The 60,948-nt window shown below is 46.4% G+C and overlaps 3 protein-coding genes across 3 annotated transcripts; 2 read left to right on the top strand and 1 right to left on the bottom strand.

The window, feature by feature from the left end:
• The first annotated feature begins 3,666 nt into the window (after positions 1 to 3,666).
• LOC131271893 (serine/threonine-protein phosphatase rdgC) lies at positions 3,667 to 32,521 on the top strand. Its single transcript, XM_058273461.1, has 11 exons — positions 3,667 to 3,871; positions 15,348 to 15,475; positions 16,348 to 16,441; positions 17,283 to 17,599; positions 18,138 to 18,491; positions 18,669 to 18,749; positions 21,625 to 21,810; positions 21,892 to 22,144; positions 24,624 to 24,802; positions 25,948 to 26,557; positions 31,047 to 32,521. The coding sequence occupies exons 1-11, from the start codon at positions 3,667 to 3,669 to the stop codon at positions 31,112 to 31,114; spliced, it is 2,475 nt and encodes an 824-aa protein (XP_058129444.1). The 3' UTR covers positions 31,115 to 32,521.
• Positions 32,522 to 32,705: 184 nt separating this feature from the next.
• LOC131259638 (probable endochitinase) lies at positions 32,706 to 33,548 on the bottom strand. Its single transcript, XM_058261178.1, has 2 exons — positions 33,498 to 33,548; positions 32,706 to 33,425 (listed from the first exon to the last, which is right to left on the bottom strand). The coding sequence occupies exons 1-2, from the start codon at positions 33,546 to 33,548 to the stop codon at positions 32,706 to 32,708; spliced, it is 771 nt and encodes a 256-aa protein (XP_058117161.1).
• Positions 33,549 to 51,222: 17,674 nt separating this feature from the next.
• On the top strand, positions 51,223 to 52,009 carry LOC131269771 (probable endochitinase). The gene is made up of 2 exons (XM_058272288.1): positions 51,223 to 51,282; positions 51,359 to 52,009. Exons 1-2 carry the CDS (start codon positions 51,223 to 51,225, stop codon positions 52,007 to 52,009), a joined length of 711 nt encoding a protein of 236 aa, XP_058128271.1.
• Positions 52,010 to 60,948: the final 8,939 nt, after the last annotated feature.

Below are 60,948 nucleotides of genomic sequence, written 5' to 3'. Positions count from 1 at the left end.
AAGCAAGCACCTTGGCCGTTTCGCAGTGCAATTGCCGTGCCGTGCTCGCCATCCTCCCACTCCCTCCCTCACTCACCACACCCAGCCCGGGGAGTGTACCGAGAAGGAAAATATTCCGCCACCGTACGTTGTTTTCAACCACGCCAAGACGTCGGGCCGCTCGGGCGCTTCAAGTTCAATTTGTCCGAAATGATGGCTCCTATTTATAGGTGCAGTAAATATAGAAATAAAGTAAAAGTCCTCAGCTGTTTAAGGTTGTACGGGGCCCGAGTTAGCGCCCGAGTGGATAAACGCATCAATCTTCGGTTGAATGATTTTCTAATAGACGATGTTATTTATTTGAAAAATATCGTTTTACCCATTTTGTAATTGAGACAACAATTTATAGTTTTCGTGTAACAGGATGGAAGGTTAAATTAAAAATATGAACACAAGTGGTAATTATTTACAACGTTTGTGAAAATGTGTGACAATCTAATGGAGACGCCTGGTGCCTCACTAAATGTTTCTGAACGTTCCTTTTAATACGCATTAGTGTGTTTCAGCATCTTTGGATACGCGTTTCGCAAAAAAAAGCGGTTGGCCGCCGGCCAAAGGTGCAAAATGTGCAGTCAATCGCGACATCGCCCGTCCAGACTTGTCAGACAGACGGAGCGAGCGTCACACGCTCTTCGCTTCTGAGGGGTGCGATTTTATAACGGACAGCGTGACCGTGTCGTTGAACCATACCGCATGGCCAGCCCTTCAGGGCGGCAGCATCTTCCCAACGGGTAGGAAAATGAGCGCGCATATGAGTGTGTGTTAGTTGCGAATTTCCCCAGAGGCGATGGCAACCCGTGGTGCACGTGGGAATAGCAATGGCGCGCCAGCACACGGTCACGGTATGTTGACTGTGACCACCAGTTTCTGGTGGTCTCCAACCCAGGTCGGCTTTGTCGGTCGTTGTAGTCGTGGCCGGTGCACTCGAAGGGTGTTTTCCATCGTCTTCTTCTCATTTTCATACCGACTTTTTCCCCCACTCACGGACCGTGCCGCGTGAATCCGGCAAGGTGTGACAAACTGAGCTCTTCATTTAAAATAGGAACATAAAATTCACGCCACGGGAGACGCCCCGTGCGATGCGTGGTTGCCGGCGCACCACCGGCTTTCCCAACCGTTTAATGGCGCTCGGGAAATGAAATGCAAACGGCGAAGCCGCCACCGTTTGTGTGCAGCATTATTTATGCGTCTCTTATGATCTCAATTAATCCAATTTAATTAATGGCTGGGAGTGCACTTGCTTGTCGTTTGTCTGCGTCCCAGTGGAGTTTACTCGGTCATTTGCCTCCTGCTTCCCATTGCGTTCCAATTTGCAAACCGATGCAGTGCGTTTTGCGTACTCGTTCGCGCTTGAACTTTTGCTTCGGAACCGCAAACCATGGCAACTTGATGAATCAATGCACCATACCTCGATGAAAACTTTCGCTGCACTCAGATGCACTCCATTTATTCTGCCCAGCTCGCTGACGACGAAGGGAGATTTTTTTGATGAGCGAAAAAAAAGAGGGAAGTAATGCTTCCGGGAAATACTTCAGCTTTCATTCGGATTTCAAACGAAACGAAATTTGCAAGTCAAATGTGAAGGAAGATTTATTCCCAGCATCCGGTGGAGGTTCGTGATCTAGGTGGGACGAAGGACAAAGTGGAAACCATGACGGGGGTGAAAGACGCGGTGGAATACTTAATGGATCAGCATATTACGTCTGCGACGACCGGAAGAGAATGGGTTTCTTCTTCCGAACGGTTCGATAAAGTCGCGCAAATCTTCTTATCATGTTGATGGGAATTGGTTCGCATCCCTTATTCTTTGTTTCGTAAAAGTAAGAATATTATATTCATCTTTAAAAGCGTCCGTAAAAGGCGGTTCTAAAAAGAAAAACGTTAGCAAACAGAAGGGAAAACATTTAGTAGCCACCAGTACGGAACACTTCGTCCGCAAACGATCCACGCACGCACGGGGAAACCGCCATAAATCATTTCGTAGGATTTGTCGTCTTGTCCTTACGGGGAAAAACCTTGTGGTGTGCTTATGCTGTGCTAGAGAGACCGGTCTAATTTCTTTTTTCTCTCCATCGCTTTCTCTGCATTCCGTTCCGTTTTGTCGCAGTGACGGCACGGAAAAGAACACGATACGATGCGGGCACAATTTTTGCACGCCTGCCCTCTGTTCGTCGCTTTTCCACGCAACCGACTACGTCACGTATGTAAATCTTTCCCGAGCCCAAGGCCCAGGACCGATTCATGAATGGGTTCTCTGCTAAGCGAAGGAGCGAACGACTGCGTCCTTTGCCTTTCCACTACGGGGGAGGTCTACTTTTATGAGATTGTTTTCTTGCACTTTTCACGGGTTTTCCCTGTTCCATTGTGCTTCACTCAGCACGTTTGGCGTTTTTTGGCGTGTGAGACGAAATACAAACAAATGGCGTAGAATGAATGTTAAACGGATTTATAAACCCGCGCGCTCTTTTCGATGGGTCGGAGTCGGTAACCGCCTTTTCTAAATGCTGTTTATGGTCAGTTCCGGGGGTCGGAAAATGACCTCAGCAATATTATTTTATGCGCCCCATTTTCTGGAATGTCAGTGAAGTATTGTCCCCTGGCGACTTTCAAAGTTTCCCCAGAAATGTGCCACACATATATGGGATTCACATACGCGTCGCTGGCATAAACAACTCGGCCTGGTTCGGAGAGAAATTCTTCCGGAAAGGCTTAACCTTTCGAACCATGCACAACCGTGGGCTGACGGTATTCCGGTGACATTGGAAGGCATGCATTCGCGTGGGCTTTCGGGTATGTGGGCTGTTCGTAGTTAGTACGTAAAATCTGATTCCCAGGGATTCGTTCCGCAGATTAAACAGGATTCTTCTGGTTCTATACGCTCGATGGTGGTATTATCTAATTTTAGATTTTTTTCTTTCACTTTCTTCCTTCGCAGGATTAATGAGGAAACCTAGAAAACCCGATGCGGAAAACTGGATATCGATTCCGCGCGTATCGGACGGAAAAGGTCGTAATCGATGAGTCATCGTAGAGGGGTGCAAATTTAATTAAAACCTTACCGAAGACAAACAACAGGTGTGGTGACCGGGTGGGAAACGAATACAACAACTAAAAATTTACTAAATCGAACGGTGCTAAACTGAACCAACGCCGAGCATTATGTTGGCTGTAACATAAATGAAAGTGAGTGATGGAGTCACCGAAAATGGAATTATTTCTTCAACAAAATGGTTTAATTTCAGTAAAGTGCAGTGTAATGCGCAAAGCATGCGTTGGTGTCGAGTGGAAGTGCTGATGAAAAGTGCACAATTCGGAAGAGGCGACAAGTGATGATAATTGAAATTTCATCCACCATTGAAACCCGACGCTTGGGGTTGAGTAGTGCAAGTGGTTAATAAAATCGCCTGGTAACGCAATCATCACCACGGAGGTTGGTGATGTTTTAGTGAGCTCCTCATACCTTCTTAAACCTTCACCGCGTTTTTAGCAGAGAATGGATTGAGCGGAGAAGAGAGTGGAATCAAGCGAAATCAGGAAAGAATAAAAACGCGTCTGTGCAAAAAGTGCAACGGAATCAGCGGCGCGGAAGGGGGTAGGAAAAATTCAATTCAGAAAGAGTTTCCCACCATGCTTCGCAACTGTGGGTGTTTCCAGCGTGCGAGACGCAGCTCCAGCTTCGAGGATTCGTCCTCCTGCCGATCGTCGGAGATCGAGCGGGGTGGCGAGATGACGCCGCACAGCGGAAGCCTGCTGAAGCTGTTCACCTCGAAGGGCTGGTGCAGGCAGTGGAGGAAGAGTGGCCGCGGCATGAGCATGACCAAAATAGAGCGAAGTAAGTAGAGCCAGACACATCCTCCATTTTTGCAGTTAATCGTCCAACACTAAAATACATTGCTTTGGAAACTTGCCCGAATGCTTTTTAGGAGGTCATTTTGACCCCTATTTTGAAATCGCTACAACTTTACTATTTTTTAAGACTTTTCAAACCCGTAATCTATTACGTTTTAGTAAAGTTATTGACTATCTTTTGGTGTTTTTATTTTTTTGATGTACCACTTCATCATTCCGCTAGCTCGGTTTATAGCAAAAAAAATCGATATGAGTCGAATTTTAATCCTTTTCAACTATTATTCTTTCAAAAGGTATCATTTAAATTCATAAAAAAGTGTGCGCTATAATGTTTATATATAAGGCCACATTTGAAAAATAATTTCATATTTTAAAATTAACAAATAACGCCTCAAGTTGATCTTGAAGATGTGGATTTTAACATTTTCCATAGGTAGTTTCCGTACGCGAGCGTTACGAAGCGTTATGGGCGATGCGTTACTTTGGGAATTGGCGTTATTTTCGATCTTTGAGTTCAATTTAATATGATTTTATTTTTGAAAGGTTGCTCAACATACTAACTTTCTAGCGCACACTTTTGTTTTCTTGATTTACATTATAGATTATGAATGCGGAATGATGAAGAAATGCATCGAAAAACCAAAAACGTCAAAAGATAGTCAACAAATATACTAAACAGTAACAGTTGATGCATTTGAAAATTTTTCAAAAATAGTGAAGTTCTATAGTTTTACAAGTAGGGGTCAAAATGACCCCTAAAAAGCATTGTAGGGATAGTTAAGTTGGTTCACGGAACTGATCGAACAGAAAAATTTGAAATTTTTTTGGTAAAAATATTCAGCCGTTCAGCGCAGGTCAAAATAACCCCAATTTAGATTCTAGTGTTAACGCGGGTTGGTGGGATCTCCAGCGGTTCCATGGTTTCCATGGCTCAGCTCCATCATTACTTTACCCAAGGTAATCACCTCACGAAGGGCGTTGGAATTCATCTGGAAGACTCTTTTTTATGATTTCCTTCCGTCGTATAATCCCGTTTTGGTATCTGTTTATTATCTCCCAGTTCCACCGTTACGTTCATTTCGGTTTCGGAACTGAGATTCCACGATACAACCAACCAACCAACCAACTATTGCAACATTGTTATCGTTGCCTTTGTTCTTCGCCGCGTGCCATGCGGAAAGGGAAAATTGTTTCATTATCGTTAACTTCAGTTGAGTTCCGCCGTCTCTGCGGCCCGAAGCGAAGCCCAGACCTCCACGGTAAGCCACCAAACGTACCCACCACATCGCCCGGTAACTGTGGGACGATTCTCATATGGCGCGACGTTTGTTTTACGCCTCGAAGCTAACCTTCAATTACATGTTTGTCGTTCCGAGTTCCACGGCTTGGGTCTTCCGAGGACGGCCGGGAATACCGATGGTAGGCGGCTGGGCGATGCAACGAAATTGAATTGTTGGTTTTATAGCTCCATCGATGCGTGGTGGGAGTTGCGTTCGCTCAGCTAGGTTGAGAAATGGATCCCCAATGAGCTGGTACTGATTCCAATGCTGAAGTGCATTATGGTTAAGGAAGCTAGCTCGGTCCCCATACCGATGTCGTAAAAATGTCGTGTCCGGAAGTATCCAGAATGGGAGTGGCGTTCTGTCGGACAGTGACCAGAACACATCGATGTGATTTGCTGGCGAGAAGTGTTTGGCCGTGTTGTAAAATCACTCGAAGGTAATGTGATAATGCATCGAATTCGCAAAGGAATGCGACTAGGTATTACTTTATTCCTCTTCAGTAGATACAATGTTGTTGTAATCAAGAAAAGGTCCAACCTAAGGACACGCGCGAGCACTTTACGCCAATTGAGTTTTTCGTAGGAAACATCAGGCGTTGGAAAATACTGCAATCACGAATGCCACCTTGACTGTCACGCGCTAGAATTTGTGACGCTGTGGGAAAAGTTAACTAAATTCATTTGAAAAAGCTCCCAACCACGTCGGAGAAACAATATAAACGCAATCAGCCACCCGACCGAAATCCTCCCTTTTTCGCTCACCGAGGTCAAATGAAGCGGAGCGGAATATGTTCTCCACGAGACTTCTGTATTCTCGAGGCACCGTGCTATCCAAAAAGAGGAACACGTTTTCTGAGGAAAAACCAGACGTAACCAAATTTTCCCCATGTCTATCAAAGCTCGTGCCAAACATTCGCCCAACCGAGGGGACGACAAAGTTTTGCGCTTCAAAAGGTTGCAGGAGATGATGGAAGAAAAAAACGGAGAGTCTAGAATGTCGTAAAAGGAAGCGAGACAGAAGTGACCTTCACGATGCAGTTTCTTTTTTATTTAGCTTGCTCATAAAAACAGGAGAAAACCGAAAAACGAACCACACACAGCAAGCCATTAGCTCGCCCTGTGTTACTTTGTTTGTTCAGCTTGGTTGCGACGACTGGTTCGGGGGGTTTGCGAAACATTTTCGCGCGGTCCGTCGTGGAAATGGTGATGAGCAAAAGTGCAGGCTGACGTCGTCAGATTATTATAATTTGTTGTGTGTTTTTGTGTGGTTTTACTTCGTTTTCCCTTTTTTCATTCCGACCGTCATTGTTTGGCGGTGAAAAATTCAGTGCAGAAACTCATTCGTCTTCGGACAAGTGACCGCCCGGGTGTTGTGGAAAATAATGGTCAAAACATGAAAATAACATATCCATCACCGTCGCTTCGTGCTGACGGAAGGAAAGTTAGGCTGCGAACCTTTGGGATCGCGGAGCTTTCGCTTACTTCGACTCCGCTTGGGGCGGTGTGTGACTGATGGAAAACTCCCTGACCAACCGTTCCGTCTTCCTCTCGGGCTGCGAAAAGGACTTTCGTGGCATTAAAAGAGGAAACTCATTTTCACGTAAAACTCGCCCGATGTTGGCTGTTTGCGGAAAGTAAACAGGCCGGTGCCAAGTGAACCGAGGTCCGAGGGAAAAGCGGACTGTTTTCGCCGTTTACGAGTTTTGTGCAGGAAGAGGAAATAACAACGGACCACACTCACACCCATACGCGTAGTATGCGTAAGGATAAATATAGAACAGCAGTCCATCAGAAATAGGTCGCAGTGAGGCAGAACGGGGAAAAGGACAAGTCAGAGGCTTGGCGTTCATTCATAAAAATTTGCGCTCATTTACTGCTAATGGAAAGTGATGGAATAGCCGCATTCGTTGCGTTAGCCACAAAAGAGGACCCACACAAGCAGGAAGCGTCTTTTGTGTTTGAATAAAAATAGAACCGAAAACGGGCTTGTGTTTTTCGGTGGAAAAACACCCTGCGTAAGCGGATGGTTCTTAGGAAAAACGGGAGAAACCCCGGTCCCTATCGATAGGTCCGAAAGTTTCACATCATTTTGACGGTGGTTGAATGTGATAGGAGAAAAAGAAAAAATTGTATCATTCTTCATCGATCGGAGCAACTATTTAGGTTGGATCTCTTCATCATCCTTTGTAGCTCAACGGAGATTAAAATGAAAAGAATATAAGATTTTGCCATACTTGAGACTGTTAAAAAGTGGGCAGATTTTATCAAACGGATTTCCTCCACCTGACGGACTGGTTTCCGTGGAAATCGGCTTCCCGGGGCGGCATTTGATTATTCATTTTTCATATCATGACAACATCCCCAAAGCAACGGACAAAGCCATGCCTATGGTGAGGCTAAAAATTCCGTGAAAAAGGTACTATGAAGTCATGAAATTTTCATCGAATTAAGCCGAGTCCACGGGTCGACGGAAAACCTCTGACCAGCGCGTAGCAAAAGTGAAGCGAAAATTAATTCCAATTTTGTCTCGGTCGATTCGAGAGGAACACGACCAGTACGGCGTTTGGCAGCGCGAGCCGTCGACGGGAAAATTAAAACCGTCAGAAAAATGTTTCCCTAATGGGCTGTTGTTTATGTTTGTCATTACACGGAGTGGCATTTTGGAATAATAATTTGGACTGTGCAAATAGAAGCGGGGCTGCGGAAAGAAATCTGTTTTGATATTACACATTGTTCCGAAAATGTCAAAGGTAATCATAAAAATACTGGCTATAAAACCGAAATGAAAATTAATAAGAATTTCACCATAAACGGGAAAACGCTGTTTACTTTTTGTAGAATTGAAAAAAACAACAAATCTGGCAGTATTTTAAAGAAATAAATCTTGTCGGAAGCTACTTTCCGAAACTGATTATTTCATTAGGCGGATGGCCTTCCCTTCGCCGCGAGGTGACCTTTTTCCTACATCCTTCTGCAAAATTCCACGATAACTTGATTATATTTTACTCTCGATTTTCTCAGGACTTACCCTTTTTTCCAACCCAGCCCCATTTGACGGTTGGAATCAAGCGGGGCGCAAAATAAATCTAGGGAAAACTCAATTTCCTCCAACTGTCGCGGTGAGTTTGTTTAATTCTTTCCGACAAGCCCCCCCGGGAGGGTTGGGGCGAGATGTTTAGAGCTTTTTACGGTTGGCCTACGTGGCCTGCCAGAGTGTTTGCCCTGTGTGAAAATTCGCTTCAACCAAAGCGCCACTGCGAAAGCGGCCGATTTTCCGATGGAGCGGACGATCTTCCCTTTTTGCAAAAGCGAAAGCGTCGAATAATAATGTCATCATGTTGCGTTCTTTTTTTTCTCTCTCTTGCTCCTCCCATCTCTGCTTCGGTGTGGCAACATTTTTGAGTATCCTTGTTTTGGCGCCAGCCTGCCAAGGCCTTGTGGCCCGCCGCAGCAAGACGTTCGGATCCGCAGCTTGGACGGATATTCCGTTTCGATACCACACGGTGCCATTCCCACGTTTGGCGCGGAATAAAACTGTCGTTTCACAAATTTATGGTTACATAAACTACCGGAAGGCGGCCGAACATCGAAACGCTTTGCGGGTCGGGCACGTCGGTAGATAACGCAAACGTAGGCAGAAGGCGGGCGACGGTACCGAAAACATGCAAACACTTTGTGGACGAGTGGAAATTATCGTCCCTCCTGCCAAGCTCCGACGCCATTTAAAGCAATCATTACACGGATGCTGTCGGCTGGCAGATGGGATCGTTCCTTTTTTGCTTAACCATCATTTGGTGTAATGTGTGTGTGTGTGGGAAGCCATATTTCTTTCGACATCAAGTCGGTTTCGGGGCGATTACCAAGAACCAGAACAGAAAGCTTAGAACGTGATAGTTTGAGTTAATAAATGTTTGGCACTTTGGTGGAAACACGATCTTGAAGAAAACATAAACCTAACGTCTTCAATAGAACGAAAGAACCTTTTCACATTTATTTAATGAATTTACAACTTTAAACAGAAGGTGCATGAATCAAACAAAGAAGAGATCAAGGAATGCTCACGGAATGTTTAAGGGCTTAGGTCGCTCTCGGATCTAATGAAATGAACCATAAACCTTCCTTCCTTCTATCCGCGTCTTCTCAAACGACGTCACTTTTTCTTACGTTTCCGCCGGTTCGAACCGACAAAACGTGGTACCACCACGTGGTTTGCATTAAATTATACTCGTTTTACGAGCAAATTAAGGGGAGTGCTGTGTTTTGTTGGTTTTGCACATTTGATGGTACGACGGGAGCTTAATGGATTTGCTGATGCTTCGGTTGGAATGTGAAAAACGCGTCGGTGGGGTCGCTTTTATGTTCGTTTGTTTTTCCTTCGCGGGAAAGGAAATTGTAATCGCTGTAAACCGGCTGGCAGGGAAGAGTTGAAAACGATGAACTTCGATGAAATGATAGTCCTGCGTGTAGTACATCTTGTCACTTCGTTTAGTACAACTTGTTCCAGTTGGATGTTAATCGACGTAATTAATCAAAACGTTGCTTCCGAGCGCGAATAAAACACAAACCAAATGAGTTTGATAGCATCAAAACGCTGAACGGCATCAATTGCCGAGCATTGTCTATTAACTGCCATCGTCAATCTTTCGGTCCTTTCGGTATTGCCGCAGCAAAAAGCTAAACAAACTCGACGAGAACTTACGCTACGACTTAAGTGAATGGTGGAAAATGGAAGCCATCCGGAATTGCCCCCCGGCACGCAAACGAGAAACGAAGAAAACTAGGTAAAGGATCAAGTGAATCACGGCACGCTGGCGTTGGCCCGAATTTGTTTTTCCGCATCGCTTGGCGTCCGTTCGTCATTGAAACAGATTCGCGCGCGCGCTCGATTGGATTCGCACCGAGCAGGTTTCATTTTATCGTCCCCATTTCCACGAAGCGTCCGTTACAATATTTGCTTGGCTTTTGTTCAAGGAAGTTGGCGGCAGCAAAGGTTGGTTAATACCGCACGCCGAACGGTGCGTACCAATTAAGGACGATTTCCTAAATCTTCCTGCCTCGGCGAAGGCGAATTGATTTTATCGTTCCGTTGCGTTGCGAGCGCTTGTGAAGCGTAGTATTTTTCACAAAGTTGGTACGAGATTAAATTTTGCCCCATTGGTTGGAGTTGATAGAGAATCGGTCGGTCGGTTGATTCACCTAGTGATGTGCGCACTGAGTAAGAATGAATGATTGAGTTGAAACTTACTAGTAAATGATTGATTTAAATCCTAATAAATAGTTTTTGTTACCTTCTTTTTGATTTGTATCCTTAACAGGGATTCGAATCCCAAAAGAGTGAATGAGATAGTAAAAGAGTTGCTAGTCGCCAGAGAGATTCTAATCTCAAACTGGGACTTAATATACGAACTATTTATGAATATACATACAATTTGTAATTCAAATCCCAAATTGAGATTCGACTCTTTATAGCGACTTGTAACTCACTCTTGGGATTCGAATCCTAATTTGGGATTCGAATCCTAATTTGTGATTTGAATCTCTACTTGCGATTTGAATCTCTATGACAACTAGCAACTCTTTTACTCACTCAGAGAGATTCTAATCTCAAACTGGGACTTAATATACGAACTATTTATGAGTATACATACAATTTGTGATTCAAATCCCAAATTGAGATTCGACTCTTTATAGCGACTTGTAACTCACTCTTGGGATTCGAATCCTAATTTGGGATTTGAATCCTAATTTGTGATTTGAATCTCTACTTGGGATTTGAATCTCTATGACAACTAGCAACTCTTTTACTCACTCATTCACTCTTTTGGGATTCGAATCACTGGTAAGGTTTCAAATCTCCTCGACGACTAAAAAAATCATTTTACACGTTTTTAATCACAAAAGAGTGACTTAAAGATTCCAACCATCGTGATGATTGTTCACTGTGATTCAAATCTTTTAAAAGAGCGGTTATTCTCATCACTAGATTCACCGAACAAAACTCCGATGGAGGCGCCTGGTGTTTCACGAAATGGGCGCGCTCGAAGGGATGAGATTTATTGGTCTTTATGCTTCGGATGTTTTATAGGACCGGTGAATCCGAGAACCAATTTGTTACTTTTTAAAGAAGTACTTGTTTAAGCTGATTAAGTTTTACAGCTGAAATATAAAATAGATTACTTGTACTTGTACAGAAATAAAATACCTACCCTTTTTTATCGAAACACGACGAATCCCACATTCTTCCTGCGCTTTACATGTTTATACTAGCGATTCTTACATACCCTTTGCAAGCTTACATTTGCATAATCCAGAGCATCGTGTAAAAAGGCTTCCATCGAGTAAATGATGATTAGAGAAAGCAGTTTATCGGTTGGCGTTCTTCCGCACTCTTTTTATGCGTAATGAATGTTTCTTTTTACCCGAAGCAGATCCTTTCCTTTCTTGTTGGATCACGTACCAGATATTCGTAGGTTCCTGGATTTAACTACACGCATTAAGCAACCGTTGGACCCTCCCTTGATTACGTCCCAGGAGCCGAGAGAATTAACGTTTCGATGCGGCACGCCAACGTTCCGAAGCAAACCCTATTATTCGTGCTCGTCGTCCCGCTTGGTGCCGGCTTCCTACGCCGCTTGTCGGTCAGGCGTGTGCATCGTAATGGCCCGTTATTAGCATAATTTGGAATTCATCGGATGGTACGGTGGGGGGGAGAGTGGAACGTATTCCCCAGCGGGGCGGGAGATAATCTGGCACCACACCGCTGTGTTTATGCTAAAATTTGCATCGAGCGGGAAACCACCACCACATACCACCGGTACATTTTTGCGTGCAGATTCGCGCTGAGTGTGTGTGCGTCGATGGTAATGGGTCGGGAAAGTAAATGAAAAGTGCCCACGAGCATGACGCACCCCGTTTCTGCAGTTCGGTTTGTGGTTGGAGCGTTCAGGAAAAACAAAAACTTACAGGACCAGTCTCTCACTCATTGAAACGAGAAAAACCCCAAACAGGCCGAAAAGAACGCAAGTGATGGAGGGTGAGGTATTGGGCTGCATTAGTGGTGAAGGCGTTTGATATTTTCCACCCATCCCATACGTTCCACCATGGTCAGCTTGACGAGGCCATCGAGGGTTGCGGTTTCCCGCCACGCTTCGACATACTTTCTGTGGCTTCCAGCGGGAGCTTATAGCGGTACAGGCATAAATTAGATTTAATTCGCTGCTGTCAAGCCGCTAAGCTTTTCGACGAGGGAAACCACCGCTGAGAACCATTCCATCCCCAAAACGTTGCCATTGCCCATCGGTTCTAGGCGTGGAAATCCTTCCCTTCCTGAACGATGAACTTTGCTAAATGATTCCTGTGGTTGAGTCATTGGATTGAAAAAGTTTCATCTTTCAAATCACCTTGTGATCAAATACGTCCCGTTAAACACTCTTCGTTAGGCAAAGAGAAGTTTTCCCCTGAAAAGGCAATATGTCTTGATGAAATGACAAAAAGAAAGGATAATAACAGTAGAAAATCCGTCCCACGACTTCGGACTTCGTTTCAAAGCGAGCGGAGAACATTTTTGCTGTGATTAATCTAGCTAGAAAACAACTTTCATAAAAGCTACTTACTGTTTTTCCTCGCGATAGGAAAAAAAAACAAAAAGTAAGTCAACATCAAAGAGCTGAAGGAAGACGAAAAGGTGTAAAGTTTTTCCACGCGCAAAAGAAAGCTGAAAAAAAACCGTTTCAATCACTGTCCGGAGCTAATGAACGTCGCCTAATTAAACCTTGTTGACCTTTTGCCGTTCCCCTTTCGGGCTCGGGAAATGATGCGCCACACCGAGGATGACCCCGTGTTGGTGATAGATCGATATCACCCCGAGAGCAATTGATTTAATTAAAATCGAATGCTCCGGTTGACTGGGTTTTCTTGGTATATTTTTTTCGTGCATTCTCTTATCGTTGCACATTTTCCAATCCTCCCCCTTTTTCCCCCATTGGAGGACAGTTGGTTGGGAGGAAATTTATTAGCATCAAGGTGGGTTCGATGGGTTTGGTGCAAAGATAAATAAAGTCGGATGAAGTGTTCTCACGGTACGACGGGTGCCTCCATTTAAGGTGCATTTTAATCTTCTTTGCCTTATCTCTCCACCAAGGGAGTATTTAATATCGCATCGAGGTCGCCGAAGATGGCGACTACCGACTACCTGATCGGCTTATGTTCCAATCAATGCTGAATTTATTCCCAGCACCAGGGCAGTGAAGTGGGTAGACATTTTCTGAGAAGGATTTATGGTGTCCTCTATGAGTTGGATCGTACGGGAACTCGGACTGCTTCCTTCCTAGGGGTTGTTCAGGTTCAAATTCCTTCCTTTTGATCCGCCATAACGGAGGCAAGTTCATTTATCATAGCAGGATGGTGTGGACGTAATCCATCAGCATGAAATTGACTCCTCTTCGTTCGATTCCACCGAGTGGCAAGTGTCTTGGGAAGCAGTTTTGACATCCCACAAAGGAGTAATTGGCTTTAGTGAAGATGTCTTCCACACTCGAACTCACTGGATCAGATAATAGTAAGACATAAAATGGTGAATAATAGCACAGGAATGTAATAAAATATCTAATGTACAAGGGCAAGGGTGTACAGTTTCTTAGGAGATGTCTCAACCAACTTCAACCTTTTCAATAATGATGCAACTTGATGAAGAGGTTATGTCTAAAAAAGGTAGAAAACTTATTCCTCCACCTGCATGACCGAGCTCATTAGCCAATAAGACGTGGACGGTGTGCCCCACTTGTCTTTGTCGTGTCTTTTGCAGTGGAAAAGAAAAGAAAACGTTGCGCCCTGGACATGGAAAAATGGCCTCCCACCAACGCAGCGTCAGGTGTAATTATTTCCACACGCAGTAGCTCAACAACAAATGGCAACCGGTTGCGTCTGCTGCGGCATCTCCTGCGGCCAACCGTCTTCGGCACGAATGGCACGAAAATCGTGGAGACAGATGACTTTCCCCGCCCGCCGCCTGGTTTCTTTGCGTAGGTTCAATTAATGCGCCTACGAACGAGCGAAACGGACGGACGAACGTCGGCCAAGTGCCGGCGCACGATGGCAATGAACTTAATGATAACGATAATGGGCGATACCCGTCCCTCCCGCGTGTAACGCTGCTGACGAGCGTATGCTGTAAGTAAGAGCGATGGGTCCGTTCCTTATCGCCGGGCGCTACAATTAAAGATCCGCGCACGCTTCCCTTCATGTTTGGTGTAAAAACCGCCCAAAACCCACGTCGGACCGACGTTCGGCGAAGGTCGGAGGTTTTTTGGGTCGCCCTGGTGTTTAATGAGTTTTTAATTGGAATAAATTTGACTGGCTACAAAGACAATAAATCGTGGCCGGTTCAACGCCACCGAAGCCATTTGTCGATTTTCCGGGTCGCAGTGCAAATCCCGGGAAGCGCAATTGGCGCTGGCGTGCTTTTCACAACAACATAAATTAGGAAATATTCATGCTATCATTTACGGGACACCGAGTGGAGGGAAGGATGGGCCAGATGGAGCTCTGTTGTTTGGTGTTGGTGTGGAGTATTTTTACCATCACTGAAGCTTCTAATTTGGTCCAATATTCGATGGGATGAGGATTTTAAATGGAGGACCCTTCGAGGATGGGGCAAGAAACGCTTGTAATCAGCGGAAATATATGCACAATGGATCAATAATTATGATTCATTTATGTTCGTCTTATCTTTGTTCATTAATCACCCACGACACGGTAAGAGTTTCGGGCGTGTCGTTCCTAGAATAGCCGGGAAACAAACTTTCCTGGAAAGAAATTACCGCACATTGGGTTTTTCCCTTTTTTGTTTTTTGCGACGACACAAAAGTTTAATGAATTCAATAAATTATGTCGACGTGCCTCGAAAAAGTTACCTAAAGTATTCTCCCTTTTTTTTTGCTTTTGTTTTTCGCCGAGAAACCACCGTCGCATTCCGTTTCAGATCTTCAGCAGAACTTGGGACACGTTATGTGGGAAGCAAGTGAAAAAAAAGGACAAACACTGAAGGAATTCCTCGGAAACCCGTGTAGGGTTTACGGCTCTACGGGAAGCTGCCGGTCACCCTTATCGCAAACGTCCCATCCATCTGATACAAGTTTTTTGTTCTGCTCTTTATTCCTTGCTTTTGCCCGCATTGCAGCCATGAAGGCGGCCATCCTCATACAGCGCTGGTATCGCCGGTTTGTGGCGCGGATCGAAATCCGTCGGCGCTATACATGGACCATCTTCCAGAGCATAGAGTATGCCGGCGAGCAGGACCAGGTTCGGGTAAGTAGTGCTCGTTTCCGAGAAAGGGAGAATACATTTATTTCACATTCCTGTTTAGAGGCTTTCGTTTAGTTTGTTTAAGGCGCACACGGTAGAGCTCGTCTATTTATGAAAATTTTCATGAACCATGTTTTTGATACTCGGTTGCTGCCTCGTTTGGCGGCTAACTCGTTGGCAATAACTCGATTGGTTGTCTGAGCACGGTTTTAAGCTGATCGGATCAAATATTTACAATCGTTTCAGCAACCGAAGGCCTTCGGAATCGTTTGCAATGTTGGATATCGGAGTGTTGATATTGATTTTGAATTTGAGGAGCGGTTTGAAGAGTAAATATTACCATTCAATGGCAGCGTGCAGCACGTTTGCGTTGCGTTGGTATGCATCATGCTGCACACTACAATATTTTCTGGTTGAGTAAAGCGACGAAAACGATAATGTTATTACACCACAGCGTGTGATGAAGGCAAACAATTGATTAATTGCAATTTTCCCATTCCTCCGGTCTAAAGACTAATCAACTAGAGTTGTGTAAATTTGATTCCGATTCATGAATCTGAATGAATCTCTGCCTTATAAGGGATTCATGAATTTTTTGTCGAGAGATTCATGAATGGAAGACACACCAACTGATGAAAAGTCATCAGCCAAAAATGGGTTGAGGGACCCCTTTTTTCGCATTATCCACACCGGGGAGATTCGTGACAGATCCATGAAAGATTCATGAAGATTCATTAAAGTTTCGAAAGATTCATTAAGCTTTGAAGATTCGAATCCGCAAAGATTCGCGAATCCATCTGAATGAATCTTTGGTGAAAGATTCATTAAGCACAACACTATAATCAACCACCTTCCCGTTGTTGTGCTACTTTCAGCTGTACAACTTCTTCAACGCACTGTTAACGCACATTCCAGAGACCGCCGGACGTCTGGCCGATTCGCAAAACACATCCCGCTCTTCGTCCGCAGGTAAGGCCCCGTCGCCAGAAGGTTCTTTTCCGCCCGCGCGTGAGTGTGAGATTTCCCGTTTTGTTTGCGATGCTTCCGAAAAGAATGAAAACAACAAAAAAAAAAACAAGCAGAAAGCAATCCACTATAATTCAAATGCTACACTTCGGCCAGCATCACGCCTTCGCCAGCATTAACGCAAGTGCGTGCAGCAGCAAAACCTGAAATGAACGAAAATTGCAGCGAACGCAAAGCAAGAGCAAGCCAAGCAAACCAAAAAAGAAACAGGTCAATAAAATCTCACCCGATCAAGCCAAATCTAGTCATTTTTCGATTATCATTAACCTGACATTTTGTTCGGTCTGGTGTTATTTTTATTCTTTTTCTCTTTCTCTCTCTCTCTTTCTCTTTTTCTTACTACTTCACTCTTTCTACTTACTCTCGTTTTGACTTAATCTGGTTCTTTTTGAAAACTCTCACATTGCACTTAACGATTTTGCATCTTCTTTTACTCACATTTTTGTCAACTTGTTTTTTTCTTTGCTACTACAATTTTTACCGTTCAAAACTTCCGCCGGGGGTTTTCCCTTTTCTGGTGTAATTGTTTCGTTTCAATTTTTATACCCCGTTTACACCTGGCTTCATTTCTTATCGCCACCAACGCCCTCTCTCTCTCCTTCTATCGGTTAACCCCCGAAATGGCCATAAAATCATTTCACGCTCATAAACTCTGCCCCGTAAACAAACACGAAATAAATTACCACGGCTTTGCCACGCGGCTACCAAACCAAACCGCCCTGTACACCTTTCCACACCATCACCACCACTCTGCTCATCATCACCACCACCATCAACACTACAGAGGCACTGAATATGAAATTTTCCGACGAATCGGACGATCTAGCCGACGAGGGTATCGCCGGGCCGGAGCGCGGCTATCAGGGGCCGGAGATCAAATTTCCGCTCGACAAGAAGGAGCTGGAAGTCATCATCGATCTGTTCCGGAAGAAGAAGAACCGGCTGCACGCCAAGTACGTGGCCGGCATACTGCGCGAGGCGACCTCCAAGCTGAAGCGGCTGCCGAATCTCAACCAGGCGTCGACCGCCATCTCCAAGCAGGTCACGATTTGCGGCGATCTGCACGGCAAGCTGGACGATCTGCTGGTCGTGTTCCACAAGGTAGGTCAGAACGCTGCCCGCTCCGTTTCGTCCCGTCCCTGGCAGGACATCATTCTCACATCAGTCAATCGGCTGTCGAACATGAAAGTAGGAAACATCCTCGACGTTTGCACGTAGCCTCAATTTTCGTTGTTGCATGCGGTTGCCATTCGATCCCGAAATCCGAACTTAATACATGTCCGCAATCTCGTTCGGGATGTTTACATTTACTCAGCCTTAATTTAGACTTCCTGTTATGATTGTTTTGGTTCTCTGGTTGTGGCATTATGTTTGCAAGTCTCGCAAATACGACGAAACGTGTGTATAAGTCTGAAGAACGATTCGGAACGGAGCAAGGTTATACTGGCTATACCCACAGGGAAATCCAATACTGTGCTATTTATTCGGAAGTGCAATGAAATCCATGTAGGGAAGCAAGATTTCGAAAGAGTGAGACCGATGACGCACTGAGGAATATATAATGGAGGTTGCATTCGAAATCAGAATTTGCTTACCACAACTATTTGCTATTCCCCATCCTTCCTTTGACAACTTCCAGAATGGGCTGCCGTCGCCGGAGAACCCGTACGTGTTCAACGGTGATTTCGTGGACCGCGGCAAGAAGGGGCTGGAGGTGCTGCTGCTGCTTCTCTGTACATTTCTGGTGTTTCCCGGCGGCGTGTTCCTCAACCGGGGCAACCACGAGGACACGGTCATGAACGCCCGGTACGGCTTCATCCGGGAGGTGCACCAGAAGTACAAACACAACGCCGAAAGACTGCTGAAGCTCATCGACGAGGTGTACCGGTGGCTTCCGTTAGGGACGATAGTTAACAACCGCGTGCTGGTGGTGCACGGTGGCATTTCCGATTCCACCGATCTGGATCTCATCCGCAGCCTGGACCGGGGCAAGGTAAGTTTCGGCGCTTTCCGGATCCCACCAGAAGGTTCTCCAATCTGCGCGGGGGAGGAATACCTCGAGAAATTGAAGAACAACTCCCGCCATTACAAGTGTTTCTTTTGTTCTGTTTCCGGACCGTCAACGACATGGTTTTTGGAATTAACCTCGATCCGAAAAACCGACCGTTAGTACATATCGCTGTTGCGTCCACCGATCACCGAAAGTACCGCTCCCGGAGCCGAGATAATCGACAAGGTGGAATGGAAGCAGGTAATTGATTATCCCATTAGTAGCGTTCGTCATTACTTTCCCGGCGATGATATACCTGTCTAATGTCACCTTGGAGCTGGTCGCTGACGGACATAATCCATCTTCCGAGAATTGGATGTCAAGTTGTTAGCCGACACGAAGCAATTGTATCATTCGTTATCCAGTAAGAAGGCATCTAGAGGTAACGGCCTACGCCTATAGGAACGGGCCAGAAGAATGTGACTCACAAGACCTATTCTCAACCCTTGTGCCGTCGGAATCGATTCTCGGAAATCCTTCGAAAACACGAGAGCAGCGACGCTCTTGCCATAGGCAAGGAGCAGATGTTAAACCCATTTCCTCACGCTATCCGTGTGCCAGCTATATCCTTGATCTATTTTCTTGGAACACTTCCAAACGGGCTTCACGGCATTGTCCGGAAGTGGTGCTTTCTCGAACGTTTGGTCAAGATGACAATGGGAAATGTTGCTGCATGTAAGAAGATTATAGAGACGGCGGCGAGTAGTTTACTTTCCATGACACTTTAGGGGTGGAGAAAGGTGGTAAGATCATCCGGAGTATTACGATATTAGTCTAGCCGACAGCCGGATGGCTTTGAGTGACTATTAGGGGAAATGGATCGGCGTTTGAATGGATTATTACAATATAATCCATGAAGGATAAAATACGAACTTGTGTTCGGTAAACTGAATTTTTATGAGTTATGCAGTTTGGATGATAGTATGATACAAACTCTAGTTTTGTCCTCAAGTCATGAAAAGTTAAAATACCGAGTAGTCTGTAATTTAGTTTGGATGAAAGCTGAAAAATCATAGTCCAAAAAGTTGAACTTCCAGTGCGTGCATCAAATATCCCCCCGAGCGTTCCGAGATTGCGTTGACCATCTTCCGTCAGTTGCGAACGTTCCCAAAAACCAGGCGGACATTGTTTCTGTCACGAAAACATCTCGCTAGATGTCGTCCCCTTTTTCGACGCCAAACACGAGGTCGAGTTGCTGCTCCACGTAGTAAACCGAATAGGGTTTCGCCCGGCAGCGAGTGTATGGAAAAGTTTTAATTGTGTTCACCATCCTCTAGCGCTGTTTGCTGCGAGATTAGAGAGGTTAGCAGCCTTTGAATTGAGTTCTCGCTCCCAAACAGTGGCCCTTCGCCAGGCACCAGAGCCGCTCGTCACTAGATGGTAGTTAAGGCAAATAAAGGGCAAAAGTTCATGCCAGTGCAGTGATAGGTGTCCCGAATATGTGTGACAAACGTTACCGAACCCTTTCGGGCTTTGGTCCGAGTTATCTAGCGTTTTAATTGAATCATCCTTCCGGTCGCTCGCAGAGGCGACCGAAGAGTTGCATAAAATACTATTAGGTGGTTTCGTGTTGATTGCCTAGGCTTCGCTTGCACTCGAACAGTGTGTGGGATGTTGGATTATGTGGTAAACTGTTTACATGCCCTCCCATTGAAAAGGTTAAAATCTAGCACGGACGGGTTATTTGTCTTGACGGCCACTGATTTGATGCGAGTGTAGAACCGTACTTAAGACCATAAACGATAACCATAAATGTAAAGCTAACCTTGGGCGAGGGAACAATCAATATTTGTGTCATAATCTGTGTTACGATCAACAAATCCTTTACCACCAATCTCGAAGGGTAAACCCTACCAAGCCGACATATCCCTACCAAAGCTTGAAATTGTACATATTCGCATACAAGCTCAACGTTAACCTCAATTTTTCTTTTTTAATCCATTGAGTTTGACGTTTTACGATCATTTTAATGGTTTTGGTTTAAATTTAATGTCTTTCCTTTGTCCTTTCACATTGTACCCGTTTTCGATGTGTTTCATTTCATAAAAATGAAACAAAATAAACCTTCACAATGACACAAGGAATGCTAGGGTTTCCACACTGGGTGTATGCATATAAAATGTAATTAATATTGAGTTGCTCCTTTGTCACGATACCCACCGTGTGTGTGATTTCGTTGAAACCTCGCATTAAAAATGAACCAACCGAGTGGAATGGAGCGGTATTGTTTTCAAAAGATTTTTTCGTCCTATCGTTCCCCACCGGAAAACACACACCGGGATGTAGTGAAACACCGGAAGCGTGACATTGATAAGCACAGTTTATGGGAGGTGTCGGTGAAGTACTGAAACTGATACGGCACTAGAAAGGCCCTGGTGTCCGGATGCATAAGCGTAACAAAATGGCACACGATGCAAAAACAACCATTTGCAATACTTGCCTCAAGGTAGAAGGTTTAGCATGTTACCGGCATTTTCGTACGTTATCCTCGGTGAATATATGGGACATTCGCTGGTTTGTGGAGCCTTTTGAAGTATTGCAACATGCACACGTTCTACTGGCACGATCTTGCAAAGAAAAGAAGGAGAGGGAATGGGCCAGCAACTTGGCATGTTTAGACCTCATGGTTCCATTAGCAGCGAACACCGACCGGTACGCTATTAAGCCCGCATCACCTTCTCGCCAGCGAATTGTGCTTATTTGCATATTTATTGCACCGCATCGCGTCAGTTGGCCACTCAGGCGTGATGTGTCCGATTAGCGAAGGCATATACACCAAGCGGACGACGTCATGCCTCGGTGGGCAAGCACTTTTTTGATCCGTACCAACAAACCTGGTTGATGGTTGGTCAGCTTCCGACTCGCTTAACTTTCGGATAGCCGGTAAGAGAGGTAATGGGAGAGGAGGGTTTCGTGATTATGAGTGTTCAATCGAGCACGGGCCGGTTGCTGATTCATCGTTCGATTACCGCTCGGTAGAAGGATTACGGAAATGACGGTGTAAACCCGAGGCGAGGCCACTTCCCTTTTCTAATCTTACACTTCCTTTTTGCATATCACGTTCGCGGGTCCGAAGGTGTTCGACATCTTGTGGAGTGATCCGCAGCACACCGAGGGCTGCCGGCCGAACTCACTGCGAGGTGCCGGGACGTACTTCGGACCGGATGTGACCAACAAGTTCCTACAGCGCTACAAGCTCCAGTATCTTGTTCGATCGCACGAATGCAAACCGGACGGGTACGAGATCATGCACGGCGGCAAGGTGAGGAGGGGCCTCAAGCCTCGGCGAGGAGATTTGATTGACTTTCGTTTCGAACACCTTTCTCCCTAACCTCCCCCGTAGGTCATCACCATCTTCTCCGCCTCGAACTACTACGAGATTGGCTCGAACAAGGGCGCCTATCTGAAGCTCGACCCGCAGCTGGATACGCACTTCGTCATGTACACGGCGGCGGCCTCGAAGACCCGCAAATTGACATTCCGACAGCGCGTGGGATTGGTGGAGAGCTCGGCCATCCGGGAGCTGGCGGCGAAGCTGCGCGAACGGCGGATAGAGCTCGAGCGGGAGTTCAAGTCACGGGACGTCGAAAATACGGGTGAGTGTTTGATATAACAAAGTAATCCGGCGTGTAAGAGAGCCCCTCATCCCAAAATGTGCCAGAACGGATAAGGAGCTCCATACTCTCTTTAACATGACACGCATTGTCGCATTAACGTGTAATACCATAAGTTTATGGCAGTCTCTGGGCTGTATGTTGTCTTGTTTTTTTCCTTCCTTTTGCCAATCCCGTCACGTCCAGGGACAAGTATCCCATTTCCGGTGGCCCTTTTCGGGCAGTAAAAAACCGTCAATTTACGAGTGGCTTCAGCACAATGGAACCAGGTCAGTGAGGCATCGCATCTATGGAATCTGGCGGATGCGGATCGCCGGGCTGCTCCAGGAATGCCATTTTGTTAGCAATTCTCTAATCTCGATGTGAGTGGCCATGTGAGTGAGTGGCATTGACAGGCAGGCAGGCGGGAGCAAAACTCCACGGATGACCGAACGGACCTTGAGGAGGAGTTGAGGAAAAGATTACCTAAACGGCATGCCGTGACATGCTGAAGACAGCCTGGGGAAGATTTATCGCACCGAGGTTTTTTCTCCGGGATGTAGTGGAGGGCTTTGCGGCTGTATCTCGCGTTCGGATCGACGCCGACCGGCGACCGGGTCAATGAAGTGACGGGACGGGAGATTCGCTGATTCTGGGGAGGGGGTTCGAAAATTGATGATGGCTTCCAGACGTTCGGAAGCGCGGGCGGTATCAAAAGGTTTTTGGATTCGCCGCCCCACGCCGAGTCGATACCCTCTTCCCGTCGATACCCTCAATAGAAAGGAAAGGCGGGAGAGGGAAAGTGTGTACGAAAGCGATTTCGATACGAAGATTGGTTTAGGAGTTTATATAGCACGGGGCTAACACGGCAATTTATGATGGTCGATAAAAAATGGTTTCCAGCGGAGTGGCAACTCTTGAGTGCCGGCGACGGAGGGCTCTCCCGGTTTGGAAAAGCCTAAACGCAAGGCCGACTGCGAGGAGTGGAATGGAAATCAGATTGACGTGAAACGTTACACAAAAATTCGCTATTCGTCATCTGTTTGGCTCGGACGCTCTAAATCCGGGCAAGCCTTCTTGGATCTCCCCACCTCAAGTTGGAATGAAATATGGATCACGGAATAAAGCATAATCCCTCCCGAGAGGGCCACGGGTCATTGGACACTTCATTCGATTCAGCAATCTACACCTGCTCGTTTGTCTTTGCCCTTTCTTCTGCCGAAGGCAACCTGAGGCGGTGACGTTAGGCAATACTTGGAAGAATGAAACCGAAAGAACATCCTTTTTCCAACGTCCCCCCGGGAGAGCGCTCGCCTCCGGGTGTTGGACTTAATTCGGTAGAAATTTTTATGACTTTCACCGGAAATTGCCAGTGCCACATTGAAGCTCTTCAAATTTCTGTATCCTGTTGTCGGTATCGGGGCGAGCTAAGATTCGCCCAGAAGGGACGATTCTACCGAGTCATTATTAACGTTTTACGCTGTTCCTTTTTCGGTTTCCCTTTCCGCTCCAGTTCGGTGTGGAGTTTATTTTTGAACGTGGGTGGAAAAGTTAGTTAAGAAACGGGAGAAGGAAAAAAAAGCGCAAACTGAGCAAAAATGACACAGTCGACGGGAGGGTCGATCCTGTCGATTTCCAGGCGGAGGCGGACAAAGTCGCCCCGAAGAGCTCAACCGTGTACCAGCAGGGTCATAAAATTTCCATCATCACGTAACTTTTCAACCGAAAACGAAACAAGATTCACTCGGGCGCGGGAGTTGGGAAAGGATTCGGACATGTTTTCCTTTTTTTCAGTTCCAAAAAAAAATGCTCCAAAAGCATTGCTCGTAAAATCTTTAAAAGAGAAACAGCTTCCCTTGACGATACGACGTTTGTGGACGCTTGAAATTTGCGCTTGTTTGTAGTGGTTTGAGGCACTGTTTATTGCCCTTCCCACGGGTCCTATCAGTCCGTCCGAGACAGGATGGAAATGATGGAAAGGATAAGCATCGTGTTTCACTGTCTGAGAGGAAAGTATTTCCTCCGGAAAGTTGCACTTGTCCTATTGTACAAAGAAACATTCATTCTGTCCCTCATTATATTGGCCATTTTGGTGCGATAAAGTGCTAAAGAATTGCTTGCGGCGAGATGACAGCAACTCATGCTTCCAGCAAGTCATCTATAAGACTAGGTTCTGGAAGGTATTGAATCCTTTTTTCTGATAACGCTGGTGGGAGACAAAACGACGAAGATTTATTTTTATATCTCAATAACGAGCGCATTTTGATTCGTCAACCAAACAGTGTTGCGCACCAACTGTGACGTTTATCTCTAACTGGCCTTACCCGTTCCATTAATGATATCATTAGACAGGTCTAGAGGTAGACAGCGGGTTAGCTTCTTCTTCTTCTTCGGCGTCTCCCCGGGAAACCATTCATCTTTAACGATTGACGTCTGACCTTCTGCCTTTGTTGCATTTTCTTTCTCGGAACTCGGCACACAGGTGTACTGACGCTCGCCAAGTGGTGCGAGGCGCTGGAGAGCGCCACCAACCTCGGTCTGCCCTGGCGGATGCTGAAGGAGAAGCTAGCGCCGACCGACAATCCCACTGCCAGCAGCGTCGCGACGATAACGGAAGTCAACTACCGCAAGACGCTGCACCTGCTCGACACGGACTCCTTCGTAAGTATCGCGGTGAGGTGAAGGGGCCGGTTCTCGGCATACCTGTAGGACTATCAGTACAAGTAGAAGAAAGAAGTCTCCAGAAGACGGAAATTCATGGTGTGGGCTAGCGAACTACTTGGATGGCAACAGGAGATTAAAAGTGATGTTGCTTTGATTCAGACGTTCAACTTCTCATCGTCATGTTCCCAGAATGTTTTAAAGATCATAATTTAAAGGATGACGTCAAGCGAACAAAATAATTTGATGGAGGGAGTTTGATGGAGTAATTGGATCTATTTGGAGATACCCCTCACAACCAAACGTGGTGTTTCAGAATGCGTTTTGGAAAAATGTGTACGTTCTAAGTTTGTCTTTATGTTAGTCTAATTACTAAGATCCACTTACGGAGACACAAATTAATTTTAACTTCAATTAGTTTTCGTTTCGATCCAGTCGTTCGCTTCGCTCCGATCGCTAGTGTTTTGTTCTCTCGGTGTAAACTCCTGAAAATTGAATTTCGATTAGTTACACAACCTTCTAAGAGCTTTCCCGAAGCGATCTCTTCATCCGGCGTCCTGATTTGCATTTATTTTCCACCGCATCGGAAATTGATTACTATTGACAAAGGCGTCTCCCTGTGTGGGTGGGTGCGGGATTATTTTTTTCGTACAACAAACGAACGATAGATTATGCCATTATTTGCCCACTCTTGTGTGGGGCTTGCTTGGGGATCGAATTTCAAATTATTTTCCCGACAGAAAAGAGAAACAAGCTGACGGGACACCAGAGTGACGGTGGTTGTAAATGCCATCCTGTGTGAAAGGTACATGCTCGAGCAAAGTTGTGTAGCCATCGAAACCTGCTGTCGAAGGCATTTCATTAAAGTACCGCCGGTGAGTCGGGGAGAGAGTTTACTTTGTTATCGCCGGAGCTCATCGCGCTCGGGGAAAAGTGCTCCGTGACAAGATAATCTGCACGAAGTAAACAAGCCGTGTTCGGCGTGCTGGTAAATGTCACCCAAGAGAAGTAGGTTGGTTTGTGGGGGGAATAATTGTACTTTGGTAAATAGGGTAGGCAAACACAGTGACGGGGATAGTTCCGTTACATCGTCGTGGAGGGGGGAATAATAATCTCCATTTCGTTTCATTGCCTCCCCGGTACAGAAATCGGCACAAAATGGTACGCCGACGGTGGCGGAGTCGCTGTACAAGAACAAGAGCAGCCTGGAGGCCATCTTCCGCATCCTGGACAAGGACAACTCGGGCCAGATCTCGCTGGAGGAGTTCGGCGAGGCGTGCGAGCTGCTGCGGCGCCACTTCCCGCACAACACGCACGAGCAGCTGCTCGACATGTGCCGCATGATGGACATCAACAAGGACGGCCAGGTCGATCTGAACGAGTTCCTCGAGACGTTCCGGCTGTGCGAGAACGCCAAGGAGCAGCTGCTGACCAGCCTGGAGCAGCAGGCGATCACGGCCGAGACCAACGGTAACGCCGGAACTGGGGAGAAGGCCCTCCCAGCCGGAGAACTTCCGGATCGCAATGGAAACTGTACCACGACGAAGCCCTCGCAGGAGAAGGGCGGCGAGAACATGCGGCGGCGAAGCAAGAAGCGGTCCAGCAGCAAGCGTAGCCTCGGTGGGAAGCCAAACGGAGACGCCGAGGCGGACGACGACTCGGACGACTACGACGACTACGAGACGAACGAGGAAACGGCGGACGAAAGCGGCAAAGACAAGAAGACATCGTCGTCGATGACAAGCGCGGTGAACGGTACGGTTTTGAGTTCCTCCAACACTGCCGCAGTCGCTAACAGCACCACCACTACCACCACCACCACCACCACCACCAACACCAACATCGTCACAAACACCGCCACCATCAACGGTGGCACGCACAAGGACACCTGCAAGTCCTAAAGTGCTTCCAAGTGCGTCTGTTTTGTGATTCCGATCTCGTGTTTCTCGAACAGTACCTCCCTTTTTTCCTATCGCTCTCTCTCTCTCTCTCTCTTGCTCTCTCTATCTGTCTCTCTATCAAATCTCCATCCTTTCCACCATATCTTAAGAGCCGGCAAGTGGCTTGTAAAGCATCGATCATCCGTGAACCCGGGCGCACCGGAAGGAGAAGTCGTACACGTTTGTAAAATGTGAATTTTTCTCTTCCCCTCCTATCCCTGTGCACACCTTCTACACCTTCCCATTTCCCCCCTGTCGGTCTGTTGAGGCAGCAACACTTGCAAAATGGTCGTGCTTTACACCTTTTCCGCCTACTGAATAATAGTCCCACGTTTAGCTGACGGCATGGATTTACATTCCTGCACATTCTTCACGCTCAAGAGCGCTCTGCTCACGTTTTCTTCTCTTCAAAATGGGTTTAAATTGGAATGTTCCTTTGGTATTCGATGTGGGAGTGCGCTATAGGATCCTCTTTTCTAGACAAAAACGTTACCAAACACCGTTGCGTGCATTTTAATGGAACTGGCATGTCCGAAATGGGCCACACGCAACAGGGGTTTTTCCGGGGTGAATTTGGTGTCGCTATGGAATGAGGCTTGAAGCTGAGTGTGACATTTCCGGTTGGAAACTTTCTACCCGCGTCGGAACGGTGAATCCTCGTGGGTGGGGCCGGAGTTTTCCTGGGTGCTGCATAATGATCTCACATGAATATTCGCCTTCGGAAAATGGAATGAAGAATGGCGTTGTCCAAGTTAGGGAGATGTCTCGCACGAATACAATTCGATTTCCTTCCACTCCGAAAAAGGGTGAAACCCGGTGGATCTGTTCCACTGAGCACACACTGAGGTGCTAAAGTGCTGTCAATCACTGTCTATCCCTGCGTTGGTTTTTTGGAATTTCCACGTGCACCATTGGTAGGCCTGTTTTTGAATATTTTCAATCCAATTGAAACCGTTTTGGAATTTACTGCATTGCAATGTTTCTTAAGGAAGCAGCCTTGACATTGATGTTTCAATTTTTTCCACCACCAACGGCGTCCAAATCTCCAACAAAGCAGAAAAGAACTTCACTCCATCTTGAGCGACAAACAATTAAACATATCCTGACGTGCTTCCATTACGTGCGGCGTAATTAACCCGCGCCAAAGTGTGGAGCCGAATGGAGCCATCCGTCAGTGCGAGACACGAATAATTGCGATTATCCAACGAGCTCGAGCTGCCGCTCGCAAAGTACAATTACTTCCGACCCGGGCGTTTGGAAGTTTTTCCTTCATTTCCCATCCGGTAATCAACTGGATAAATGGCACCCTTTACGAAGCGGAAGCGAGGCGCAGGAAAGGTTCGGGCTTTCGCTTTCGGGCGTAGGTGAGCGTAATACATCACCGTCGAGTGTGTGAAGGTGGTTTTTTTTAAATTCCTTTGCTTCAGTGAGCAGCTTTTGTTGTTCGGTTATGTTTTCCACCGACCACTGAATAGAATGAAACTCTCCGGCGAAAAACGTGGCCCTGCTTGAGCTAGATGGGAGCTGATTAGCGAATGATAGACAGGTAAACATGAAAGCATAACAAAGGACTTAACTGGCACGTTCTTGTATGCTCACACGCATGCACTTCTGCCGATCGGTTGTTGAGTGTGGGAACCCATTTTGTGTGTAGCTCCTGTTTTATACTCCTTTTCCGAGTCGTGTTGTAAATTGCTCCAATTATCGCCCGTTCCTAGTTGGCGCACCATGTACTTGTACGCTTGGGGTAAGCAGTTTTCCATCGAATATTTAATTCGACAACCGACACGATGGTCTTTTCCACGATAAGAAGCGCGTTAATGTTGTAATGATAGGTCTCCGTTTTCTTAATGCGCACGACACCCCGGCTTCGAGACGCCATTTTACCATTCCCAAGCTTCGAGGCAGAATCCTATTTTACAGCACAACTTCGCCTTTCTTCCCTAATGTGCACTTTAGCTCATTCGAGCACCTTGCTTCATCATGCCCACCTCTGCTTCCACCAGTTTTCTTAATGCTATTAACTCCAGTAACGCGCTCCGTCGCTTTTCCGGTGGATCGCTCCAGAGGAGTGGGAGAGTTTTAGCTGACAGCATCATTACGGAAAACTCAATAGCTGTCATCGACGATGTCGCCGACATGTTCCGCAGTCGAGATTGTTCTCGCAGCAATCTCAGAGCCGATTGTACTGTTCGCCAATTTAGCCCATCTTTTCAAATTTCCCCATTTTCTCGCCCTCCGGTCTTATAAGCGGCCCATTCATCAAATTTCTGACACCCTGGTCTCGTGCAAAGTGCTTTTCTTTCATCTTGGACGCGAAATGATCGTTCCTCCGGAGGGTGCTTCAGCGGGCACCGGCTCAACGCAACATTACGCTTCATTAGACAGTGCGAGAGTTCTTCGCACACACGTGCCATTCATTTGTGTTTCGAGCCCTTCAAAGCTCAAGTGATGGATGTTACTCGTAAATGTAATTATTCGTTTTGTTAGATTTCATTTGATTATGCTCATAACAGGTGCTTTTCGGTTGTATTCGAAGTTAGAAAAAATTAACGTTACTTAATGTTCGAAGGGCGGATAAATGAAATAAGATTCTTAACCGGCACCAGGCGTCTCCATTAAACGATGGCTTTTTCCCTTATTTGGTTGCATTTAAAGTTCCATTTTTATATGATTATAAGAACATGATGTCACAGTTCGAAATTATGCTTGAGCGCGAAACGCTTATTACATTAGTCATCAACACACCTCGTGCCAATCCAATAGACAGGAAAGATCAATGTTCCGTGGCTTCAAAGTGTACCTGAAAAGGTGGGAACTTGATGGAGCAACTTTTCAATCGTATCGCTCCCGAGTGGTTGTGTTCTTGACAATTCCGTGGAATCGTCCCGAACTGAAGCGCGCGAGTCTAGAAACTCTCAACAAGTGAATTTACTCGTGGAACAATTTGATTTAGTCCACGGAACACCGCGGAGGATGAAAATCATGTGGTGAATTTAAAAGTATGATCGGAACAAATTTACCAAGAGAAAATTGTGCGCGGAGGACGGTTTTCAGGTTTCTTTACCTTTGAAAAAACGTTATGAGGGTGGGAAGGTGGGGAGGGTTTCAAGCTCGAATCTCTTTTATTTGCATAAAATATGCGACGCGATCCGGCTTTTGCGGATCATTCGTTTCTCACCTCGAGATTACGTTAAAATCGTTGTGAAAAGAACGGAAAATCCGTAGAGTTGATCTTTTTAATATTCTTTTTCACTTCCATCTGCATTTCTTCTTAATGTCTCTCAGTGCTTGAGCTTTTTCTACCAATCAAAATTCACATGCTACTCTCAATTTATTTGGCTCTTCATTTTATTTTGATTGCTAGATTTTTACTTACGATTAGATTCTTCGTCAAGACAATCGGGACACTGGAGAGAATTTACATAATTCCCATGGCTTTAAAGATTTGAAGAAGAATTCAGCATCTTTTTCATTTGTTTGGCGTTTCTGCTAGAAATGGAAAGAATTACATCTTGGAAGAAAAAGGCGAGGGATTTGGAATGTAACATGGATTATGTTTTCAATTGGAACAAACTGTTTCGAATAATCTTGCTTGTGTTTATTTTTGGTCAATATTGTGTTCATTTGTTTATTTATAGAGGTACTATTTTCGTTATCTCATTTCATTTTTACTTTTTTAATACATTTTCTTCACATCTTTGTCGGTGGAATCTTTATGTTTGATGTTCACGCTTCATTAAAACTTATTTCACATTGTATCAGCTTTGTGCGCGGAAGAAAAGCGAATAAAACCGGGTAAATACAACATGATGTCCTTGCCTCGGGGATGTCAAACACCGTTCCAATCCGCTTATGCAACCGCTCGTCTCCAATGCTTGCCTTGCACCGGTTGCCCGTTCTTCCAAGACACGTGTTTCTCTGACTTGACGCTTATTTTGTACGCATCTTTTAGCATTATGCAAACTATCGACGTGGCTGTCGAAGTAACGGGACCCAAAGCTGGCGTGAACATTGATACAAACACACGTCACATTGCTTCTTTCGGTAAGCTACTTGCAAACGAACTGATTTTTATTCAACTTACCTGAGTTTTCCTCCCTTCCCACGAGTGTGCCAACCACCCGAACCATCACCCGTTTGCTTGACGAGAGGGTTGAACTTTTCTTCGCCGAGAAAAGCAATGAAAAACGTTGCTTTGATGCGAGAAGTTCTCGGGGTTTGGGCCGGGTGGTATACTGATTTCCGTTTGTTTGATTCCTTTTCCTCCTCGTCATCGTCTGGACCGATCCGATGTTTTGCAGTGAATTCTCCCAAAGGTCAACGCTGGGCGGATGAGGTAAGACCACGACCAAGGATTGCATTTGCGTAGTTGTGCAAGGTGTGCAAGGTGTGCACGGGCAGGAAAGAGAAGCTTCAACCTCTCAAACCAGATTAAAAAAGAAGAAGCATAACTGATGTGAAAGGAACTACTTTCAATAGAATTAAGTACAGAAATGACAGAAAACGAATCCGTGGGAACAATGTTACACCGACTTTTGCAACTTTTCAATCCTATACACTGAATGTTACCTTCAATCCATCTCGTGGCAGTTGCCAAACATGTCTAAATACGGCCAGCAGCATTAATGTAAGCATAACCGAAAGATTTCAAACTCAAAACATAGTCAAACGATTTAACACGAAGGAAAAGTAGTGCGAAAATAGCGTAGAAAGATAGCAGGAACTTGGGGAAAAGTGGTGGATGAAAAATCAAACATTTGTTACCGCAGAAATAAGCAACAATGTCATGACAGAAATGATAAAATAGATGTTAACGAAACGGTTTTATGCAACAGCAAACAGTTAAAGCAACCCAATCATCCCGGAACACGACGGTTTCCTGTGGTAGGCAAGGCGAAAATGCTTGCAACAACATTTGAATGGTTTTGAAGATGCCAAGAATAACATTTTACGATACATAATGAAAGATAAAAACCATTGCACTGAACAATGCAGCTACCAGTAAAATAAAACATAACTAAAACTATTGACGGTACGCACTCTCAACCTCTGCACGACACCTTTTTCCAGGGTTTTTTCATATTCATGGTAGATTGTTTAGCTTTTCGCCGACGGGTCACACTGGAGCGTAAATTCCGCGTACTATACATTTACCTAGTTGTTATATACATAAGTATTTAAAAAAAAAAACAATTTAGCTAAAACCGCCATTGCTGTATTTGCGATTGATAAAAGAAAAAAAGACGAATATAACTGTTTTATATCGAATTGAAAAAATATATCGAAACATTAAAATTACTACCGTAGCTAAATGGAAGCAAATCTTAAACAAGAAAAGTTAAGCAGTAAAGAAAGATGATAACGAACATGAATGAATGAATTAATGGAAAAATATCCTCAAAAATGCCAAAGATGTTACCAACTTTTCTAGCACGAATGATAAAATCATCATCTCTAAGCTTTACCAAACATAACGAACGGCAAAAAAATGAAGGAATAGCAAAACCAAATCAGTTTGACTGACTTTTGCGTGCGTTTTTGATTCAGTTTCGGTTTCGGATGCTGCGCTTGTCGTTTGCGCACGGCTCGACCAACGATAGTTTTTAAGCGATGCACCGTTCCGTTTGCGAATGTTTTCCGTTTGACAATTCTTCACACATTCTTTTGAAGGAAACCAACTGCTGTGTTAACTGTGGAGACTTGGTCGCGCTGCGATGCGGATTTCGGGAGAAAAGACTCATTTCATGTCGGAATACGTCAACGTGTAGTGAAATAAAGTGGATAATTTTTGTTTCGCTCTCGGTTTAATGGTTTCTTGTAAATAGTTTTACCTTCGTGTCGAAAGAAATTCCCTTCGTCCTTAGCTTGCTGGTTTAGTTGAGGCCGCTTTATTTCGAACTCGATACTCGACTTATCCTAAAAAGGCTGCAGGAATAGAGGCACGGCACTGCGAGCTTAGCTTAGCACTTGACGTTCTGAACCCAATCGCAAGTCTTGCGAACATCGTCGAATGCGGTTCCGGACGGGCAGGTGGTGTAGCGGAGTGTGTTGGAGCCGATGCAGTTGACGAACTCACGGCAGTTGGTCGGATTGCGGACCTTCGTGCCGACCGGCTTTCCACGGCAGAGCATCTGCAGACTGTTCAGGTCGGAGTTGGGCGGGATGGGTGCGACCGGGGGCACGATCGGGAGGGCCGGGGGCACGATTGGGAGGGTCGGTGGCACGATTGGGAGGGACGGTGGCTGTATGGGAATGGTTGGGGGGTTCGGCTGAGCCACCGTTCCGCATATGGCATCGTTACGTTCGACGCAGAGCTTCTGCTGAGTATCGAACAGCGTTCCGAGCGGACACTCGAAGCCGATGGAGCCCGTGACCGAGCACTGGTAGAAGCGGGAGCAGTCGGTCGGGTTGGGGAGGAGCGTGGAGATCGGGCGGTTGATGCACGCCGTGACGGTGTGCTCGATCTGGGCCGGCGCCGCCTTGAGAGCGGACGTCAGGACGTTGTTGGGCAGGGAGCCGAACTCGCAGCGGACCTTGTTGGTGGAATCGCAGGCCAGGGTGCGCGGGTTGAAGAGGGTGTTCGCCGGGCAGGAGAACAGGATCACACGGCCCGTGCGGCACATAAAGAACTCCTGGCAGTTGATCGGGTTCGGCACCAGCTCTCCGGGGCCTTTGCATAGCTAAACACCGTAACAAGAAAGAACTCTTCAGATCAGATCACTTTATCCAAAACCCTTCTGCGGGGTTCCTACCTGAGCGCTAGCAATGGCGATCAGAGTCGCCAGAATGATAAAACGTTGCATTGCTGTGGTTCTCAGGGTACGAATCGCTTTCAAATTGCACTTCACCGTAACGTATGTAACCCTTTTCTGGCTGGTTCTAAATATTTATACCTCAACTGGAGGGCCTCCAGTCCGTCCGACCAACTACAACCGAGCATATCACGCTGATAACCTATCTCCAAACGCGTAACAAGGCTTCCTGGCATCCACCGTACTGGCGTCAGTGAGGTGTACAAGCTCCTATCTCTGGGTTGTCCATCAACACCGCCGCGTTGCCAACGATGTCAGATTTGTCACAAAGCATTCCGAGGCGCATCGTATTAGATATGTTCCGTCAGCTTCCACCGGGTCGTAAACAAGACAGCATCGTTCGCCAGCGACTCCACAAAGTTTGGCGCATGATTGATTCGCTGATATCCAGCGATGAAGGGCGTGACACACGGTGACAGCTGCTCGCGAGATAGCCCCGTTTTACACGGGATTTCCAGAACAAATTATTCTGTTGTGTTTGAATGTAGGACATACTAAATGACTATGATAGAATCAGCATGTAAATCGATTGAAATTTGACCGGCTTCGTTGGAGGGTAAGCTTGTTTATTTTATTTTGGAAGACTGTAAACAAAACGACAGTTCCTCTTCGATGACGTTCCATATATCATTGAGTGTTCAATGTAATAACAAGTGTAAGCATTTATTTGTTTACAAGTTTTCTTATCTGTCCGATAAACTAACAAAAGTTCGTTGATCCACTGAGTTCGACAGCCCTGTCCCATAAATTCGAATGTGTACGTTTATGGCAACGCTTCTAGTGTCGGTCCAATAGATGGCACTGTTCAGACAGCCGAGACACAAACCACTACTTTAATTTTTCTTTTCTATCTTCTCTCGGAAAAGGCAATGAATTTCGAACATGGTCAGAAAAAAGTGAGCCTTTGGACTTCCGCAAGGATCCTGTTTGAGCTCGTTATTATAAAAATTGTTCAAACTAAGACAACCCAGATACAACTAAGAGCATCGTGAGACTACAAAGCCCCTTTTCAAACATGGGCTGACAACTTAGGTTTTGAGTTTTCCACACAAAAAACTGAGATGCTAGTGTTTTTCTTTTGTTATAATACTGCGGAACATAGGAAAAACAATCTTGTAAACCCTAAATTTGACGTTCATATTTATGGTACAAATATTATTATTACCACCATGATTAAATACCTAAGAGAATCTATTTCCTTTTGTTCTTGTTCATTTTCAGTGTTTTAATAATTTTTCATTTAACTTGAAGGGAAGTTATGTAACATTTAACAATTTGATTTATTTACAATCTTTTTCAAACTTGAAGTTAATCAAATGTAATTAATTTCACTTATTGAACGAAGAAAGGTAAACCGAAACACCTGAAAAAAGGACGCCGGGGTCAAAGTGTGACATTTACCAAATGCGCGCAGCATTTCTCCAGGTGACGACGAACTTGCGATGAGGGTTCAATTTCTTCGAAGTGTCAACTGACACCCGGTCAAGTTTTCCTCACTTTGAAAGAAATCGTTAAAAAAGCAACGGTTAACTGAAAAAAAACGACCACACTTCATCTTCACACGCAAATTCTTTCCCTCCCCCCCTCCACCGCTCCGGTTGTCCATCTTCGTTGGGCTGAATTTTCTGCAGAATAACGATCTTCCGTTCCCCGTTCCCTTCCCCCCACATGCGTGTCGTCGTCTTTGGCGGGCGATGATGCGTTGACCTGAACCTGATGGCCGATTTCGAATGCGAGCTGACACGCTGAAAGCTGAGCCGGGCTCCGGAGGTGTGAAGGATTGATTCTTACAAGTTTAATTTTATTAAACACCAAACGGTCAATCAGAGCACCCGTACACACCGTTCCTCCCGATATTCCCCCCACCAACCATCATCGATACTCTCGGTCATCGTTACGGATCATTGAAGGTGAGTTATTTTACTCGCGTCGAGTTTGATCGCTCGGAGGCCACACCCCGGGGTTGGGGACGGTATTTTGCGTATAGTGACATAACTTTTTTTCCCCACGACTCGCCATCCATAATCAGCGTCTTTCCTCTTGCACCGGCCCGTACCGGGTTTCTCTATCCCTTTTTTTATTTCATTAATTACTCCGCTTTTCCATCGAACGTTCCACGACGCACGTGTCTCGTGCGATATTCTTACGTCCTGGCGGCCGCAGATATTTGTAGCTAATTGAATTATCGATTCATGGTGGTCTGATCAGCACAGATGGGCGATTGGTTTCGGAAGTGTGAGAGATGGAAATAATTATGCGGCGCTTCGCAAGCGAGCGAAGGAACTGCGAATGCGTTCCAGTGGAACATACCTTGAAATGGGCCACAATAAAAAACGAATTTGTCCATTGGCTACGGCGGTTCGGTCGTCAACGGACTTTATTAACGGAAATCTTCACCATTCCTAATAGTACCACACACACACAAACGAGTACGGGCGCGAGCGAACATCTCTCTAGAGGAGGTAGCAGTTGAATGGGAAACCCTCTTTGTCAGCGTTTTTCAACCAAAAAGCTTCCGTGACGCTCGAAATTACAATTGGTAGGTATCATTGGGCTTATTATTACTTTGTTTGGCTCCGAGCATATCCGCTATCCGTTCGATTCGGTAGTGGGTTTCCTTCGATAATTGCGTGAACTTTCTCGAACTGGAGTTTTTCGGTTTTTTTTTGTTTTGTACTGGAGAAACCCACAGGATGCTAGGTTTACTACAGACAGAAAAAAAAATCTGTAAACATGCAAATAAAACCTATCGGTTAATGACAAACCGAGCGAAGAAAATTCCAACCCAATAATTAACGATCGGTGGTCAATGTTACCTTTCGCATGCACGCTTGTGGGATAATTTGTTCGACATTTAGGTACCCACGAGTCTGCTTGGGGGCCAAACGTTTTCTGGAGAGCTTTTGGAGCGTTTCGACGAGTCACGGAATATTTTAAAAACTGATTTTTTTCTTCTTGCGAAGGATTTTTGTTGAACGGTTTATGCTCTGAATTTAGTTTAAGGTGGGACTTACTTTTCTTAAAAAATGACATACACAAGCAGAAACCAACCAAGTGCAGGATGGATGAAATAAAGAAACTTCGATATGATTTGGTGTAATTCTTTTTATATTGTTTATCAAATGAAATAAATCACTCGTGAAAAAAGTAGAGAATCAGTTGAAAGAAACAATAAAGCTTTATTACGATTGAAGAAACATAAACACAGCAATACAAAGGTAAAATCAAACATATACCCACTGGAAAATGCTCAATGAATACTCTTTGCAAACCCTGCAATCTAGAACCATGTAATTTCAACGAGTAGAACATTGGTGAATGACATTTTTCCGGTCATCTTTCATTCACTATTCCATTCTGCTAGAGTGGGTGGAAATCACCACTCGAAGCTTTGAGTTTCTATTCAACGTTTGGTTGATATAAATATCTAGCAAAAGGCAACCCCGCCTTCACATCCGGTACAACGTTTTGTTCGAAGAGAAAATGATTACCCAGAGTTGACGATGCATCGTATGCAGGGGAAGTGGTCATCATGGTGAGCGGATTTGTGTGCGTTCAGTTGAAATTGCAGCGGACTGTAATTAGTGGCGTTTGTCATTCGAACCATTTCTGCAACTGTCACTGCGCACTCGTCAAAGGGCACCTTCGTCGCATCTTAATGTCAACGTTCCGGCGCAATCGTGGCCGCTCGAAGCTGTCGAGAAATGCACACTGTGTCGACTGTCTACAGTTTTCCACCTCTTCAAAGACTGCACTGCTCGATTGTACGAGTGAAATGGGTTTGAACTTTTAAACTACAAAAATATACACCAACTTTGGGAGCGATATATTGATCCAACGCGACGCTGTTTGCCAGCTCCGTTTGTTTCCGTTTCTATTTATGCAAGGCCAGTGCTGGCAAACATAAACCGTTCCATTCGTCGCCAGGCTTAACCTTGAGCGCTTGTTCGGGTGCATCGCGGTTCTTCCGCGAGTTTGTTGCCTTTTCTACCCCCCCCCCCCGGTATGTTGTTTTCCCTGCAACGGGGTTCTGGGCGCCAATCGACAATCGGGTGTCATTGTTTGCGCGAAGGAGGACGACAACCGGGCGCTTTACATCGACGTGCGCACCCCGTTTTTAACATAACACACTCAACTTCGTCTCATTTCGCTCGACGGGGGTGAAGAAATGGGGTGGAAAAGTGGGAGAGGGTTGTGAGTAAACCGGATGACGAAACGAACTGCGAACGCGCCATGGCGAGGGAAAATGGCGGGCAATGGGCGCTCGCTGCGGTTTTGCTTAACCACGGCGCAGCCACCGATGATTGGGTGCAGTTGCGTCGATTATGGAGTTGTCTTGTCGCTCGAAACGGGAAGCCCTTTTGTAGGAGCCCGGCTTCGGGTGGAGAATGGTGTTTGTGACGGGAAGGAATATAACAAACTCCGTACAAAGAAGTCTTGTAGTAAGATTATGAAGAGGATCAATGCAGTTGATGAGCTGATGAAGACAGTAAAACCATAGTAAACATAGGTTATGATATTATGTTACGAGTTACAGAAACAATACCAAAAATAACATTGAGTACAGACGTTGGCATTCCCCTATAGATTCACAATAAACTAAATTTTTATTCAAAATAAAATAAATCGTTTTGGACGTGCTTTTAAGCAACAAAGTAAAACATCGCTAGAAAACATTCAAATCATGATCACAATAAGTTACAGAAAATGTCACAGCATATAGGAAACATCTCTCATAAACACAACAAACGATTGATCTTACGGCACCGCGATCGACGGTATTTATCCTTGTTCAATTAGTTGTTTAGTATTATGCTTAGATGTTTTTGTACAAATAGGAAATTAAGGTAGCTAGTAGATACGTAAGATTTTCTGTATTAGTTCTTCTCTGGATACTTTCTATAATATACAACATTTTCTTCTACTCTCTGAATTCAACCCCATTCTTTTTTTATATCCTACTCCTTTTTATATCTTCTATATCCTACTTCAATGTTAACTCGATTGCTATGCGGGTAGGTTAATTTTATCAAATTATGTATACGAGAAGTATAAGTCTTCCGGGGTGGAAGAAATGTCGGAAAAGGCTGTGGGAGTTGGGCGAAAAGCAAACAAGTAGACAAAACAATCAAGTAAGTACTTCAATCATTGAAGTAAGAAGAGTAGGATATAAAAAGGAGTGAAGAAAAGTAGCAAGTGAGGTTGAATTCAGAGAGTAGAAGGAAAAGGTTGTATATCATAGAAAGTATCCAGAGAAGAACTAATACAGAAAACCTTACAGATATAACTCAAAAATGATAGTCAGAGGGTGTTTTTTCCACCTTTTACCCTGTATCAAACATTCACGGCCATTGTATAGAGTTGTGGTATAAACAGAAACCTATGTAAATCTTATGTAAATCTAATGTAATAACACTCCAATGTTGTCCACGATAAGAAATAAACAAACTAACCGAGAAAGCCCGGGATAAGGCCCAATTGTAGGGAGGAAATGCCCTAAGAACAAAAAAGTCAGTTAGAGCAAGTTGGCTCTGACAATACGGCAACGTCCGTCATACCTTAATAAAAAAAAACAAACTGTAAAACTGTATGATCACAATAAGCATAGTTAGGGGCATTCCTTTAGTTGAAATAAAGTGATCGCTATGGAAAACGCGACCGAATGCGTTACCTGCCAACCCGCCCGAGGGCGTTAGCTTCCGCTCGGGTTCGTAAGTCGGGCTACTTGACGTTGATCTAGGAACCAACCAAAGCCGGCACTCCATCTCCTTTCCATTTTCATCCCGGGCGCTACCGTGAGCGGCTTAAGAACCTTCACCAACACACACACCTCGTGCGAACGTAGCGTGAAATTCGATATTCCAATCCGCGCTTGTTTGGGGCGCGACCCGTTTTCCTCGATCTTCGCCTGGCGATGACGCCCTACCAGGAGGCCCTTACCATTTATTTGCCTCCAACCCCCGCGCGCGCGGTTCGATACCCGGTCGAGGCCGAATTCGGGGAAATAGATTAAATTAAACACCCGTCGGAACGCAGCGTGAGGCACTAAACAACGAACCTTCACTGATCTTCAGACACAAGCTTGTCACCTTTGATTATTAAGCGGGAGTCGGACGAAATTCATCGAAAACATTCCTGATTCATTTCCCAACGACGTTAGTGTAGGGCTTGAACGTTTCACTTGAGAAGTGTGGAGGTAAATGAAATAATTTGGCAGAAGTTATTTGAGCTTTCAATAGTTTTTGTCCACGTCTAACTTACTTCTTGTTATCTTCGTGCACAAAAGTGTGACTCTCGCCGTCTTCCCGTTGGACTTATGCAAAATGTTTGTCGCGCACAAAAACATGCGCCCAACATTTCGTGTGTCCTTTAGCCGTACTGAAAACAACCTTCAACACGATCCTCAACGCCGTTGCATGTCAGCTCGGCGCTCCGTTAGATAATTATCCATCGCCTGATGACGGACGGACCCGCTGTTCGACGCTCGATGTGTATGCACTTTTGTTGCACGCCTTTCCCGGGCGCTTTACGTGATGCAAATCATGCACGCATGCTGATCCGTACCCTAAAAAAACCCGAAGAAAACTTCCCCCCTTCCTAGGGCTTGTTTCGACCAATGACCCTGTACCCATCCCCCTTCGTTTCCCCCCCGGGGGGGAAGGGCAGGATTACGCGGTCGAGATTCGAGGGTGAAGTTCTCTGAACCTTTGGTTTTTTGGTTTTTTGTTATTGTTATATCGGCTCGGTCCTGGGTTCCTCGGTCCAGCAGTTATGTAACAATTTGCCAAACATGTTTTTCCTGAGAAGCTTTTCCCAAGGGCCCGCATCGCGGCAGAAGGGCAGAAGGTGCCCTCATTAAACATCTGTTATTAGCCAGCGGCATGAAAGAACGTATTGTGTTGAGAAAGGATTGATCTTTTAACGATTTTGTTTTCTTGCTACCGAATACTTTCCAAAGACCAGGTAGGTAATTTTCCTTTTGTTAATGTTGTTTAGCTTCAGGAAATAATTTCTTGCATTTACTTTCTTTTACATTCGTGTTTTTGCTTAACTGATTCTTTCTTCGAGACTGGAGGATATGAACATGAAAACATTTAGCCAATGTATTTATTTCTTGGCAAATACATAGACCCAATGCTCACAGAAGAACCTCTTCAAAATACTTTCCATCTTATTGTTCTGCTCCTGAACAAAGTATTTAAACAAAAGCCAACTTCTTTTCCTTGCAGCTTGCAATCCCAACATCGTTTCGTGCCACGAAGGACACACTCGGCGACCCTTATCAATCAAAACAGGTGAAAAATGTTCCGTTTAATTTCCGCTTTCCAATTTCCTCGATTGGGTGTCTCTTGCTGGTTGTAGACCGAAGCTAGGAAACCAGGCTTCCCCGGTAGCATCCGCCCCGGGCTCCTTGATCCTCGTATCGGGACTTCGGGACCGGGGTGTTGTGTTTCAATTATCGTAATTTCCTTTATTTTAACGGCCCTGGAAGCCCCTAAGAGGACCCCGTGTACCGACCGTTTCCTTTTCTAATAAACAAAAATATGGCCCAGATAAGGCGAGGTGGCGAACGCCACAAGAGTAAAGAAACGTAGCGGGGGATCGTGGTAATTGCCGGCAGGGGAAGGAGATAAAAATCGATCTACAACAAACCTCCTACCTTTTTTGTGCTCCTAGATCGCTCCGTGATGCCCCGGAGGATATGGACAATGTTGGGTTAATCGATTCGATGATCTAGCAGAAAGAAGCAGCAGCAGGTAGCGGTTCTGCTGGATATCCTTGTCAGATCAGGGTGTCAGGGTGAGCTCGGGATGCGAGGGAGCGCAGGTAGCTCTCAAGGATATCGTGAAAGAAGTCAAGCTTATATGTTGGTTGGGAACATTATGAGTGACTTCTCGCACTGAAGTTTCCTTTTGTTCGCTGTGACTTCAATGAAATGATGTCCTCCAGGCTTTCAACCAGGTCCGAAATCGCATAAGCCACATCTCGCGATCGGGAATGAAAAATGGCACGCAATTTAATCGTAACCATCCCCGTCAAAGATCACTTGACCTTCCCCTCGGTAGTGGGTAGCAGTTGCAGGCAGTCGACTACCGTCCCCGACACTTCTGGAGCGCTGTTTGTCAGTGGGAAAGTATGCGATGGCCAGCTGGAGGACCATATCTTACAACGGGTCGGTCATAATTTATGGGAACACGAACGAAACCGAAGCCCTGAAGCTTCCTCCAACGAAGGAAGGTTTGCGTTCCGAACTGACCAAAAGTGATTCCGAGCTGAAGCGAGTTGGCTCGTAAATCAACTTTCCGCCATCGCAGATTGACGTCCCGTGCACGAAGCAGTGCAGCGGCAACTTCTGTATGTGCTTCCGTGCTCGGATAATCCTTTTTCGGATGGATTTCTATCGCATCGATGCGGGATGTGAGGCACCCGAGGGTTGGATTTATCGCACACTTGGAATCGGAGTTAAACGACCGTTGCTTTACATTTCGGCAGCCCGGGACGCCGATGGCGGCTTAACTGATTGGAAATTAGGACTGATTTTCCGTCGTCCCCGTTCTCACCGACGATCAGGTGTTCCACAAGGTACTCGTAAGCTACCAAAAGCCAAAAAGAAGACCTTCTAGGCTCCGATTACATGGGAGGAGAACGAAAATTACCATCGAATGTCCTTTGGCGACAAAGGCACGGTTTTGGAGCTCATTTAAATAATATCGCCCGCGATAAGTGTGGCATGGGAAATTTCAGTAAATCACGAAAGTTTCCCTCCACCGCGGGCTGTTAGGTGGAAAATTAATCAAAGCGGCCAGGATGAAGGTGAAATTATTTTCTTTAAAGAGGTTTCATGGAAGAATGTTTTGTTGGTCACAAGTAAAACCACAATTGCTTATGGTTTGTTATAGAATAACCCTTGAAGATATCGTTTTAATATTTTATTAAAGCTAATATTTTCTTTCCACTTCGTACGTTTCCTTCACGTAATTGAGAGTTTCCGAGTGAGCTGATTTAAACATTCCAGATGATCGTATGGCTGTAATTTGAGGAAACAATAATTCATTCTACGATCACAAGACAGTTTAATCGAAAGTACAACCCAAAGTTGTACAGAATGCAGCGGAAAAGCATACCGAAAACCAGTTTTATCGATTCCATCGAACACTTATTGATCGTTGTGCGATATTTGGTCTTGGAGAAATAAATCATGGACGCCTTATGGTGTTGTTTTTTGCAGCACGCAAATAATTGCCCCGATAAGTTTAAGTGAGAGCTCCAGCTCGGGGAAGGGTTGCGCGTCGGTTCCGTACCGATCAATATTTACAGTAGGCTGAAGTTTTCGCGAAAGTACCGGACTCCGATGCGGATCTAACGCCAGCCAGAGGTGGAATTAAGCCTTTATAATTGCTATAATTACAACTCACCGCGCACAGTGCAGTGCAGGTGAAATATATGTATACATATACCGAGTGGTGCAACAACATTTCAAAATTTAATCAACAGTTGCACGGGACAGGTTTCAACGCGGTGGAGAGGCGAAAGGAGTCAGCAAAACATGTTGACTGGAGGAGGAAAAAGAGCCTCCTGGACGGCGCCAGCTGGCCGTTACGTGGTTTCCTAGAAAAATCCCTCGCCTTGCTTGTATTTCAACGCTAAAATCAATTATCCGTCGGATGCGGAACAACCCCCCTGACGCAAGGTTGGCTGCTGGGCGAGAATGGAACACCTCACGACAAGGTATCGAATGTTTCAATCAGTGTAAACAAACTCATAACTTACGTGCTTCGATTGTGGGTTTCGTGGTTTTGGCAGTTGGCCCGGTGGATGGAAGGGATGATGAATGCTGCACGCCCCGGATGGCGATTTTGGAGCTCCAGCTCCTGCTCCAGAGGGTGATTATCTGGAGCACTCGGGGAACGTCTTAATCGCTTAGCTAGACGGGATCGATTTTTCAAGCGTGATCGACTGCGCGTTAACCGTGATCTTGGTCCCGGAAGTTGATTTATCTAGCTGCAAATTAAGCGTGTGGCAGTTGCAGTTTGCCTGAAAGTAGTAGTAGAAGTATGGTTTTATTGAGTAGAACAAATGTTACAATAATTAAATAAATATGTAAGAATCTAATGGCTTCGATCACAATTTTTCTACATTTCAGTTGAAACTGCTTGGCATCTCCAATTTTTGTTCAACTCCACTATGAATTTATTAATTTATTTATACAGTAGGTCCCCGCAGTGCGCTATACTCGATATAGGCGATTTTTTACAACTGATAGCTCATAGCGTTGCTTGAGTTCTGATTAGTCAATTTTGGTTTGTTTTGGTAGAATGAAGTTTTTAATAGGCACTTTTAAATAGAGATATATTGATACAAGAGAAGAATTGGAACGCTTATTAGTGATTTGGTTAGAAGATATGTTAAATAAGCGGTTCCCTCTCAGTGTCAACTCTTCAATATGAGGTATAACGATATGCCAGAGGAAATCCGCAATACACTAAAACTCGATATACGCTATTGCGTTCGGTCCCATCCGGTTACACGCATAGATGTAATGGCTCCGTATTAGTTTACATCCGATCACATCATTTTGGTGTGCTGTCAACGCTGTCCCCTGACCCGCACCACAGACTACTGGATGTAAACAAATATCAAATGGAAAGTAAACAAATTTCACAGGTCGTGTTGCTGTTCGTACGTAAATTCGAATAAAGATTGATAAACAATGATCAAACAGGGCGGCCAGGTACGGAGCAACTAGTGCAAACGCGCCGGTCGTAAAGCGTTGCGACACCGTGAATTGTGCGGACGTCAATGTGTTAACTGAAACGAATACAAAAGAGGATTACAGCGAACAAAGTTTTGGTTGCTTCACAAGTTTGTAAAAGTTCATCGCCTCTTCGCGAAAACCAACGTAAATGAATGTCTATTTACGGTTGAGTACTTAAGGTAGCTTTAGAGGTCTGCAGTGAGTCTTGCGTTAGGTTTAACATTATTTGACCGCTCCGAAACGTCACCGAACGAAAGGTCAACTGTTGTAACCACGAAGTTGACACGTTCATTTCGTTGCCGAGTGCGGCTTCGCTGGCGGCCGTTTCCCAACCATCGAAGCTTTTTGACATGAACCAACTCAGTGACGCTTCCGTTGCGCAACTCTGGACCAATTTCTGCTGCTGCGCGCGTGTGCGCACGCGCATTCAGCGCATTCAAGTCCCCGGACCGTAGCTTCCGTTTCGCGCATGCTTGCTCTCGAAATAGGTATCCTGCTTCAAACGACCACCCCGTCCGTCCGTCCGAGAGAGCGAAGTGGAGCTGTCCCCCGGAGGGACAACCGATTTATGCCAGCGCGCCTGAAACCCGCCCGTGGCAGCTAAGCGAGACGGAGCTAAGATGAGGCGGCGGGTTTCGGGTAAGGGGTCTCACTCCCCAAAAGCCAGCGCGTCCGCCAGGCAAAGGCATTGAAAGCCCGAGCGACCGATTCATCAGCGTCCGAGCCACGCGGACTTGCGCGGACTAAGCAAAATAATTTGAAATTTTAAATCGTCCATCAATTAGTGCAACAATTAAGTTTTCTCCCCGATTCCCCGCCAGTGCAAGAGCCTCCACGCCAGCGTGATCCGCGGCCGGGCTGGAGTTGGTTAATTATAAGGTCGTTTTGAGCGTCCTTTTGCCGAGTGCCCTCGGTGGAAAAAGTGGTTTCGCGCTCGCGGGCTGGATGACGATTTTGACGTTTGTGTCTTGGGCTGCGGGGAAGGAAAAGATGCGACGAAGGGTGATGGTACCGTCGTGTTACGTAGCTGGTGACATGACATCAACAAGGCAATTTGTTTGACCAGCTCGCCTCCGTGTACGGTATCTCGGGTGTCGCATCTAACGATGGGTGATTCACCGGGCCCCGGACCCCGGTCTTCGAGGCGAAATGACACGAAACCGATCGGACGATCTGACAAACCGGCGCGGCGGTAGCGACGATAAGAGAAGATGTAGATAATTACAGCTGATTATTATGTCACTTGTGTGCGGCTCGATGTTTCTCCCTTCGTCAGCCGCGTGCCACGGTATACAGTACCTCTGTTGATGTCCTCATGGGGAGCACGATGATTGGTTAGCGATACTTTCCTACTATGGGAAGAACTGTTTCGATCAGAGTGTCATCATTTCCGCACGAGTGATATTAGGAGCAATCTATGTTAACATGTCCAATCAGACATCGATACAAATCAAATGAAGGAACTCACACCAGAATTACTCTCAGAGTGGGATCTCCCAGCGGGTTTGGAGGAATCGACCTGATTCCCACGGATTCAGGAATGTTCCATCTTTTACCGGCGACTTTAGCCTACCATTAGTCATTGGCTTTCAATAATCGACTCCCGAGGATGTACTCCTCTCCCCGGTAAACATTGGGAAACTCATCTCATTTGATACCCGCACACTGTACCCTACATTCCAGCATTGGAATGTACAACCTTTGTGGGCAGCCAGCAGGCAAACAATTGGGTAGATATCGTGTCAACATTGTTCCTTCACGCCTCTAAAATAGCGACGAGCGTCTGCTACAGCCGAAAACACCTCCCGGCTGGCAGCTGTTCTCGCGGTTGAAATGTGTTTGCTGCCAGCAGGTTATCATTTTTTGTTTTGATGAACGACGCCATGACGTGACGCATCACAAATCTGGAGCACCGAAACTCGCTCGCTCGACGGAAGGTGCGTGCGTGCGTCCTGGAGCGGACTAAACGGGAAGACGGGAACACTGGTAGCGACTTCAGCGTGGAATCGAGCTCCGATCGCCTGGACCCCCGTTGGCGATCAGGAGTGCCTTCTATCGGCCCAGCCGTGCATGAATATGCTCCGTTAGGATTTACGACCTGTGCCGCCGAGTAACTGCTTTCTCATTTCGCACCACACCAACTCTGGGTCGGGTTCCGGGGGGGAGGGGATGGAAGCACGGAACCGAGTGTTCCAGCGTCTTCAGCGTGCCGGAACTTTCTTCGCCGATTAGAGGCGAGAGGTGCGTCACGAAGCGCAGGGCTATTAGCGGCCCAGAACCGGCTCGTTCCCGGCTGTCACGAACACGTCCTTTCCTCGGGTAAATCGATCATTCCGTCCGCTCGCTGGTCCGCGCCGAAGAAAACCCACATCATTGTTCATTGTGTATCGTTATTGGATCGTGAAGCAGCGTCAAGTCCCGAGCGGGCAACTCCGGCGATCCGGGAGTCGTGGAGTTCCATTCCACTTTGGACCCCGTTCAGGAAAATGAGGACAAACTTGTCGAACTTCTCGTGGTTGGTCCATTGCACCGTGACAACTCCGTTTACTGTTGAGCGCAGACCCGGAGCAGTCGTGGATGGATTCGGTTCGCGGAGCGTGCAGTGACGGGTTGAGGTCGTGCTGAGTCCTCGGGGGCAGCAGCACGGTAGCAGATGCCGGTGAAGTAGTCCCGACCGACCTCTCGGGAGTTCTTCTTCGACTCCCCAGCGGGAGGTCCATACACCCGCTTCAGCCGGCGTCTCTTCGACATAGAGGCCCTTCGATCGAATCCTGCAGGATGGAACTTTAATTAAAATTTCCCTATACTTGACTACCTCCTTAAACGGTTTGAAGCTGCGGAACCACCCGGTGTGCCCGGGAGTAGTCAGTCGATGGTTGCCTCATCTGCGCCGAGGAGCAAGAGCAGGAGAGTTGCGATTCCAGAAGCTAGGATCGAATTAACATATTGACTGGCTAGTTTACCGGTACGGACGGTTCCGTTGACGGGAGCTACTCTTCAGGAACCGGCACCGCGGGAGTCTTTCGGGAGGGCGAATTTCGACATCTCTCTGGCGTTCTCACGTCGAAATGGGAATTCCTGGAATTCTTCGATTACTTCTCCCCCCTCTTCATTGTGTGGAGAGGACTGCTGACTCAAAGTGTGATCAGAACCTCGAACAAACTCGATACTTTACAACTTATAATGTTGTTCTCGCTTGTCCTGTACGGTGTCAAGTTTAATTGATTTCAAAACAGTCCCCCCCTTACGTCGAGGTGACCATTGAACCTAGGAAACATTCTACCCCCTAAGAAGCATTCATTTCATGGGAATATATTTCGCAGGTATACGTGGTTCTTTGTCCTGGTCGAGTCACACGCTTCAAATATTTTGTAGTACTTAGTTGCCTACTTTGTTCATTTTGAACTCCCAACGGACGCTCGCGTTTGGCCTGTGGTCGAAAATTTATGGTCAACATTCAAGATCGAACAATCTCAATCTGCCATTGATTGAATATTGTAACCATAAACATGCGGCAGCGGGCTGAGTGGCTTCCAATGGTTTTAATTTTGTGTACCTTATTCGACTTTGTTCGATCTTTTATGAGATTGGCGTCACTTTGGGGCGAGTTACAAATGCAACAAAGCAGGGTGGCGCTTGTTCGTCCTGTACAGTCCATACACGAATATCCAGAAGGAATGCTCGATCGTTGGACGGTTTGAACAGCTAGGGAGGAAAAAGAAACACTTCCAGAATCCACTCCCAGCTTAATGTTGAGTTTTAGTGCCCATAAGTCATACTTGATGTGTGCTTCGAAGTTTTGAAGTGCCAATATGGTGGGCTTTATTTCAGCGACCTCCTCGTACTTCCACCCATTCCTCCTCCAAGTTGTGTTGTAAGCAAAAGGCGAGCAATCGTATTCGCGCAAGCACCCAGCTCCAGCCCACATTAGGCTTTTATGAGCTCCTCGGGCTCCCTCGGCGATGATTCGAGCGAAAGCCAACAAATAAATTACGGCTTATTGGCCCCACGTTTTTATGGTCCCAAACGAGGTTCGGATGAAGTATTGACGGCTTCTCTGCCAGTGGCACACCGAGGAAAGAGTTTGTTTGTTCGACGGGCGAGCGACTCCAACAGGTATCAGGTGCACTATGGGTCTCCCCGTTCTCCGATGATAAGTTACCGTTGATCAGCTGAAGAAATAAAAGTGTTACTAAACGGAATGCACACACAACGATGCTGGACTTCGACAGTTTCAACCTAAGACCATTCCCTTCCAGCACGGCTTTAAACCCCGAACTTGTCATCGTTCGAACCATAGTGAGGAACTCGTGAGGTTTCGTTTTATGGCGCGGATATGCGAACAATAATGTGCGCAAACCTTTAGCCGAAATGTTCCATCCCGAAACGCCGTAAAATCAATATTTATTAACTTATGGCTGATTAGCTCAAGCAGCGTGTGGTAGATGATCTTTTCGGACCAAAAGAACCCTCGTTGCCGGTGTCTTTCTGTTTAGCTACTTTGAAACATTGTTGAGGATTGAGATTTGCATTTGCTGTAAGGTTTTGAAAACCACATTCTGCATCGGTTCTTTCGTGTGGAGAATGCGGTGCAGCTAATGAACCTGGATTTGACCGAAAGTGTCTTGGTTTAAAAAATCAAACTCAGCTTCACAGTGACCGAAGCAAACCAGGGTACGAAAATGACGCGAAGCGCAAAGGTGGCAAATAAAATAAAAACCCTCCCGACTTTTGCGACACAGCATCCACAACAACGGCACGGTTTTGCCGCTCGCTTCGGCCGTTCGCTCGGTTCGCTGATATTTCACAACGTCTTATTAGCATAATTATTCGCTTCCAATTGCACCGATAATTGACCGCTGCCAATTACGCGCTGTACCACTGTGTCGCTCGTGAGCTCTCGTGCTCTGCCCGGATCTCCCCGGACTGTGCGTCATGCGCAATGGTTCCGTGCATGCGCACCAGTTATGCGTACTCACCCAAGAGGGTCAGGGTTGGCCTTTTTTGAGGGCATTGCAGTGTACTCACTCGAGTTGCGTGGGTCTTTTTTTTCGGGAGTTTATTTGTTTCACCCTCGAGTTCCCTCCCACCGCCAAAGGGAGTTCCTACCAATCAGACACGCCATCCGCGCGGCAGTATAAAGAATTCCCTCACGACACTCGAACGATGTGTTTCCAGTTGCGCTGGATTGTTTTCGTTTTGTTTGGGAGGGTAAAGGCCTTCGTTTAAATTGTAGCCTCCCTTATCGGGGCGCACGAGAAGCTCGGAAATATGTCAGAGAGGCAAACACAGTATTGACAGTGCGCAACCACGAGCAGCTCGTCATTTCGGGAGTTTCGGGGCGCAAGTTCGGCGTAAAATGCCGGAATCGACACGTTTCGAGCCGCTAAGGGGCGCGCAGATTGTTCGAAACGCACGATCCCTTGCGATGGAGTTGACCTTCTTTCTGCGCCACCCCGGCATCGATATCGGGCCCTCGGGGCCGAATGCGTTCCCACAGACGCAAAATTGACTCACCAAACGCCACGGAGTCAGGGCTCCGTCAGGGACGTCCCGAATCGCAGGGCAAGATAAAAATCGCGGGCGGGGTGTGCGGACCCTCGTGTGTGTATGTCGTGATGAAAGTGAACCGGAGCTTGCGTGATGTTGGAGAAATTTACTCAGAAATGGTTGCGGCCACGCGGTTGTGCTCGGAAGGCAGAATTCTGGATCGATGGTTACAGCGATTGCCCTCAGCGTTCGAATGCTGATTCCGTCGAACCCTTTCCCGAGATTGATGCCCAGAGCACCCCCGGAGTAGGCTCGGGGCGAGCTCCATGCAGCTCGGAAGCTGTTGATTGGTTCGCTGAAGTTCATCAGCGGTGATCGAAGGATGCAGCCACTCCTAACAGTAGCCGGTTTGCTGCGGTCACGTAATGCAGCGGCCTACTCTGACCGCATCCCGACCACTGCAGGCTAACCGACATGCGAACGACCATCGGACGTGCCTCAAACGGTAGCAAATTGCAATTATCTGCATGTTTTCTCGGCGCGGGAGATCGCCAGGATCGCAAATGCGGAGTGCGGGTGCCAGTGGCTCCATGCCTCCTTTGCCGGCCTGGGCGAAGCAGAACGAAAATTATAGCTTACCGCTTTACCGGTGCATATGCGTGATGCAAGGTCTTTGCACAAGGGACGGCCCAGCAAACACACACACACACACATTTTCCCTACAATATGGCGCCGACCGGAGACGCCGGAAATCGGATCGCATGCCTGATTGATTGATCCTCGGCGATTGAGAGCGGAGGGAACGGAGGGCAACATTTTGGTCCCACGATCCCAATTCCATTCCGATGTTGGCGCTCGACGAACCCTTTTTCCAGCGAATGGCAGAAACCTCCGGCGGTAGTAGCCGATCCAGAAAATGGCTACCGAATTCCGTTCGTGATCGATAATGTTCGAATGTCGACAATGAACCTATACTCGTCCCGTGAACCCTCCCTTTTTGAGCTTCTGGGAAGGAACACTTTCATTTTCGGGCGGCGCGATCTAACGAACTCTTGCTGGTGTGGTCCTGACATAATTAGTTCAAATTAGATCTATTAGATCTAATTCAATCGGACAACATTTGACATTCCTGGAAGAACCTCCAAACAGTTACCAAATTGCTCCAAACAGTGGCACAATACCTGGGTTCCTACAGACATTCCAGACATTGCTTGTAATTGATCTATTGATTTGGTATTTGGTGTCACGTCGGGGCCTTACATCGGGGCCATCAGTATCTTGTGAGTTGTTAACATGTCGGTCGGAAGTTGGCGATAGCTGGTAGATAACGTGGTTCACATTCCTCACTCGATATCTACGACTGACCGAACCCTCGCCGTCTTCAGTTTTCTGCAGCTACTGAAACAGGCTGGATCGAAGATGAAGCAATTTCTGCTAGTTCTTGCCTTTGTTGGCATTTCGCAAGTGAATGGTGCACAGGTGAGATCATTTCCAGTACATTGGATTGAGAGTTTGAAACTAATCCCAGTTTTTTTCTTCATTTGCCTGCGAATAGTTATGTGAGCGTAAAGGACTCGGTGCTTTCGAGGCGAATCCGTTGAACTGTCAAGAGTTCTTCATGTGTCGTAAGGGACGTCCCGTGCAGTTCACTTGTCCGCAGAGCATGTTCTTCGATGTGGCGTCCGGAACCTGCGGATATCGGGCACTTTGTGCCGAGAAAACTCCATCGCTGGGAGGTGACGACGATTGGTCGGAAGCGATCGGTCCGGAGTACACTCCGATCGAGGCCAATCCGTCCCGTTTGATGGCGTCCAGCCCGGTCTGCCAGGGAGCAGCGATCGGTGCGATCCGCGTCGATACGCGAGGCTGCAAAACCTTCTTCCAGTGCAGCAAGGATGGGCCGGTGAGGTTCGAATGTCCCTCCGGAACACTGTTCGACAGCAATCGCAAGTACTGTGAGGCGGCCGACATTGCTTCCTGTTCGTTTGGTCAGAACACTCCCGCTCCGAGCACGGGATCGAGCAACCTGAAGGAAGTACTCTGTACCGGCAAGAAGGTCGGTGCCAAGTTCGCCTATCCGACCGACTGCCATAAGTACTTCGTGTGCGATGGACGCAACTCGGGCCAGATTCTCACCTGTCCGCGTGGCACGGCCTACAACCGGGACCGCAACGTTTGCGACTTTGCCCACAACGTACACTGCTAGGAAAGGACACTTGGCCGTGCATGGTTGACTTCCCATTTCCCGATCCGATTTCCCGAGCGCGTGCTCACCTCATTACACCTGGCTGATGGTTTTGGTTTGGACTGTGACAGTCGTACTTATTACGGTATTCGGTGTTCCCCCGGTGTTCCGACAACTTCTGGCGATGGGAGCGTTGGTTTATTTTAATTGGATTTAAGCACAAGCACAAACGGCAAAACACGAACAAACCCGGGCCCAAGTGGACGATGGACGTTGGTCACCATCCTATTAGCAGGAGTGGATAAAACAGAAACAGGGTAAACCCCGGTGCGGTCTCGAAAGAAAAAAAAACATGAAACGCCGTCAATTCGATCATCGATTGCCTTTCCCCTGCGTGCCGTTTCCGGAAGCAACCCTTGGGCCGGTGCGCTTTTGCAGCTGCTCACAGGGGGGGGGGGGGGGGGGGGGGGGGGGGGAAGGGGGGGGGGGGGGGGTAAGAAAGCTTGCTTCCGATGATCGCATCAACGAAGGGATATCACAAGATGTTGGTAAAGTAAAAACAAAAAACCCCAGACAGGAGACAACGCACGAAAAGCACAAAGGCACACAAAAACGAAAAAAAGGCAGGAACGCAGAAACAGAAGTACAAAATATGAATAGTCAATGAAGGGCGATAAATTTCACAAACGCGCGCGGTCTCTCTTCCCGGTGGCAACTGGCCCCGATGACACGAAAGTCTCGCGTTTGTTCACTTGGTCGGTTTTGTTTGTTTGTGAACCTGTTAACGATAGCTCTAATTAATACGTGCTAATTTGCTAAGTATGGTGGAGGTAAATGGTGAATTGAATAAATATGAATAATTCAAGCGCTGCGAGTCGAGGTAGATAAATTACCTCGCAGGACATTCTTCGCACCGAGAGGGGAGAGGGCATCATTTAAACAGGAAAAAGGGTAGTCGACGATGACAAATCAACACGATTCGGTGAAAGGTAAGTTCACGAAAGCATTCGGTATCAAAGTACATTTTAAATACCTTAAATGGTGCACATTTTTCATCCGTTCCTTAAAGACGCGTTTTCCAGTGTGAAACTGTCATAAATTCAATGATGACCTAATCCTAGCTTCTCAGCCTTTGATCCACCAAGATTGATCGCACGCAATTTGGGAAAACACCCTAAAGAGCGCGATAAAACTATTTTAAAGCGAACCAGAGTGTCCAAAACCTGGAACGATCAGGACCGAAATGTCCCGTGAAATGTTGAATAAAAAGCGAATGCCGGTGTCCAGAAAACTCGTCATCATCGGAATCTGTTCGCTCGGCCATCCATTTGCCGGACGGTAACAAATTGCGATCGATTAATAATGGTTTTTCATCCCACCCGCAGTAGGTCCGTGACGTTGGAGAGGTCATGTTTGCAGAGGTGGACAGGATAGGACCTAGAGAAGAGAAGAATGTACGAGGGAAAGAAATGTTAAACACACCTAACCGGGGTTTGGAAAGTAAAACGAGCATCATCTTCCCGGAGAACAATTTAATTTCGTTCGCTCGGCAAAGAACGAATAAACGAAACGTAACTCCACAGAGCGTAAAAGAAAACCATCAACATGTATACGGATAAACTAACTTTCAAACAAACACGAAAATATCAACGCCGGCTTTGGAAGTGCCAAACATCTCGGGTTCGCTAATTAAGTCCAATTTGCCAAACGAGCGAAGATTTATGGCCCGGGCGAGCGCTAACCGGCGTGAGTTCATCAAGTCTTGGTCCATGGGTTTTCGCATGAAGATGTTGTCGCATGTCCCACCTCCGTAACCTCAGCCTTTCCACGGCCCCATGCCCATTAGTACGATGGGTCGTAGGATTCATGGTTGATCACTTAATTTTATTCTAATCGCAGCAAAGGAACTTAAAGGAAGGGTTGGCAAGCAGGGATGCGCCGACAAAACCCCTAAGCCCGGGCGAAAGGTGACATGTTCGTAAATTAAAACCAGAAATAGCTTCCTTATCGCACCGGCCCGGTCTCTCACGACCGGTCGGGCCTTTTTTATTTGTCCTTTCCTTTGACCCTTTTTTCCCGAGCAAACTCCCCGCGCGAGATGAGCGTGAAGATCGGTGGCGAGAAATTCTTCGGCTTCTGCTGCTGGGTTCACATGTCGGTTTATTCCAGCGAATCGACGCTAGACCGTCCCATTCCGAGGAAGATGACCCTTCGCGCGGCTGGTCTTGTTTGCTTTACTCATTTCCTCAACACACACGCACACGTTTAGGTCTTCTTTACCCAAAAACGGAACGATATTAGTTCTGTCGGACATTAATTTTGTCTCGTCGCGTCGGAAGGTGAAGAAAGGCAACAAAACTACCGACGAGATACCGGAGTCCCGGAGTCCGGGGAAGGTGTCGATGGGAAGCAACACCTTTCCCGACTCTGACAGGAAGCTGTGGCGGGGGACGCACCCGGGTAGTGAAGTGTCAAAAGTTAGGTTTTATCTTTACGATGACCAAGATAACAGCCATCGACGGAGACGACGAAGGTTTTGGAATGAAACCCGCGAGGACGTCACCAACTGCTCGGTTTGGAAACAGATGAGTAATGATAAGGTGCTTCTGAGAAGCTGAACCGTGGGACGACGACCGGCGGGAAGGAATAAAATTGATTAACCTTATTGAACAGTGATCGCAATAAAGATTCTAATGGAGTCTTAATGTGCCACTAGCTTCAGAGGCTAGATGAGACCATTCATCCCCAATCCGTCACATGCATCATCGTACGACAAATCCTTCCAGGCAAAAGATTAATGTGCCGGGATCAAGCGACGGCGTAAGGGCAACCCGGTCCGATATCGTGGCGAGGAAAGAAAAATTGCCTTCCCCGTTTCGGAATCGTGTCCTTTCCATCGGAGCAGGTACCGACGACATCCCTCGGTTTCGATCGACTTTACCAGCACACCAACGGTTCCATCGAAGAATTCCAGAAAGAAGAAATCGATCCAGCACCGCCACGATAAGCTTCCTCACGTAACTTCACTTTATTCAACCTCACCTTGCGCACTCGGGTGCCATATCGATCGGCCCCCCCTCTTCCTCGTCCTCCTTTTTCCCGAGCGATTAAAGTGAATCCTCCGAAGGCGAAGAACAAAGGCGAATCGAATGGCGGGACGAGGATGATGCACTTATATCCGTCGCCGATGCGTTCGTCCCCGCGCGCTCCGAAGGTGAGTTATTGAGTGCTATTAATTTCTTGTCTCACTTCACACAGGTTCACCGATTTGGCCCGCGGGTCGCGTTGACTTCTTTATAACACCGGAGCCTTGTTTACCTTGTTTTTTCCCGCTTCCATCAACGTCCGGATGGTTGTTTTTCTTTTTTGCGTCAATAATGGAATGATTAAGGACCGTGTCGGGTGTCTCCCGGTGAAGGAAGATGTTTCAATTTATGAATCAATTCCGCTTATCATTGACCAGGCCGTTCATTAGCTCGAGTTTGGGCTTTCACGGTTCATGGGCTGATGTTTTGCATTGTCGGCATTATGATGATTTTTTTTTGTTTCGAGGGATTTGGTGGTTGGATACCGTAATTGCAGCTCATTTATATTTTCTTCCACTGCCGAATGGTGATGGGTTCTCGGAACCGCACCCACCGCCTGGAACCGCTTCCGAGCATCTTTAAACCGGCTCCGATTTCGGCTTAGTAAAAGCCACGGTTCCGTCCGGAGCCTGGAGCTGCCGACTAGCGGCTCCGGACGGTTCCGGACGGCTCCGGACGGCTCTGGACGGCTCTGGACGGTTCCGGACGGCTCCGACTGCTCCGGCTGCCGACTAACGGCTCCTGACGGTTCCGGACGGCTCCGACAGCTCCGACGGGTCCGGACGGCTCTGACGGCTCCGACGGGTCCGGCAGCCGACTAGCGGCTCCGAGCGGTTCCGGACGGCTCCGACGACTCTGACGGGTCCGGACGGCTCCTACGGCTCCGACGGGTCTGCCGAATAGCGGCTCCGGACGGTTCCGGATGATTCCGGACGGCTCCGGCTACCGACTAGCGACTCCGGACGGTTTCGGACGGCTCCGACAACTCCGGACGGCTCCGATGGCTCCGACTGCTCCAACGGATCCGGCTGCCGACTAGCGACTCCGGACGGTTCCGAGCTCGGAATATTGCACCTACCTTGCGGAGCAGCTTCCGATATTGATGCAGTCATTAGGAAGCGGTTCCGGTTTTTTGTTGAATTTACCCATCACTACTGCCGATGCGTTTTCTCTTTGTTGGAAAGTGATCGAAAACATACCGTTTCATGATAACACGATTAATTGTACCACAATCTTGGGAGATTCTAGCGAACGATGTTTTGAACGATTTATACCATATTTTAAATGCTTGATGTTTACTATCGAAACGTTCGTAAAACAAGGTACGCTGATGCTCAAAGTAACAAGTAGCCTATTAGTATGGTAATCGTTGTCTTCCATAGGTTACGCTCATGGGTTTGTGGTGCTATCAAGATCCCACACCAAACAAACACACACACGCCAGGCCGTTTCGGTCCCGGAATCGATTCGAATCGGAGCGGCAAGATTTATGCATACATAATTTGCGTTGGCATAAATCGTCTCCGTGCTGCCGACCCCGTTCCGGAGCGCCGGCTTTCGGGGGGGATGTTAGTACAATATTTGCATAAAATCGAATCAAAAGCTATATTTTTGCGCTGGCCATAGACCACTGCCCGCCCGGTCTCCTTTTTCCCTTCGGAAGGGAACGGTTTCGGTGCGGAAATGCTAATTGCACTTCGAAGCTTCCGCCCGAACCGCAGTATTGGATTTGACTCAGCTGCATCCTGGCAAGTCTAGGCGCTGGACGAACCGATTCGGGCTCACCGTTCCGCGACCGGGTTCGGGTTCTAGGTGCACTTAAGCGCAGATTGATTGCATTCCGGAGTGGAATTTTCGTTGAACCGGTGCATCGTGCCTCGCTTCGAGTGCAGCAGCGATGGCCACCGGTAGCGCTGGGCAGCGCGTCCGGTCGTTGCTTGAGCGTTATTATAGGGCTTCTAATAATTTTCTCGGAACCCGGTCCCACTGGTCTCGCCTAGGCCGGGGGAAAACCTCGCCCGGTGGCAGGTCCCGGTCATTTGTCAGCCTTTAGCAAAGTCGTGATTAACCTGGCATGCCGACGAAAGAACCCTGCCATGGAAGGTCCCACTGCATGGACTCTGTCCGTGGAGTCCGAGTCGCGTCATGTGTCCACCCCGTGTGTGTGTGTGTGTGGGTCACGATGGGTCACGATGCGCGGGAAAGCTACTTTTCCAAATTGCAGCTTCGTGCAGCGCCGATTGCACCCACGACTTGGTCTGCCTGTAACTGCACCACGTCAAACCACGACTTCCGGGGTTTCTGCTCCTTGAGCGAGATCCTTTTACCTTTCCGAACTTTCCGAAATAGGTCCTTCACTGGGAAACACTCGGGATGGGTTGGCGAACGGTAGAAGATTTATTTTTATTCGGTTAAAGCAGAGAATTATCCACGATTACCCGCTCGATGCGACTCGAACCATAAGCGAAGACTTCAAAGCAAGCTTGCACACTTTAAGCGAAGCTCTAAGGCTTGGTCTGACGAACCCTTTCTATATCAGGAGCTTTACAAAAGATATCAAATGATATGTACACTAATACCTCACTTTTGCGCCCTCCTCCAAAAAAGAATACTGCTACCCAAGGTCCTCTGTATGGTTTCTACTTTTGGCTCGTAATTTTCGAGTAGCCATTTTTATGCAAATAAATACTAATTCAGTTCAAAGCTGACACACTTCGTAAAGTAGCAGGTGCCATGCCAGTGTCACCAGTTATGACCCAAGCGCCAAAGTGAAATTGAACATTGAAAAGACTTGGCGAAGGCAACTTACATCTGATTACAATCAGACCCCTTTGCCGGGAGTCACTGTGTTGTTTTGTTCCGTTTCCAAATCACCGAATCTTGTTTCGGTGCTAAAAAGCCCGTAGAAAAAAACACACAACTTTTCACTTCACGACCACCCAAAACGCCATTTTGCTTCCCCCCCACCCCCAAAAAACAACTCCCTCGACACGCTGCGGTGTGCAGGTTCATTAGCATACGAAATTATGAAAGCAACATTCGTTCCTAATTCATACGATCGCGGTGAAAACCGGAGGTCCCACTACTTTGTAGTGTTATTTTTCATGGTGATTATGCTTCGCGGTGGCCAGGGTGGAATTTTCTCCACCAAGAGCGAAAGTTTCACTGCACTCCATCATCGTTTCTGTCATCGTCACGATTTTGGAAAAGGAGCCGTATTTTTGGGGGGGAAAACTAAAAGGGAGTAAGAACTAAAGCGATGCTCAACACAAGAAGCCAATTAGAAGCAACCAGAGTTCGTTCACCGGAAAGTTGTCTTGTTTGGTAATGTGAAGTACAGCAAACGAAGCAATCGAGATCAAACGGAAGGTATTCGGAAATAATGAACCAAGACCAAAACGTCTAACTCCTTGGCTCATAATAAACAACACGAAATAAAGCTCAAAACAAGAAAAACCTTCCCACAGAGGTTGACTACCGCTAAAAGGGATCGCGAATGTTTACCGCTCCGATCACGACGAGAAATGTTTTCGAGTAACAAACACACGCACGGCACGCAGACTCCAAGGTAGAGAAATAACCTTCACCGGTCTTCAGCTACCGAAGACAAAAAGATTACGGCGGTTCTCGTCAATTTTGACTAATTTTCGGAAGCAAGTGAACTGATTACGCTTTCCGCACGCAATGACTGAGGCCGTCCGAAGGTGTCCTGGATAAGGCTTTTTCCTTTCTACCAGCTCGTAGCCGAAGGGTTTTTGTGCAGGCCCGAAACTACCGGAGCGTGAAATCCATGTGCAGCATGCAATTATTCAACCTTACCTAAGAGTGAGTGCAGAAAGAGGCCAAATGAAGCCACTTTTCTGTGCCGAGTGCGTTGAACTTAGAAGGGAAGGACCTTCTAATCGCCGAGGTGCAGTTAAAGTATGCGCTTCAACACACTTTAGGATGCGTGCGTGCAAGTTGTTGAAAAGGATCGTTTTTTCTCCGAGCAACAAATCATGGTAATTTACAAAAATGGAAGCCAGTCAACGGTTCTTTTCGTGTAATACAAAATTACTTTTGATCCAATGAGGTGTTTTCTTCCCAATTTTCAAAAATATTTCATCACTAGCTTGACGCCCCGGCGTTGCTCGGTGACGAAAGGATTGAGAAAAGAACTATGGTTTTAACTAATACTTGAAAGACATGTTTGAATTTAATAGTTACAATAACGAAATATTTAAAATGTTTGATATTTCATCCATTTCTCCATAATGTATAAACCTTAGGGTAACTATGTTGGATACACCTTGACATTTGTTTACATGCTTGTTTTGTTTATGTTAGTAAAACTGAGTTAAAATTGTAAAATTTAGATAATTTTATAAAATAAAATAGTGATTAAACAAACCTTGAACAACATCTGCAGTGCTTAAACTATATGTGTGAAAAATGTCAGCTTTGACAGTTCAATATTTTTCGAGTTTTTAGTGCACACAGAACTCCACACATAAAACAGCTAAAATATGTAGCAGATAAAAATATCGAAAGATATTGAAATCCAAGTTCCGATTGGTCCCAATGACTCCTTCGTTTGAAATCGTTAAAATATTCCTACATATTCCTACCTTCGCCACTCGCGCACGTCCTCGGAATAGCAAATCACATTACGAAACCGTTTGATGGACGCTTTGTGGACAAATTGTTTCTTCGCCATTCGAAACACTTGCGACAACCATTGGCCACCAGTCAGTTACTTGGAAACGTGGTCTCAAACATAAGCATACCGGATTCGGTGACCCGTGCTTTCCAAGGGAGTGTTGTTTAGGTTTCTGTTCCTTCCCTTCCAAGGGAAAAACCAATCAAGCCGTTTGCCCACGAAGCGTCGTTGGTGCCGTACTGGTGGGGGGGGGGGGGGGCAAAGGATGGTGGAATTTTGTCACATAAATCTGACCCCTCCTCCTCCTCCTCCAATAAGGTTCCCAGGCGAATAGCCCCAGGTGGTCGCACATGAAAAGAAATTCCACAGTAATAAGTATAGTGTGCAGTCGATGGCTGACTTTACGCTGTGGGGTGAGTTTGGTGGGTGGGGAGTTCGGCTAAAGCAGTGGAAAAAAGAACCAACCCCACACGTAAACTCACACCAACACATGGCAGACATGTTTATTAAGTACGCAGTTGTGACACGCCGAGTGCAAAACGGCTGATTACAGGCAACCTCGACGCAAAAGGGATACTCGGACTCGTCGCATCGATGGGAAGTCGAAGCTGTCACCAGCACGTGCGGCACGTTTGTTGAATAATTTAGCCAGCCGTCCCGAGGGGCGAGGCAACAAACGACGCGCTGGTCAAACTTGCGCAACTTGGTGTAGCTGAAAAGATTGGAAAGATTATTTAAACAGCCAGCAATACAATCATTACCTGGCTGGGATGAGCTTGTTTTCGGTGGAATGGTTATGTCCTCCAAACACGTCTCTTTCGTTTGATGCTAATTCAACGTTGCAAGTTACCGATTAGTTGTATTTAAATGTGCACTAGATGTGCCCGAGGGCAAGTGGAAACTGCGCACCGTAGCTGTTTTCCTTGACAAGGCGGCATATTGAACTATTTCGTTGTCAGTAGCAACGATGAAGCTTCAGAAAACTATATGCCAACAAATAAACAATCATAGGGAACCCAAAAATAAAAATTCAAAATAAGTGTGAGGTCCTTTATAGATATTAAGCTACTTTCTTTGTTTAGTAACATTAAATCATTTTCATACCGTATTCTCTATAGTAATTTGCTTCATTTGAACACTAAGACACTAATATGAAATCACTTTTAACTTTTTTTTTTAATTATAGGAGCAACCTACTCGGAAGAAATATAAGCTTTTTTCGTGTATTTTTAATT

Source organism: Anopheles coustani, chromosome 3 (assembly GCF_943734705.1).
Source record: "Anopheles coustani chromosome 3, idAnoCousDA_361_x.2, whole genome shotgun sequence".
NCBI lineage: Eukaryota > Metazoa > Arthropoda > Insecta > Diptera > Culicidae > Anopheles > Anopheles coustani.
Note: the sequence above shows the minus strand (reverse complement) of the source record. Positions and strands in the feature narration are given on the sequence as shown.

Excerpts from the sequence above, each read along its gene's own strand:
- LOC131271893 (XM_058273461.1), top strand. The coding sequence starts at position 3,667 with ATGCTTCGCAACTGTGGGTGTTTCCAGCGTGCGAGACGCAGCTCCAGC. Across the intron at positions 15,476-16,347 it reads GCGAGCAGGACCAGGTTCGG|CTGTACAACTTCTTCAACGC; the intron begins GTAAGTAGTGCT and ends TGCTACTTTCAG. Across the intron at positions 22,145-24,623 it reads ACGGGACGTCGAAAATACGG|GTGTACTGACGCTCGCCAAG; the intron begins GTGAGTGTTTGA and ends CTCGGCACACAG.
- LOC131259638 (XM_058261178.1), bottom strand. The coding sequence starts at position 33,548 with ATGCAACGTTTTATCATTCTGGCGACTCTGATCGCCATTGCTAGCGCT. Across the intron at positions 33,426-33,497 it reads TCGCCATTGCTAGCGCTCAG|CTATGCAAAGGCCCCGGAGA; the intron begins GTAGGAACCCCG and ends TACGGTGTTTAG.
- LOC131269771 (XM_058272288.1), top strand. The coding sequence starts at position 51,223 with ATGAAGCAATTTCTGCTAGTTCTTGCCTTTGTTGGCATTTCGCAAGTG. Across the intron at positions 51,283-51,358 it reads CGCAAGTGAATGGTGCACAG|TTATGTGAGCGTAAAGGACT; the intron begins GTGAGATCATTT and ends GCCTGCGAATAG.